Source organism: Salarias fasciatus, chromosome 5 (assembly GCF_902148845.1).
Source record: "Salarias fasciatus chromosome 5, fSalaFa1.1, whole genome shotgun sequence".
NCBI lineage: Eukaryota > Metazoa > Chordata > Actinopteri > Blenniiformes > Blenniidae > Salarias > Salarias fasciatus.
In genome coordinates, this window is record NC_043749.1 from 9,678,668 (window position 1) to 9,749,181 (window position 70,514).

General features: G+C 43.4%; 4 protein-coding genes across 9 annotated transcripts in view; 3 read left to right on the forward strand and 1 right to left on the reverse strand.

Moving 5' to 3' along the window:
• Positions 1-9,201: 9,201 nt before the first annotated feature.
• On the reverse strand, positions 9,202-31,795 carry LOC115388101 (intermediate filament protein ON3-like). Of its 3 annotated transcripts, none has more exons than XM_030091039.1 (9): positions 31,277-31,744; positions 10,926-11,134; positions 10,772-10,832; positions 10,592-10,687; positions 10,347-10,511; positions 10,138-10,263; positions 9,834-10,054; positions 9,685-9,743; positions 9,202-9,587 (listed from the first exon to the last, which is right to left on the reverse strand). In XM_030091039.1, the coding sequence occupies exons 1-9, from the start codon at positions 31,727-31,729 to the stop codon at positions 9,466-9,468; spliced, it is 1,512 nt and encodes a 503-aa protein (XP_029946899.1). In that variant the 5' UTR covers positions 31,730-31,744; the 3' UTR covers positions 9,202-9,465. The 3 variants fall into 3 exon arrangements, with proteins under 3 accessions (XP_029946899.1, XP_029946900.1, XP_029946898.1); XM_030091040.1 differs by lacking the exon at positions 31,277-31,744 and adding an exon at positions 12,322-12,781; XM_030091038.1 differs by lacking the exons at positions 9,202-9,587; positions 9,685-9,743; positions 9,834-10,054; ... (3 more) ...; positions 10,772-10,832; positions 10,926-11,134 and adding exons at positions 27,058-27,617; positions 27,847-27,887; positions 27,995-28,215; ... (3 more) ...; positions 29,337-29,397; positions 29,868-30,076 and having other exon boundaries at positions 31,277-31,795.
• A 4,974-nt stretch (positions 31,796-36,769) lies between these two features.
• LOC115388102 (keratin, type I cytoskeletal 18-like) lies at positions 36,770-40,224 on the forward strand. 3 transcript variants are annotated; one of them, XM_030091042.1, is made up of 7 exons: positions 36,770-37,276; positions 38,583-38,665; positions 38,777-38,933; positions 39,034-39,198; positions 39,304-39,429; positions 39,545-39,808; positions 39,965-40,224. In XM_030091042.1, the coding sequence occupies exons 1-6, from the start codon at positions 36,830-36,832 to the stop codon at positions 39,767-39,769; spliced, it is 1,203 nt and encodes a 400-aa protein (XP_029946902.1). In that variant the 5' UTR covers positions 36,770-36,829; the 3' UTR covers positions 39,770-39,808; positions 39,965-40,224. The 3 variants fall into 3 exon arrangements, with proteins under 3 accessions (XP_029946902.1, XP_029946903.1, XP_029946901.1); XM_030091043.1 differs by having other exon boundaries at positions 39,545-39,805; positions 39,958-40,224; XM_030091041.1 differs by having other exon boundaries at positions 39,545-39,765.
• Positions 40,225-42,176: 1,952 nt separating this feature from the next.
• On the forward strand, positions 42,177-51,832 carry eif4ba (eukaryotic translation initiation factor 4Ba). Of its 2 annotated transcripts, XM_030091873.1 has the most exons (15): positions 42,177-42,245; positions 44,408-44,548; positions 45,541-45,746; positions 46,281-46,397; positions 46,544-46,598; positions 46,692-46,838; positions 46,941-47,093; positions 47,252-47,416; positions 47,500-47,767; positions 47,882-47,970; positions 48,062-48,320; positions 48,427-48,464; positions 50,795-50,924; positions 51,330-51,402; positions 51,654-51,832. In XM_030091873.1, the coding sequence occupies exons 1-15, from the start codon at positions 42,233-42,235 to the stop codon at positions 51,729-51,731; spliced, it is 1,932 nt and encodes a 643-aa protein (XP_029947733.1). In that variant the 5' UTR covers positions 42,177-42,232; the 3' UTR covers positions 51,732-51,832. The 2 variants fall into 2 exon arrangements, with proteins under 2 accessions (XP_029947733.1, XP_029947734.1); XM_030091874.1 differs by lacking the exons at positions 50,795-50,924; positions 51,330-51,402.
• Positions 51,833-54,994: 3,162 nt separating this feature from the next.
• The window catches only part of LOC115388841 (tensin-2-like), a 26,474-nt gene continuing 10,954 nt past the window's right edge, over positions 54,995-70,514 (forward strand). Inside the window, 3 exon segments of the mRNA XM_030092132.1 lie at positions 54,995-55,339; positions 62,163-62,268; positions 62,369-62,406. Coding sequence (XP_029947992.1) covers positions 55,217-55,339; positions 62,163-62,268; positions 62,369-62,406 — 267 coding nt within the window. The 5' untranslated portion in view covers positions 54,995-55,216.

Here is a 70,514-nt window from a genome sequence, read left to right on the forward strand (position 1 = left end):
TTTAATTATTCTTTTTTTTTTGCTATAACGTCGCCACATCAAGTACGTGCAACAAATATATATTCTGCAACTAAGTATCAGAAGTTTGAATTTTGAATACAGGAAAACCAAATTTATGTCTATAAAAAAACAGCTTAAAACAAACAGGCACTCACAGTCTCCATACAAACAGTTTGGTTTTTAGGACATCACAATTTATTTTGTTGCTGTATTCAGTCCATCCGTCATCTGTGAGTCTCTCTGTTTGAAGGAAAGAAAACAATCACTCAACTTCAAGCAGCTGTTTAACTTCTCCTTCAAGGCAACGCTCTTCCTTTTCGCAGGTGACATAAAATCTGACACTCAAAACAGAATATATAACTTTGGTTATGAGGTGGCTTTGCAAAAGTATTCATACCCCTTCAACGTTTCCACATTTTGTCACATTACAAACATCATTTTTTGGGTATTTTATATCAGCAACTGGAAGGAAAATTATGGTTTTCTTTTTCTTTTCTTTTCTATTGTTTTAAACAGATGAAATACTGAAAACGATCAAGAGGTGTAAACATTTTTGCTAGCCACAGTAGTAGGTGACCTTTAAGAACACAGCCCTGTTACTTAGTGAGTTCTTTTGAAAACTGCCTCATCCTAAATCTCTCCGGGCCGCAGTCCTCGTCACACAGCTCGCTCTCTGTGCTGCACATGAAAGACGGGCCCGGCGCTTCGGCGTTTGTCACTGGGAGGGTGTTTGTGAAGTGATGAGCGGAGGAGGTTTTCCCATACGCTGCCATAAAACAGCTCTGCTGTGGCACGATGGGAAAATGAAAACCCAGGACCATTACCCAACTTCCACTACGGGACATCAATTACCTGATAAGGTCAGCGCTCGTTTGTCTCCTTTAAACTCCCCGTCAGCGACTGGCGGGTGGGTTAGCCGGGAGGTTGTGCCGCGGTTATCAGACACACGTAGGAGCAGCGCAGGGCTCGATCACCGGGGCGAATCAATGAACAGCGGCCACTGCTTTTATTCACACACACACACACACATGATGGGACGACTCCTCCATCGCCACAACAGACGGCGCTCATCCAGAACTTTGGTTTCAGCAAGGTTTTGTACAGCTTAACTATCATGTAAAAGTGTGAATCAACTGAAAAAACAGTTATATTGGCGAATGACTGATTCCGAGTAACTGCACAATTTGTGAAATGGTAATTGTTAACACACAAAACGTACAAAAAAATTTGTCATTCCCAGTTCTAAAGGCTGTCTCTGTGGTTCATTTTTACATTTAATTATTCTTAAAAGACCAGTTTGGGGGTAATAAATTTTGTTTTGTGTATTTCCTCACGTGCCCACGGCAAAGCTACTGACAGAATATGAAAAGCTTGAAGTGAATACATTTCTTAACGACTTCCATCTAAGTCCAATTCTTATGCACAGTTTGTTGCCACTGTTGCTTGAGGTCCTGATAGAGATTTTCATGCAATAGATTGCCGAGTCAAAGACACCAATCAGCAGCGGTAAGCCCATTGATCTGTCTGAAAATGAGCCCATTTAGCCACTTTCCACAAGGCCCCAGGGCCCACCGCGTCGATACCGCATTTGAAAACTTTTTTCCTGCACAAACTTGTATCAGGGAAATCCTTGATGGAAGTCAGATCTGATGCTGACAGCAATAAGCACAAAGCTAAACTTCTCAAGAAAATAAGTGTATTGTCTTCAGAGGCAGAAATCGTTTTTGGAATCATGTGGAGGTGCTGAAGGGGCATGTTGGGTAAAACAAAGTCTGCTGGAGTTCTGACCTTCATGAACGAGCCGAATCTACAGAACGACTGTTTTGAATGAAGGATGGGGAAGAAATCGCAGCAGCAGGTTGTTCATTGTTCATATTAAAACTTGCTGCTTAATTAAAAAAAAATCTGTCTTCCTGCCCTAACAAGATCTATTTATTTCCCTCCTAAATAAAGCCATGGGGATGAGCAACAGAGTTGTTCGCACTGTGACGAGTCTCGTCTCACTTCAGGAGTCTTCCCTTCCTGCTCTTGTGTCCTTCACTATGTAATGATTGAAACAACCCCGCCTTAAGGTGTTCCACCTGTGACTGTGATTGTGGACAATAAAACTTGTCTTTTGCTGTAAATTCTGTGCGAGTCAGCCATTTAAAATCACTATAGCTCCTGAAGTGTTACTATGCCCAGCAAAGGAAATTTCCAAATCCTCTCTATAATCTTGAGTCACGTGTGTATTTTATCTGATTTACTTATAGATGTATTTCAAATTAACAAAAAAAAAAAAAAAAAAACTACTCAAAACCTGACCTATGGTTGCACACACTAATAGATTGAGTTTTATATTCAGGAAAGCAGATCGCAAGTGGAGCTTTTTCTGCCTTTAAAACAGAAGGAATGAAACATGTGGTCAATAAATAGCAACAGTCCTGTCATTTTTTTAAAAATAGTTTGAAAATAATCAGCTTTATCTTAAAAAAAACACCCATCTTAAATTATTTTGCTTTCAGACAAAGTATTAATATCTTTTGTGTATTTGATTTGATTTGATATCTGATCAAAACTGAAATAGGCAGTATCAAATACACTGCAACATTGAGGCATGAGTGCATGACAGAGACATTTTTACTGCCCCTTATTGGTGTGTTAACTACACTGCACTATCTACACTCAGACATACAGCTAACAAGTAATGGCAGTTTCGTCTTTTATTTCAACCTAAATGAATCATCTTACATTTGAAAAATACATGACTTTCCTTCATGTAATAAAAGTCTTTTATTCATAGTAAATCCATGTGGTGAATATGGATCCAGCAGAATTCATTATTGTTGGAAAACAAGTCAAAAGCACATATTGAAAGCAGTTCATCCATCCGTCCATCCGCTCAGCCCCTCTGGGGTCTGTTTGGCCATCCCAGAGGATTAAAAGTGAAAGCATGATGCATCCTAGACTGTTCAGGCACAAAGAAGCAGACAATCACACATTCACAGCTCAGACCTGTTTTCAGTCACCAACAGCCCCTGAATATGTTTTTGTCTGTGGAAATCCTGGGCATGGTCAACATGCAAACTCAACACAGAAGGGCACAGTGGAAAGGTTCATCTCCAAAGGCCATTATTCATTTATGATGCCATGAAACATGACTTGTGGATAAGTCGGGTGATGTGTACAGCCACCCTCCTGCCCCCAGCAGCTCTTTACTCCGACCAATCAATCATTAACACCCTGTTATTAATACACATTTCTTTAGTGTGTTGCAGCTGAAAGGGCTTGGAAGGCAGGTGAGTGTAGGTCTTATCTGGACCCTCCAGCTGTGCCCTAGTTACCCATCACTGCGTCCGGGAAGAGAAATTTAGCTCACAGAGTTTAAAATTAGTTCGGGCATCTATCATTTCCCACCGGCTGAATAGGTTGGTGTAGGCGCCCCGGAACAGGCAATCTGTCTCCGCACGTCAGTCCGTCCCGCCTCACAGCACCATCGCTCAAACACAGCGGCGTCTTGTCACCGGGGGCCCAGGCAGTGCCTGCGGAGAAAAGAAATATTTCTATAGGACACATAAGCAAACACTCAGGGAGTTACTTTAATACAGGCTCTGCGGTAAGCCTCAATAAAGCAATGAGGAAGACTTATTCAGTATGCAGCAACACAGAGCTGAATGGAAAGTAGTGTGAATTGATTTCCGCTGTTCAAATGTCCAGTCAAAAAAAGCAAAAATCATGTTTCTGGGACTCGTTTTATTGTTTAAAATGCAAATTTGGTGCAAATCTATCAAACCTGACTTGGAACAAAGGATATCTGTAACAACAGCATCCTTAATTAAAAAAAAAAAAAAAAAAAAAAAAGCCTTTTTCTTCTGAAGGCAAAGCTGCAGGAGCACAGCTGACATCAATATAAATCCTCCCCCTGTTTAAGTGCTGAAGTGTCTGAACACTGAACAAGAGCTACAACACATCAGCTGGAGGGCAGCTGCAGCAGCAGCACTCACACCAGGCCCCGTTTATCAGCCGCCGCGGACAACATGGGCGAATATACTGTGACACCACACACCTACCTCAACAACAGACAGCAGAATAACATGCCTAAGGTCACGAATTTAGAAGCAAAAAAAAAAAAACAATTTCTTTTTAATTGCATCTTCATCTAAATTCAAATGAGATTTTCCATGCTGCATATATATTTCCTTCTGGGTCTGAAATATTTTCTTGCTTTTGGCACATTTAAATAACCCCTGAGTTCACTTAGCTTACTTCAGGATGCTGAAAACTCCAAGAAATAACAGCTGAGTTCTCCATGCAATTTGTTTTGGGTTTATTTTGTCAGTGCTGATGGGACAAATAGGAGACCTTTAATCTTCACTGTAAGCATAATACCAAAACAATCAGAGCCACTGATTGCAAGATTGAGCACTAATTAAATGCAATGAGTGAATAATGACTAACAAGCAACTTCAGATTTACATCGACAGCATTGTTTTCCCCGTGAAGGTCAGGAGTACAGGACACATTCATAATGAACAGCAGTAGACAGTGCACAACACGTATAAGCAATTCCAAAAACAATGATCATCTGATGACCAGATGAGGTTTATTTACCAAAGAAAACATGATTGAAGGCAGGCTGTGAAGTTGTGTGGTAGTGAGAAGGTCCTCAGTTCAAGTCAGTGTGGAGTTTGCATGTTCTCCCTTCAGTCTCATTGATGATGCTGAATTGCCCCTCAGTGTGAACGTGAGATTATGAAGCCGTCTGCTTCTATTCTATTTATTCTGGTATAGAAGATCGACAGATTAAAGACAAACTTTCTGGGAAACATTTCAGCCTGATACACATGCACGTTTTCAGTCATTGCTCAAGGTAATATGATCAATCACTCAAGTCTGTGTACAACAACCCATTCAAAAACTTCTTCATAGAATATCAGCAAAACACTACACTGAGTTCAGCTTGTTCGAAAGAGTTACTGCAACTCTGTAATATGCAATTCATATGAGAGAATCCAGGAGTTTAAATTTAGTCGAAATTGTCCTGTTAGTTGTAATACTTGCTCGGTACCACTTTCTGCTGTGTCTGACCTTTAGAATAGGAAATGTTACATGACAATGCAAAAAAAAAAAAAAAAAACTTGTGCAGCAGGAAGAGAGTTGATAATCAAGCTGCACAAACATGTGTAAAGAAAAAAGCCCCTAATGGTTAAGTGAAAACCCCTCACTGGATAAGAACTGAGTGCTTTTGTGATGACAGTGCTGGGCTAAAAGCAATGACCTGCTTTGTCATCTTCCTCTTCTTTATCAACACAGAATTTATGCAGAAAGATTATATGTATTTCTACCAGAACAGCACAGTCCCTGTATTGGCATTTTACAATGATTTTTATGTTTCAGGACACAGGTTTCACATCCATACTGAAAGACTGAAAACACAGGAAACATTTAATAATATCTCTGTTTCCACTGAGGTTCTAAATAAGACATAAAGCATGCTAAAGTGCACACTAATGCTTTTAATGCTTGTGCTTCCAGTTTGAGTACATTTTGAACACGTTACATCACATGCAAACAGAAGCATTTAAATGATGTTATTGTGTGTTTTAGACACTGTTTACACAAGAAACTTCACCTCTTCTGTGTTGGTTTGCTTGGGGTCACTACTGAGTATCGGGTGGAGCGCTGAGCTGTGGATTCTGACATGTCGGTGGAAGTAGCAATGAAAACTATTGGAGCCTTACAGCAAGAAAATCTTTATTTGGCATAATTCAGAAAATGCATTGAATGGACAGTGTGTGTTAATGAGTGCCTCCAATTTAATGATCAGCTTTTACTGCATCTGTGTGCAATACTGAACTTATACATGCAACCCTTTAAAGGCTAACGCCCAATTAAGCACATTTTGGTGCTTTAGACATTATTAAAATGTAAGAACAACAAAACGACCAAACTGATCTAACCGTCTTGCAAAGGGGGGGTGCGGATAACATAGACACACACACATTACTTCCCCTCCATTACCACCTGACAGAGACGCTAAGTAATTTGACCTGGACACCTTCACGCGCAGCACCCTGCACGCCGCTGCTCCCGGTGGCGGCTGCTCGTGTTCCCTCGTATTGACGGAGGTGTTGGGGTTTGTGGAAGGTGTTATGTATATTGATTGAGGTGCTGGGCTCAGGTTGAGAGCGAGGTCAGTCTTTTTAATCACTCCTGAGAATTTCTGGGAGTGTTGGGGAATCGATGGCTCATTAATGTGCTTCCTCACAGGGGAGTAAAACCTAAACAAAGGCCATTTTCCACTGAAGGAGCAGCTCCCTGATGAACTTTGCTCCGCTGTGACACAGATCAGTGTTGTCTGAAAACCCAATTCAGAGCTGACACATAATCTACGACACGCCAAAATGATTTGTCTTGTTGTCAATTTTTCAAACATTAAATGTAAATTTAAACTTATTACTGTCAATTTTAAAGAAATGTGCACATAGAGGTCTCAGTTGGGTTGAATTATACAATAAAAAACATACAGAACCGAAGAAAAAAGTAAGACTAAATGTTTTCAGTGGATCTCATAATGGTTTGAATTAAAAATTGCTTGAATGATTTTTGACTTTGTGCTCAGTAACTGTGAAGCAGGAGGGAGTTTTCTTTTGTCCTCAGGACAAAATCGTTTTTTGTATTGAGCATTTAGATAATTTATCTAAGTATGTAATTACATGCAATTACACAAGTGACACATAATTACTGCAGTTTATCTGAACCATTTCCAGTTATACGCCATTTGTCTGCTGTTGCTTCTTTGATTTTTGTGGCTTTGTCATTATTAAACATTTGCTTGCGGTAATGAAAGCTATGCCTAATTTCAGAGGTGCTCATCAGCTGTCAAGGAGATATGGCTCCAGTATGTGAAATTCAAATGACTGGTCATAATAACACTGAGCTTGAGACAGAGGCAGTAATATAAGAATGAGTTTCATTACAGGACAAAATAATGTTGGATTTTTGAGAGTTGTGTATTTTAAGTTTTTGCTGCTGTTATGTTTTAACACTGGTTTTGAGAAGTTATATTGATGTAAACTATAATCATTCATATTCATTGTTAATACTATTACTGAAACTTCTTTTACAAACATTTTATAACCTGGGAGATTTTAACAAATATCCTCCCAATATGGAAGCAAACTACACAACTGAAATAGATCTATTTTAAGAAATCCTGAGTGAGAGGGGCCAGAAGCGGCTGTTATTATGAATTGCTTTACACCTGCTGTATGTCTGTTGATGCTCACACACACAGACACTACCTGTTGTAGAACAATAGAAGCCGTGCTCTGGTGCTCTTTAAAGACACACCGCTGCGTGTAGCTTGTACGTTCTCTGTGAAGAATGTAATAACCAGTTCTTTTCCATTCTTTGAGCCCCTGGTGTGCTGTCAAACTTAACATCAAAGATGTAATCACCCTCCATGGCGGATACATCTTCATTACCGCCGTTCATTCTCTGTCAGTGGCGTCTTAATTGTCCTTGGTGACACTTACTCGTTGTTCCGCTGCGCGGTGGCAGACATTGTGTTTCAGTGAGGAGAAGACGACTAAACAGACAGGTGTTGGAAGTGTACAACTGATAACAGGGTGGCGTTTGAGCGGAGACGGGCTCGTCTGCAAAACGAATGCCACATTTACAACCGCGGGATGAGGTATTTCCATCTGACATCCGCAGGGCAAAGAGATGCATCAGCTGAAATAGTCTGAGTAATTGTTGTGGTAGTATCAGCTCTGGTTTAAAGAAAACATGAGTGATTAAGAGTTCAGTATTTGGCATCGGTCTGCTATTATGAGGTTGTCTGTCTTTAATCCCGCTGTCAGCACGTCACCAATTAAACGTTTGAACTCTGCCAGCAATTTGTGCCGCAGGCAAAAATGAACAAAGGGAGTTTCCTCTTCATTCGCCAGTACAAGCTATTATTAAATTGGTACAGTTCACTTGTTATTGTTGTATGTTGTATGTATACATATATTGTTGTTATGCAATATGTTTGTTTGTTTGTTTTTTTTCATACTGCAAGCTGTCTGGACTTGCCAGAGTGTTGCTGAATGATCAGATTTTGTTTGTTCAGTTCTCCTCAGTGTGGGCCATCTGGTTGAAACAGGTCTAGTGATTGGATCTACAGTATATTTTCTGACTTGTGGCTTCACAAAATCCCACTAATTTGTCTCTGAGAGCTTTTTGATAACAAACATTAGTAGTGTCGTACCTCACCTGCCCAGCAGGGGTTTTATTGTGAGCAAATGCTCAAGATGAGTCTCCTTTTTCTGTTTGGGCTTTTAGCGGACTTCCTAATTCTTGAAAGGCACTCGCAGACAGATTGCAGATGTTTTCTTAAGCATGTCTGTCATCATGCTTTCTTTTCTGGGGCCGATCCTTATGTAAGTCTTTGCTGCTGTGTAAATAAGCCCTGCTGGAGCTCACAGTGCTGAGATGTCCGCCATGACACGGAGCTCAACCATAAGCTAGACAAGTTGTCCAAAAAAAGGATAAAAAGTTTCAGAGTGATCTACTTTTGAAAAATGACATATTTTTTATCCCATTCACTACCACAGTGATTGTTGAGGGACTGCCTCTGTGGTTCACTGTAAAAGCGGCTCAGCACTGCCCCCATGTGAAATCCTGACCAGAAATGCTCTTGTTTGCATTCCTCCAAAGACTTCACTTGTTTTTTTCATTCACTTGAAAATAATGAGTGTGAGAGACAATCACTTTGGTTCTCATGTTCATTTTATTCAGATTTATTTGGTGAGATCTGCTGCAGCTCACATGAGTGAAAATAAATCTGGTTTTCACTTGAAGGATATCGGAGGCTAAACTAAACAGGGAAGCACTCAACAGAACATCAAAAAGGGCAAGTCAATAACCAATCGGCTCAAATTTCAACTGTAAACATGGAAAAATCTTCTCCATAATGTGTTTTTCCTGTGAACCTACATGGTCACTGACTTGCTCTTTTATTTTGTTTAATCAGCAATCAAATGTAAAACAGTCCAACAGAAGGTGACATTATACTTGTTCTGACCAAAACACAATGATCTTCAACAGCTGACTTCAGTGCAAAAAAGTTAACAACAGCTCAGGCTTTCAAACACTTTGGATACTTTCCCTGCTAAGTTTGAGCTCTCTGTCTTAACCTTTGTTGTTTGTGTGTGAGTGTGTGTGTGTATGTGTGTGTACGTGTGTGTTAAATGTCAGTGCAGAGAGCAAAGACGTTTTTTGTCTCGCTAACTGACCTGGCCCTTATGTGTTTGAGGCCACGATTACCTTCAGAAACTCCTGGTAAATGTTTCACAGAACAAACAGAAGTGTTTCCATTTTTTTTTTTATTGTCGTTATTTTTCAGCTCTCTTCTTGAACAGTGTTGTGTAGCACCATACGGAATCAGATTCAGACCAAATTCAAGAGTTTCTGAAGGGAAAAGAGGGACGGCTCTCCTTCTTAAAGCACTCTCCTGGAACTGGCTGCTGTGTACGAAGACTTGGTGATGGAAGCACTGGAGCCGTAGCCGCCAACACCGCCACCGAAGCCAAATCCACCAGAGCTGGCGCCGGTGAATCCCGCTGATGAAAAGAAAAAAAAAAACAGTGTTTATCAATCATATTGTATGTATCTCTCATGGTTAATGCACTGTGTTTGATGATGGTTTAAAAAACTTACAGCTGACACCACTGGACTGCTGCACGTGAATGGTGGCACTGGCGCCTCCGCTGGCCAGTCTGAATGTGCAATAATGAAGCGTTAGAGCGCAAACTGGACAGAAATGATACCGAAGTGAAGAAGTTCTGGACCATTTAGTGTTTCTTTACCTGGACTCCTCTCCTTCCAGCAGTTTCCTGTAGGTGGCGATCTCGATGTCGAGGGCCAGCTTGACGTTCATCAGCTCCTGGTACTCGCGGACCTGGCGGGCCATGTCCTGCTTGGCTCTCTGCAGAGCCTCCTCCAGATCCTTGATGCGGAGCTTGGCGTCCTTCACTGCCAGCTCGCCGCGCTCCTCAGCCTCTGCGATCTGAGCTTCAAGGTTGGCTCTCTGTGGGGAAAGAGGAAAGTTTTACTATCTGAACATCTCCCAGACAGCGATGAGCTTCATATCGGGAGCTTTTCGATGCTTACCTGTCCCTTGACGGCCTCAATCTCATTCTGAAGACGGGCAATCATACGGTTCAGCTCAGCGATCTCAGCCTTGGTGGTGCGCAGGTCCTCGCCGTACTGTCCGGCAGAGGTCTGCATCTCCTCGTACTGCGTGGAAAATACATGGAGTATTGAGAACCGGTGGTTTGAAGAAAGTCTCCCTGATGTACAGAGCAGTATGGGGTACTCACCTTCTGTTTGTACCAGCCCTCTGCCTCTGCCTTGCTGCGGGCAGCAACGTCTTCATACTGAGCGCGCACTTCAGCCACAATGGAGTCCATGTCGAGGTTACGGCTGTTGTCCATCTCCACAATGACGGAGGTGTCTTTGATCTGGCCCTGCAGCTCACGAAGCTCCTATAACCAATGTTTGATATGAAACTGGTTAGAGTTTGTGTTTGGTGCCTCAATTTTACATTGACTGTAACTGTACTCACAGCCTCGTAGATGGCCCTGAGGAAGTTGATCTCATCCTGAAGAGCGTCGACCTTGGCCTCCAGCTCCACCTTGTTCATGTAGGCAGCATCAACATCCTGGAAAGAACAACGAGCCGCGTTACCACTTGCACAATAAATACAGGTTTCATTTTTTCAAGAGCCATTCTGATAATGTCTCACCTTCTTCAGAAGCACAAACTCATTCTCGGCACCTGCGCGTTTGTTGATTTCATCTTCATACCTGTTGAAAAGCAGGCAACACATCAGCACAGCTCTATTTTGTGGACGTGCTCGGCTGATGTTTCAGGATTTGTGAAAAGCAGACGACGCTTACTTCCTCTTGAAGTCCTCCACCAGGCCCTGCATGTTCTTCAGCTCTCCCTCCAGCTTGACCTTCTCGTTGCCCAGTCCGTCGAGCTGTCTGCGGAGGTTGGCGATGTAGGCCTCGAACATGCTGTCGATGTTGCTGCGGGTGGTGGTCTGTTCCTGCAGGAGGCTCCATTTAGTCTCCAGCATCTTGTTCTGCTGCTCCAGGAAACGAACCTGAAGAGGGGACAAAAAATCAAAGAAGAGTCAGATAGTATACTTACAAAGTTTATTTGTCTTTTTTAGCCCATAGAAGTTCATTTTGGTTTGGAAGATACTCTTCTTAGTTTCATTTGTTAATTCAAATAAAAAACATCAAGCTTTTTGAAACTGGGAAGAATTACTACAAAGAGGTGTTAAAGGGTGTGCTGTTCCTGGTGTCTCTTGACCTTAGCTTCATGATGAGTTTATAGCTCCATATCTCTCTGAATTGCCACACCCAAGTAACAAAAATTCCAACTCGTGATCAGTCCTCAGCAGAGAACATGCTGGAGTAGTTGTAAAACTGATATGTGTAATATGCATCCGTTTCTTTATGCCTTTAAATTTAACAATAGAGATCATGTTCATTTAATAATGCAGCCCATTTTAAACAGACGTGGAGTAAGGTTTTTCATTTATTGTGTCTACTATTGGGCGTATGACTCATCCTGTGTGCTCTTTAGGGCTATGAAAGCCACACAGTCTCTCCAGCCATAAAGAAAAAAAAAAAACTAGGTGTGGCAGATAAACCACAGGAGACAAAGCAATGGAGTATCATGAAACGAGTACTTTGTTGAGTGTGTCTGAGTGCCAAGTTATAGTATTTAGAGTCTCACTCCACATAAAGAAACTGAGCAAATACTTTGGTGCAGACTGTAATTAAAGATTTCCAAGCAGACAAAGGGTGATTTACAGCCCTGTATTTCACATTGTTGCCCCTAACAACCAGGTGATAGGTGCAATGTGCAAATGTAAGACTTTGGACTGTGTGGGCATAGAGCAGATAGGTTCCTGGACTGACATGTGAGGCATGTGAAACTCGCTCACTGTGAGATTTGCCACATGTGATCAATATCAGGGTGATTTACTCCCACAAGCTGAGAGATTTCTGTTAATATTTTGAAATTTAAGGTGGAGTTCGGAACATACTCAACTCCTCGATTCTCCAGTGGTGGAGCAGCCTGAGATAAGAGCTACTACTCCTTTGCTGTGTCAGCTAGGGTCAATAAAGCAGACGTGTCTTCATGCAGCCAGCATTGCTCAGCATTTTTATTTAACCGCTGTGTTATGTAATGCTGTTTCCTTAGCAGATGAGAACATTGACGACAGTTTCCACTGTTGAGCGTGGCTAGTGAAATGCAACAGAGCTCAGAGGAACCAACCTTGTCAATGAATGAGGCGAATCGGTTGTTGAGGGTCTTGATCTGGTCCTTCTCCTGGGTGCGGATGACCTGGATGGATGGGTCGATCTCCAGGTTCAGAGGGGCCAGGAGGCTCTGGTTGACTTGGACTGCCGTGATGGCTGGTACGGCCAACATGCCTCCCTGGCTGGATGCAGCAGTGAAACCACCAGCGAACCCACTGCCGACACCCTGTCGGTAGCTGGAAGCGACCATGGAACTGCCGCCGAAGCCACCACCAAAACCCGAAATACTGCCACCAGCAGATCTCCTGACGGTGTAGCTGGACGTTGGGACCGCGGACCTGCGGCTGCTGGAGTATGTCACGGACGCTGCCTTTCTCTCCATTTTGTTTGGTGGGTAAGGATTGTTGGCTGGCTGAGCAGAAGAGAGCTGAAGGTGAGCTTCAAAAGGAGAGCCGAGTCCCTCTGAGTGTCTGACTGGAGGACTCTGCCTGCTTTTATGGCCGAGCAAGGGTGGGAGGATCTTCCTCACCCACAGGAACCTGTCCTCTCCGTTTCGCTGTCAAGCTAGCCCCCTCCACCTCGGCCCACACGCCTCCGGGTCTGAATGACAGGAGTGGCCGGCCCTGTAAAACAGGTAGGGAGGGATTGTCAGCAGATAAGCCCAGACACACCCTGCAACAGGACAGGCTCAAGGAAAGTGGAGAGAGAAAAGCAAAGAAAGTGAAGAGAAAATATGGTTATGTAAGAAAAGAAATGTATTTGGCATAACGCCATACAATCACTGGCATAAAGAATTAAATTACTTTCACAGAATGTATTTAGAGAAGAACAAAAAAAAGTACAAATTGAGATTCTGTTGAATCTTTAACATATGAGTATTTTTCTTTCCAAAAAAAAAAAAAAAAAAGGTTTTCCACATTGTACTTCACAAAAACTACAGGGAAAGAGGGGTAAGAAAAAGTGGAGCGTTGCCAAATGTTATGTTTCACATGACAAAGCATTGTTTTTGTTGTTGAATAAACTGCCATTCACTGCATGGATTTACTGAAATTGTTCCTGAATGCCACTTAATCTGCAGGACTTGCCTCAAATTTATAACGGTGCAGTTAAATCCGTGGTAGATATTCAGACACTCCCAGACCGGTGTTGACCTTAAGGTGTCACTTATTCTGAAAGAGACACCGCACAATTGTTGCTGTTCTGCTCGTGTTTTATTTTTCTATTTTTTATGACCTAAAATTAAACATCAAATTGATCAGATTAAAAGAAACTTAACCCAATATGTACATGATAAGATCTTTTTTTTTTTTATTCCGGTGCCATGTGATTGTTCCTATATATTTATGAAAGCTTTTACAATGTCCTCTCAAAGTGCTCATTATACCAGCAACAGTCACCAACATACTGCTTGTTATGTGTTGCTATGCTGTATATTTATGGCCAAGTGGCACCTTATTCAGTTTCTCTGTCGGAGAATTATCTAATATAACAAATGAGAGCACATGAATATGAAGCAGCATCAATGACAAACTTTTTTTTTTTTTTTTTTAATGAAAAGTCTGTATTTTACCTCTTTGACTGAGCTTTAAGAGCCAACACAATACCTGTCCATCTCAATAATCGCTGCAACGCATTTTACTAAGCCACCTAAAATATTTCTCTTTCCTTTTTAAAACCCTGTTTTAGAAAACATATATTTTATTTACTGCTTATGAAAGGCTAACCTCATAACAGGAACAAAACATAGACCAACAAGTTTTACCACAACAGGTTGAAATGCTGTGAAATGCAAATGCTGTGACTTTGCATTCAGCATTGCCGCAGCTGCAGTAGCTGCTTTTTGGATCAGGTTGTCGCATCTCTGAAGAGTTGAATGCTTTCATTTTTTAGTTTCAGGAACACGTTAATCCTGAATTCAATTACTTTTCAAAACTAACAAGAAGGTCAAAGAAATGAACCCATCAGTTTTGAAAAGTTGCCATGTAGTTACCCTCTCTCTCAGTTGAGCACTGTGAGGCTGGGGGCCGGGATCAGGACTGTGCACAAACGACCAACTAAAGTAGAAATGTTCAACCATGATTGTTTTGAGAGCCACAGAAATTTCATCCTGAGTACCAGTAGGCCAAGGTGTGATCGTGCTCATCTGCCGCAAGGAGTTATGAGAATTACTGCAGTTAATTTAATGAAACTGACTAATTGTAGGTTTTTCATTTTCACTGAACAGTCATAATTTTAATATATTTTACATCGAAATGAACTCAGTGATGCAGTAATTTGGAATAATTTCAAATTATGCCTGTTTGAAGTTTGCCTAAAATGGCCATCATAACTATAATTACCAATGAAACCAATAATTTATCAAAGTTTTTGAATTGACTCAAGCAGCAAATTATGCAGAGGTACTTAGGCTACCTTCAGTATGTCCGTCTGAAAGTAAACTCACAATCCTTTTCTATTGTGAAGACTGAAGAGTGTACTCAGATCAGAGGATTGGTAATCCAATCCTGAAAACTGATGAAATCCAGCAAAAGAAAACCAAATAAGTTATGTCATGATAATACCAACCAGGCAGCCCAGACATTGATTATATTTAGTGGTCCAAGAAGCCTTGGTAACCTTTTTTTCATACACTCAAAATCACGATTCAATCAGAAGAAAAAAGATTTCGAATAACTCCCAACTCCCATGATCACATGTTGAAAAAACAGCATAAGCTATCCCTGCTGTTAACTTTCTCAGTGTTTGGTGGTGGCAGGCTGTTGGTGAGGATCAATGGGACCATGGTTGTGGACCACCATCATTGACGAGATTTCTACCGGTGGGTCAGCTTCATAGAACAACATGAAGCTGAACAGGAGGATAATTACAAATCTTTCTTTAGCCACACTGACTAGACTCACATCAAAGTTTATTTTGACATGTTTGGACTGCAACTCGTGCACAGCTGTGAATATCAAACTGAATATAGAGATTTTAGTACCTTTAAAGTTGTGTACAAGTCAACATTAAAGAGCCAAGCATGCTTTAACGCAGAGCTAAATAATCAACGATGCGTATTATCAAAGGCAACAGAAGTAAATATGCCTCAGGCAGAGCTGTCTCATTAAAATCTTTTTTTCACAGATATTTAAAGTCGTCTATGCTGCCAGAAAGCTGCTTCACCAACATTTGCGCTTCGGGTTTACATTGTAAAGCTTGTCCATTTTTATTCTTGCACTAGTGAAAACGATCTTGCCCATGAATCACTGATCCTCACTGCAGATTTAGTGACTTCTTTCTTACTTGACACACCACACCCACTGCTCTCCACAGCCAAACACTCACACACTTGTTTCTCCTCTCTGCACCTTTGGTGTAGGTGAGGCCTGCATTCTTTTTCATTCTTCCCCAACTTTTCACATACACATGCCTTTAATTTCTACCATGGTGTGGAACTTTACTCTAAAGCTCCAGTCTGCACTGTCCAACAGCTATTTAAACAAAATTTATGTTTGAACAGATGACCTGGCATAAATCCACGAAGCTCCTAACTCTTTTCCTTTTGAATATGCCTTCAACCTGTCATGTATGTGCATTTATGTGTCCGTCACACTGCCGTGGCTCTTGTATTGCATATTTCAACTGCAAAAAAAAAAAAAAAAAAAAAAAAAAGTGTGCATACTTGGGTGCTACATGAGGGATATAAATCAGACGACACAATGGTGATAGGCAGGCAGGGCGAGGCCCTCGCTCTCAGTTTGAACAGTAGTATTACTGAGAAGCTCCATAAACATGGATTAGGAGCAGTGTGGTTTTAGTGGAGCTGCAAGGATGAGAATCTTGCTGCTGCTGCTGCGACAAGAGTGAAGGCTTGACATAGATCGCTATCGTTGAGAGGCTCTGTCTGTGCTTGTTTGGAAAGGCATCGTCCGCAGCTCTCATAACTCCAAAGCTCCAGCCTGGTCAAGTCCGGCTAATCTGGAGCAACTATCTATGAGAAAACTGATATTTAAAGCACGGTGTTGCACGTGTCTCTGCCAAATGTTTCCCCAGTTGTAATTTTAAAATGTGACAATGTGCGTCAGTATGCGGGGTGCGTTAGGGTTAATAGTTCGTGCGGTTAGTAGCAATGCTGCATGCAGTTGTTAATGGACTTGCATTATTTCTAATGGGAATGCTAATTATTGCAAATCAACCGTCCATCATGTAAAACAAGAATACACACTGGATAAGTATTAGAATTTATATTTGCACAGACTATTGAACATTAAAACACTCAAAATGTGAATGTAAACGTCAATGCATTGCTCAGTAATTGAGTGGTGAAAACTAACTTACACCTTGAGGTGCTGTCATTGAAGCCATCCTCATTTTAACTGCAGCATGCAGTTACTTGGCTGACAGCACTAATTTATTTTTCAGCCTGGGGAAAGTTGTGTAAGTGGAGCGCCCTAAAGGAGAATTTTATTTTCTACACAAAACGAAGAATGCACGCAAAAGTGAATCCTCCAGAAATTGTCCACCCCCTCCATTACTTCTGACATTCTCTCCATTTCACTCTCTGATTGCTTGGCCTCCTTCACGGATTACCTCTCCTCATAAATACTTTGCATACTTCACAGACGAACAAACCATGTTACTGCCTAAAATTGGAGAGTATTTTAATGTGAAATTCAGGTCGTGAATTTAATTTTGCAGGCCTGTTCAGCGTCATCAGATCACAGTAAGTTACAGTGATAAATACAAAATCTACATTACATACAGTATGACAGTTGATTTGGTAAAGTAATTCACAGGAATCAATATTTCATTTGCACATATGGAATGTGTAATTACATTAATTATGCAAAGTGAGTCACACAGTGTAACCTACTTTGTGGAGTTTCCTCTGATTCGCCTGTAGCAAGTGTAAACTGGGCGCGGGCAGTCTTGCAATGTCTGAGGTGTGGCTGGTCAGGCTTTTCTTTACCCTGAATGTTTGAATTGTGCAGCCATGCAGAAAACTAAACTGAGAAGACTTATGCATTGATGCAGGAAGCCAGAGAGCACATGGTGCTGCAGTGGTCGACAGTCTTGTTTCACTGCCTGGAGTGTGTGTGTGATATGTATGAAATGTTCCTGTTAACCTAAAGTTCTTTCACCATAAAAAGTCACACACCTGTCTGGTTTTAAAACACATCAGTAGTAGTAAAAGTGAAGAACGGCGGTGTTGTTTTGAGTGGTGGGAGCAACACCCAGCGGCCATGGAAGCAGGTTTCACCAAAAAACAGGTTATTTCACAACTTTCATTGCTGTTTTTTATATCTTTGCCTCTGGGGCAACAAAACCTGACCAACAGCTCGAGTCCCCCATGCCTTTAGGGAATTTACTTTTGTTTTTTGTTTGTTTAATACTGAGTTGTTTACTTAACTTGCAGCATCCCAGTTATTGTGGCAGGCGTGTAACACGGGAGTGGTCAGCAATCATTAGCCATTGACTTCTTTTCCAAATTATGGGGTTACTGCCACTCCCATTGCATCAAGGTTGCAGGCAGCATACCTGTGGTCTTCTCTTTCTCAATCCTGATACATTGTTGATCTTTCATGACTGCTGCGCATTGTTTTTGGGTGGAGCACATTTTTGTCAAAATGGGCAGATAGTGCAGCTCTGCTGGTCATGAATCACTGCAAGCATCTGGAGATAGTGACGGTCGCCCGTCAACAAAAATAAGTAAAAAAAAAAAACATTTCACATGCTTCCACTGATTTTAAAGCTACGTGCATGTTTTTCACATTCACTGAGAAATCACAGCATATGCCAACAGATGATACAATTTGTGCTTTTTTTTTTCTTTTCTTTTAGGTATGATGCTCCAGCTATTGGGGCATTATGTCCTTCACATTGGACTTTATGGAAAACCATCTTTGGCTTGTGATCCTTTAAACTAATTGAAAATCCTTTGGAACGCAAATGCCTGCATGTTTTTGGGCTGTAGCATAAAGTCAGAGTTCCCAGAGAAAACCCACACAGAAAGATGGAAAATGCAAACTCTGCACACAAAGGCCCCCAGAACTCATACAAATCATACCTCCGACCTAAATTATACCCAATAGTAATCGCCAACAAGCATATAATTAAAGTATAGTCAAATCTGCCCCATGTGAGCATTATCAAGATCATTGGGTAGTCATATCAAGACTAATGAACACCAAAGATAAAATCCAAAACCTTTGGACACTGTAATACACCCCCGTCATGCCTGTTTTGGCGTCTTGTTGTGTTTCAGGCAACCAGGTTAAGCTCGCCTGGTCGAGGGCGCCTGAAGTTGAAAGAGCTGAAACGCCCGATGACCCCAGTTAGTATCACTAACATCTCGTAGGGAATCAGTGTTGCTTTGGATCTTATTCACAGCCTCACAGTTTCACTGTCAGCAAGAGGTACCCGCCCTTACAAAACAGCAACTACAAGTCAGGAGGAAATATTTGGTTAGAGGCCGATGAAGAAAATGCAGTGAATACGTTTGAGTAAGCAAGAGGATCACAGAGTACCTGCTGAGCCTCTCTGAGCCGCCAACAGTCTCAACTAAATAGAACAGTTAAAGTTATCAACATGAAGTCGGTATGATCAACAGTACTGGTTTATTACTGGATGCAAGCTGTTTGTTACACACACACACACACACACACACACACACACACACACACACACACACACACACACACACACACACACACACACACACACACACACAGTTGTAATCAACCTTGGGAACATTGGTACAGCCCACAGTCTCACTCAGTGACTCACTCATTGTCAGACAGGGAAGATCATCTGAGGTGTCTGGCCAAATAAAGCCTTAGCAACGGAGTCACTTGTGTTAGTTTCCATTATAGAACACCTGTTTTCCCGTGATATCATGGAGTATCATGTCATCCACAATTACTCTACCTGTTGGGTTTGTATTAATAGTTGTCATCTTCAGCTGTCTTTTAGCCGATGACAAATGATGATCAGATTTTATAAGTAAGTGGACTTCTGAAAGAGATGGAGGATCTGAAGCTATCGCAGTGTGTCACAGTATAAAATGCAGCGCTTCAGTATGTCAAGGGTAACTTTGTAGAAAGATATGCGTGAAACAGTAACAGGTTTTTAATATCAGAAAAATTACACAAGCAGACTGCAATGTTTGTGTTGCAATCACTTTGCACACATCATCGTAAGCAACATTAAAAATGCTGTAAATGCCTGACAGGCCACAAGTTGGTTTTGTGTTCTTGTAATACAGCTAAACACATCTGCACACATGCACACTTAAACAGAGAAGGTAAATACAAGATCTGAGTTGCACAAACAGCCCTGTGGTGTCCACCATTGTTAATGCTGCCAATCTGCATATTTGCAGAAAACTGTCACCTGCATCCATAGTGCTCCTGTGTAAAACTCCACATTTCAGAAAAACGTGCCTTTTAAAACATTTTCCTTATTATAAAAATTATGGAGAATGAGGATTTTGAAAACTGCCACAATCACAGTTTAAAAGTACAGTTGTTTTGTAAATGCACAGCCAAACCGTAATGAAAGCTGGCTCTTTTCACTTGGAAATCCTGTTGAGTAAACAGGGACTTATTTGGTTGCGAGCGCCTTAGCCCCAGTGCAGTAAAAACATAACACGTGTTCTGCAAAAGAGGAAATACGCATCTGTCCCAGTCTTTCCTGCTGTGAGCCGTCACAAAATTAAAAGCCACATGTTATCATTATGTAGTGAGAGCCTGCTGTTTCTACTTTTGACTTAGCTGTTGTACTTCAGGTGAACTGTTTATACACTCCCAGTTTTAGTGTTATGTTAATTGTCAGTCAAACTGACTGTCCAGTCTTCGTGGGTGCACGTACCACCCTTGAGCAGTGTGTGGCTGTTGTGTTGGGCAGTCGCACCGACAACTTGTCGAAGCAGGTCTGTTTCTTACACATTCTTCGGAAACCACCCGCCCTATCAGTCAGCGCCGCTGTCATTGACCTCATGGTGGCTGAACGCAGCGTGCCTGAGAGGTCACGCACTGATCTCAGCCAACTCTACCATTATTTATGTGCTTTTAAATAAGGACTAAATCTGTCTTTATGTGCGCTTTATGCGGCCGAACCGACAGAATTTGTCAGGTGAGGGTGTAGCGGGTGTGGCTGTATAGCGTCTGCTCAGTCAACACTCACTCCTGAAGGGCTCCTATAGGGGAGGAAACCTGTTTCACTCTGCTGCTCAGCTTCGCAATATATGTGAATGAATGTCTTGGGATCCTAATCATGTGTATCATTACAGTTTTACTCACTGCTGAATGCATTATGTGGAGATTTTCACATTCAGTGAGACATTTTAGATTCAAAAAAGCAAAATTTGACATAATTGTTGAAATGCAGGACAGCAGATATGCTTTTTTTTTCTCAGACACTTATGCAGCTGTTTCCTGTTATTATGAAAGCAATGCCTAGCAACCACTGTCTTGTCAGTAAACACCTGTACTGTCCTTTACTGTGTGTGTGTGTAGAGTGAAAACAAATCAGATGAAGCAATAAAGATTCAATTGCATCAGGTGAAAATGCGCCAATAAAAATATGGGAAAGGAACAATGAAAAAATGTTTCATCTGAATGCCGCCTGCTTCGCACGTACCGACATCTTGACATGTTTGAACAAGCGAGAGAAAAGTGAGAATGTGCCGTTAAAACACCTCACGTTGTTCGCCTCACACTTTGAGAATGAAACCTCTGATAGTAGGAAATAATTAACCGCGCGATCATAAAACAGGGGACGCTCGCTCTTATCAGTTGTTGAGTCTGCACAGTCAGATGTAGGGCCTTGAATCACCAACGGGGCGATCGACTACAGTGAAATACAAGTGAATGAGATGGACGACGCAATCGTGAGATAGACGGAATGGAGGACAGGAGCTTAAGCACTCGAGGTCATCGTCAGAAGCAGCAGGAGTGGTAAAGGTGGAGCGGTACAGGCAGGAGAGAATAGAGAGGAGTGTCAGACGTGGTGTGTGTTAGAAGGGTCGCTGTTAAGTAGAAGGTCTACAGGACGGCACTGACAATAGCTATGTTGTATAATTTCACCTTTATAAACGAGCTCTTCGGTGGGGAAAGTGATGGGCGAGGTTGACATGGTTTGACCCTTTATAGAGATGATAATGATGTCGGGAAAAGGGCATGTGATGGACTGTCAGGTGGGATCGGCTGCAGAGCCACGCAGCCATGACTCAGATAAAACACTCTGGGAAATCAATGGATGTTAACCTCATCGAATTATCATGCCCAGCATGCCTGAGAACGTTTTTTTTTTTTTTTTTTTTTCAGGTAAAGCGTGAAATGATGAAAAATCATTTATTTGAGCTCCACTTTTAACAGGATTGTCAAAGTAAAAGGAAAAGAAAAGGCGAACCCTGCTGACTTCCCAGGGCAAATGAGAACTCTTCAGCTTGATGTTCATGCTCCTTTCACAATGATGTCTAAGAAAACATGTGTTACTAAATTATGAGTTGAAATGACTGAGTCCCACCTTTATAGCAGATTACAAATGTTCCTGAAATATACAATGCTTTAGCACTTAGTGTGGATTCCAAAAAAGGGGGGAAATGTCTTGTTGATTAAGGTATCATGCAGGTTTAATTCAAACCTACAATGTAAACCTTTAGGTTTAAATTAAAAAGGTTAAAGTGTTTTCCATTTCAAAGTTCCTCCAACACCACGAGTAGTTTGCGAGACACACCCACACATTCTTTGTAGTGAAAGCTGCAAAGACAGACACTGAAAAAGTACAAAGTGCACATGCACCAGCCATTCTATCAGCGCTGGTCATCAAAGATTAAAGCGGCAGGACAATCCCACGCCTGAATTATCTCTCTATGAGTAACACAGAGAACTGTGGCAAACCCTGACAGCCATTCATGATTTGCCAGTATTATACGTGCGTGATCCAGCAGTCAACATCAGAACAGAAACTCGTCCAATATGCAGAGATTCTGAACAACCAAGTTTCAACAAAGTTGCATATTTTATTAGTAACTGATTATCTGATTATGAAGCTAAGCACACAATAAAATTAAACTGTGCCGTTGTCCTCTGTGATGTCGAGTTCTACAAACTTCAAATGGACATTGAAGACTTGAAGCTTTACACCCATTCCTGTAAGGATCTCACCTTTGGGCTGGGCAGTTCATTTCGGTCTGATCATAACTTAGATATATGTTTGCCGCCTGATTGGTCGAGCCAGTGAGCACCTTGAAGTTATGTGACAGACGCCCTGTGGGGCTTGAAAACCTTGTCAGTCAACCTCAGTGAAAAAATGGCAGCATTGTTAAGCCACTAGTTGCTCCGTTGACAGGTCAGAAACCTGACAGGAGATGCTTTGAAGGATTGAGAGTGATGCAACAGTGTGAATAACATCTTTGATGTCTGCGCGAGGATGCGTGCAAATCGAAAACTTTGGATACTAATTCTTTGCTGAGCATAGAAAACTGAAACTTTATTCCTCCTTTGTCAAGGGCTTTTTTTTTTTTTGCAAGGCATGCACTCTAATTTGTGATTCTCTCTGTTGGACGGCCAGGAAATAAGATGCACCCTGCTTCTGCCCACGCTAAGCTGGGGTCAGCTCCAGGTCCAACCCTGAACTCGAAAGACATGAATGAAAGATGGATGGATGGATGACTGGATGAATGGTCAATGCAATCATTCTCAATCTAAATCCAGACTTCATGTTGCAAACACATTTGTACAGTTCATAAGTCTGTCATGTATGTCAGGGTTTTGTTTCCCTACAAAATGTTACAGTTTTGGTTTGATCCAACACCCTGCAGTTTCTTTTCACAACAAAATGTGACCGTCCTGCAAGATACTTGCAGAGTCGGGCTTTCAGAGGATGCAATGGCTTTTGTTGCTGCATACCTGGGTTTTAACAAAAGAAACAGGACACTCCTGCACCAGGAATCTCAAAATTTTAGCTCCTTTTCTTTTTACCAATCTGTCAGTGAGCCCCACCTAAAGCTCCGAGAGGAATTCAGACCTGTTATACGGGCCTTTCATTTCCTGGTGTGAAACACGTGTGAATCTTGTACTTTTTTATGTCGACTAATTCTGGATAAGACAGCCTAATGCAGCAATCATTTGTATCGCCGCAGGTGCAGTTTTACTGAGACTATTAAACATGACAGTTTACAAAGCTCAATCATGAAACGCTGGAGACACATTAAGTGAGTCATCATTTATTCCTTTTGGCATTTACTATAAGTTGATTAATCACCACCTCAGGATAGATGTCAGATGTCAGAATTTATCGTGCACGGAAGGCAGGTGAAGTTAATTCCTTTTCTAGTGTGCCTACAACGTCAAACAAGTGCAACCTCAGTTTTTCTGCCAATCTGACAATATTGCATGGATAGTGGAGCGCAACTGGGAAATATGTCTGCGGAAAAAAAAGTAGTGAATGAATGCCAGCTCATATATAGTACGTAAGCCACTCCTGTATTTATTGAAAGTTCTGGAAAATGAGGATTAAACAGTATCTTTGAAACAAGCTTGCATGTACAGTATTTGCACATTATTCTCATTTTACAGTGAAATTAGTTTTTTTTTTTTTGTTGTTGTTGTTTGACGAACAAGCCACAGGCGCAGCGTTAAAAGAATATCCTGCAAACGTCCGGATGAATCAAACACAAACATATTCTCTCTTCTTTTTTTTCCTTTGCATATCTGTGTGAGCATGTTCGCTGAGCAGAGAATTAGAACACTGGTAGACACAGCTACAATGTATAGATTGCGTAACATGAAAACAGCACCCCAGCTTGTGAGTACATACCCTGCTGTCAGCCCCCAGCTATCAATCAGTCACAGTTAAAACAGCCAAGTTTTTTTTTTTCTATTCCTTTTTTCCTCTTGTCATCACAGCCTCACCCCGTTGCTCACACTCTAGTGGAAAATGCATTGTGTTTTGATAGCGTTGATATGGCTGATTTATTTCATGCGGCTCTATTCAGGTGAAGTTCTGCACACGTACAGATCTGCATTCGTTGCAGCCGCTAAGTCGACATAACAGTGGGCGATTAAAGTGGGTGTCAGTCTCACTTCGGGACCGTAGCCTGCAGGAGTGTGGCCTCCTGCACAGGGAGTCCTGTTCCAACAAGAACAACGAGTCATTAGTTCAATAGGTGGTCGGGGCTGCACGGTGCTGCTGGTGCCAGATACCTCCACAGAAAGCCTTTACACAAAAACAAGCCTATTCCTAAAACAGCATATGATCAATATGGGGATGTCTCAGTGGAGTATCATATCAGTCACAATCATACACAGAGAAGACACTTCAGTCAGCCACTACAGGTTCAAGCTTCAGTCAGTGAGAAACAGAAACAGTGACTTGAAATTTTTAGAAGATGCTCTACTGTATAACAGGGCATGCAAACTGAACAATGCTATCGGATCTGATTTAAAAAGACAAAATAAATGTATCTGTAATGTATAATTTGGCTGTAATGGTGCAACTTGGTTTGAATTGGTTTTCCACTTCAGAAGGCTTGGCTCGGACACATCATGGGTTTTGCAGTGGTGGGTGCTTGGATTGGGCTCTGATTTTAATTCTATATGCACTGTGTAACTTCAAACACTACTTACTGCCATTGCAGCATGAAAAAATACTGACAATTGATCATATGCACATTTCAGTTTTCATTTTAAGATGCTTCAGACATCTTATTTTGACTGTTAGTTGGATCAGACGCATTCTTTTGGACAAGTTGCCAATAACAGCTAAAAAATTATTGTTTCCCAAGAATGAAGATTCTTGTTCACAAACTAACAAAAGCCCAATAGTCATTTTTGTGCTTTTGTTAAATAGCAATCATTGTAGGTAACAAGCTTCCAGGAAGCAGCTGGTTTTCATTCGATTACATGTAGCCAGCTCGCTATTTTAGTGCAGCTGCTGTTTGGAATAAGGCATTTAAATGTATTGTAATGTCTTTAGGTTGCAGGTTTAAGTCCCCATCAACCCCTATCAACATGTTGAAGCATCCTTGATCAAGACACAGAACCCCAAATTCCTCCTAATGTATGTATGGAGTAGCTTGCATGGCAGCCTCCATTCGCAGTGTGAGTGAGAAATTATTATTGAGTGAGAAAGAGGATTTAGACTCCATTTACTCGTGATGTTGTCTGGTATAATAATTGAAATGATAGCTACATTTATCGAGGCGAGAAGATTACACAAAATGCATTCACCGATTCCCAAAGTCAGAGCAAAGTTTGGCTGCCGCTCCTGAGACAGCTTCACACACAGGCTGCGTTTATAAGCCAGAGTTTTCATTCATTTCAAGTCAGCTGTTAACAGTAAATACTGCTGTGAGCATAATTTTGTGTGCAGACTCTAAGTGCCCTCTGAAATATCATTATTCGGTAATGGAGCTTTTAAACCTGAACATGTTCCAGTTTGTCCCGCTGTATTTCAGTGGACCATTTAAAGTGGCGAACAGTGGGTGGGATTGTAGTATTTGTGAGGTTTTCAGTCTTTAAGTTCTAGAAACGTGAAAAAGTTGGATGGCCTTGGGTGGGGCGCCCCCGGGCTTAGCTCATGTTCAGACCTGTGTCTGGACGGGCCCAAAAGGCCTCTTGAGTAACCACTCAGAAAAGGGAAGAATACCCGGTGTCTAGGACACTTTGCAAATCTTACTTTATCATATTCACATTTGCATCTTTGAAGCAGTGTCAAATCAGAGTGTTTATTGAATTAATTTTGTTTTGTATGCCAACATTTTTTTTTGTTTTTGTTTTTTGATGGACTAAAGTTTATGTGGTTTCCGTTTACATGACTTTGAGGTCAGCGAGACACCCTGAGAATTACATTTTGTCCCTTAAATCAAACTTTAGAATTATGGAAATGCATTTCACTTCATTTCACACGGTAGCCTATATCACAGAAGCATCTGCACATGTTGAAAAATATACGCTGTCTCATTGCTCAGTTCTTACACCGATTATTGTAAAATATTGGTATATAAAAGAAACACTAAAAGTCATTCAGTTCTTCTCCATCTCTCATTTAATTATTTTTTTCCAGTTTCTCTACTGAAGTTTTCCCCATACGTGTGCATGCATACACATGCGTGTGTGCTGTTGAAGTGCAATCCACTCCACTTGGAGTTGAGAAGAAAGTGAATAACCCACCTTCACTGAGTGACAGTGAAAACAGTGAAACGGTGTTATCAGCAAAAAAAAAAGAAAGGAGGGGGAAAAAAAGAAAATCGTGTTTGCATGCAGCTCCAGTTTCTGGGCCCCCTCATACTTTATGCCTGCCCAGATCTGTCCCTGCTGATTATGTAGACTTTGTTGAACTTTGCTAAAAACAGAGCGTCTCTGTGTTTATGTGTAAAGAAACCATGAGAAATGGATTGCAAGTACTTTCAGGTGACTTTTTATTTTACCACTGGTACTGATCTCAGTCTTGTACGGTCAACCCAACTTCTCCTGCCATTGCTTTTCTATTACATTAAAACAACACGTTTCTTTTTTCTGGAATTTACTTGAAAATTTCAATTAAAATGCAATATTACCAAATCAAATACGACAGAGTCTCGTGTGGGTTTCTGTATGAAGATTTATTCTTGTGCAAACACAATCGGTTTGCAAACAGCGGCAAAGTTTTTCCCGGTGCAAAGACATGAAGACTTTTGCGACTGCATTCCACTCATCAATAAAACACAGCATGTTTAGCTTTATGGGTCCAGCAAGGCAGTAGTTTATTTCTTCAAAGGCTCACTTCATTGGATGTGCTTGCAGTTATTTATGTAAGATGAGTGGGGGAAAAAAAAAATAACACAACAGTGCCATCTGTTGGCCAAGCAAGTGTGGTGCACTGACTGGTGGTTCGCTGGTGACTCAGACAGCCACATGGGGTTTTTTTTCTTGAGATCATTGACTGGATTGAAACCTCACCAGGAAAGGTGTGTCTGTCCCTCTTGTAGTTGAGCTGGATGACAGTGAGAGGGTGAACTCTTCCATTCGTTCAGAAGAGCAGGACGAGGCCCTCACTCCTCAGCCACAGCTTCGGCCTCCACCTGCTCCTGCTCCTTCTTCTCGGCAGCGGCCTCCTCAGTCACCGCCTGCTGCTGCTGCTCCTCCTTCTTCTCCACCTCCTCTTCGGCCCCCTTCGTCTCTTCCGTCTTGATCACCACAGTTTCGGTCTTGGTGACGGTGGTGCTCTTCACTGCCGCTCCATCGACGGCAGACACGGATCCACCGCCAGCCTTGTGTCCCTCAAAGGCGCAGCTGACCAGAGCCGGGGGCCGGGAGCTCTCCAAAGAGTAGCTGTTGAAGTTCATCGCTGTACATTCAGAGGGAGAGGTTATCAGTTGTCATGGACATAGATGATGGGCTGGAAATTATGATAAGTTGGGTTTCTGGTCTTTTCTAAATGATATTTATATTTTCTGTCTGTTTAGGTCTGCGGTCCTTCTCTTAAGTATGTGGATTGGATGTCCTCTATGAGTGTGTTCAGATTTTCTCTGGTGATTCTGGATGGATGGATGGATAATAGAACAAAAACAACTTACAAGTATGCTTTGTCACGTTGGTCTTAATTCCAATTGCGAGCCTGAAGATGGCGACAGAGGAATGAAAAAATCAAAGCGAGCAGTACAGACCTGTATTCGTGTTTAAACTTTGTCTTCACGACCACGTGCTCTCTCAGTGACAGTATACCTGCTCTCCTCTCCTTCAAGCAGTTTCTTGTAAGTCGCAATCTCTATGTCCAGAGCCAGCTTGACGTTCATCAGTTCCTGGTACTGGCGGACCTGCAGCGCCATGTCCTGCTTGGCCCTCTGGAGAGCCTCCTCCAGCTCTCGGATGCGGAGCTTGGCGTCCTTCACCGCCAGCTCACCACGCTCCTCGGCCTCCGCGATCTGAGCCTCCAGACTGTTCCTCTGTAAGTGGAGGACGGTGAGGCGGAGTACCCAGCGAATGCCCAATCTCATCAAGTTAAAGAAAGAGAAAATGTTTAAACTATACATTTCTCCTCACCTGTGCTTTAACCATGTCAATTTCAGACTGGAGTCTCATTATTCTGCGGTTCATGTCAGCAATCTCAGCTCTGGTTGACTTCAGGTCATCTCCATACCGACCAGCGGACTGCTGCATCTCTGCATACTGGAACACACAAAGTGAAGACTCAAATATGGAGAACACACAGTGAAGGTAACTGTTTCATCTTCTCTCTTACTTGCTGGTTTAGCTCTATTCTTTGCTGTGTACTTTGGACATTTTTAATTTATTTGTTTGCATCACAAGCAAAGGCCAAAAAGCAGCAGAATTATGGTGTGAAAGAAAAATGTTATGATGAGAAGATGGTGGTAAAAAGCCAAATGATGGACAAGTCTGCAGTAGATATCTGATGTTAGAAGATAAAAGATCATTACATTCAGTCAGTGCACAAAGGAATTAAAGCACATATGGTCAGACTTGTCAGTTTTAAGTGCAATAATAAAGTACTGGTCAGTGGACTTTTGTATCAATTGACACAAAACACATCCTACCTTGTTCTGATACCATGACTCAGCTTCTGCTCTGCTCCTGTTGGCGATGTCTTCATACTGGGCGCGAACTTCAGCAACAATGGCGTCCATGTCAAGGTCACGGCTGTTGTCCATCTCCACTACAACAGATGTGTCCTTGATCTGGCTCTGGATCTCACTGATTTCCTGGACAGGATCACATTGAACAAAACATTAAATTGGCTGAATTGAATTTTTCGCCAACATGATGAATCTGTGTCACAATGGCCAAAATGAGGTTATTACCGTATCGTAGAGCTGCCTTAGGAACTCAATTTCATCTGAGAGCCCGTCTACTTTGGCCTCCAACTCCACCTTGACCATGTAGGCTGCATCTGTGTCCTTCAGTGGAAAGATAGAGTTGAAAACACTTATTGTTGATTGTACAGACCCAACCCTGAGGTTATGAAACACTCCATTGTGTGGATTCTTTATGCTCAGAGGGGTAATTATAGCTTCACCATCTCAGACTTGCTAGGAAAATGTGCACAGACCTTCTTTAGGAGGACAAAGTTGTTCTCAAGCTCATTGCGCTTGGTGATCTCATCTTCATACCTGGAAAAATGTCAAAGTTTTCTGTAACGTATTTAGTCAAAAACCTTAAAAAAATGACAAAGAGTTATGTAAATTTTATCTAAAGTGAAGTTTAAATTCTAGCACTATGCCATTCAATTTCCCTTTGATACAAAGAAAAATGCATCAACAAACTTTAAAAGTAAGTCAGTTTGATAAATTTGCATATCTGCAACAGTTCCCATGTTGTAAAGCTGTGCAAATATTGTATGTTTTGTATCAACAATTTCATACAATTTCTTAAATGTAGTCAGTTTCTATTGATGCTGTTGATATCTTGCACTGAAGCTGATTGCAACTGACTATGGGTGAAGTTGGGTCCACCCTTGACAGGTTAGAAATCCAAATGAAAAATGTACCCAGTGCTCTCAGCTGAATGTAAACTGCGGTGAGTTAATTAGAAAAGTCAGTGACTGAGAGGTGTTTTCAACTGGAACCTCCTCCCCACTTACTTGTTCTTGAAGTCCTCGACCAGCCCTGTCATGTGATGCAGGTCAGATTCCAGTTTGACCTTTTCGTGCCCCAAACTGTCCAGCTGCTTGCGCAGGTTGGCGATGTAAGCCTCGAACATGGCGTCGATGTTGGAGCGCGACGGGGTCTGTTCCTGCAGGAGTTTCCACTTGGTTTCAAGCATTTTGTTTTGCTGTTCCAGGAAGCGTACCTGGGAAGCAAAGAATTTCATCAATAATGATTATAGATGTGAACGAATCGGAAACCATCGCTTGATTGACGACTCAGATCTATTGTTGGGGGAGGGGATCATTGACAGAATGCATGTGATAATGATTCAAAAACTGCAATTTGTTGCTGGAAAACGAAACACATAAACATCGGCTGAAAGAAAAATGACTAACTGTACGTCTCCCTTCTCCAGCGACCTCTGAATGTCACATCAATTACTCCTCTGGAAGGGTCAGCCCACAGTGCAGCGCTTCGACACAATGTGTCACTGTTTCCCAACTTCGACCGAATTCCCTTCTTTACAACTTTCCTAGTCAGCGTCCTGACCCTGGGTGGGGTCCTGCCGCCGCTCATCATGACTCCTCTGCATGTATGTGCCACATCGTGATGGTATGTGGAGGAGTGGGAGGCCAGGCTTTGTTTAACGATCTCACTGTGATTGATTTACTAGTTAATCTCTATCCTGCATTGTGCCTGAAACAAAAGGACTCTTTTATGACTCACAATGGCAGATAACTTAAGAAAATTGTGTCCTTGTTCAATGAACAGACGTCTTTCTTGAAGTGTTTGCATTTCAGATATTGACTGCCAGGAAAGTGGCTTTGATAAACACTGAGGTTGACTTGTGCAACTGTGCAATTGTTTCCTCTGACCATTCCCACTCCGTTTTCTCCTCAGTGTTTATATAGTTTGAGGCTTTGATATTCAGGTTGTATAAATGAACATAACTCAGATTTCATAAACTTTCTCTTTTGTTCTGGATTTTGGTCTCATGGCAGAAGCACCCCTCCGAGGAAAACTGCTCTGCTCTTCATCCCCGCCCTGACTGTACCCTGGATCCAGGCTGATCTTATCTGAGCCCTGTGAGCTCACCCATAACCTGAGCAACTAAACAAAAGCATGTGGAATCCCCCAGAGATTTACTGTGGACAGAACACACTGTTACATGTGCAGTGTAACAATGTAAACGACAAGTTGCGCTGCTTTCACAGGAACACTCCCTTTTGTGGAATCAAACTTTTTTTGTACCTTCACTTGCATTGCTGTGCAGCACACTAATTTCCTGTGGATTTCCTGTGCATTTTGCACCCTGTGGTAAGTTCAGTGGTGCTGCAGAGTGAAACACCAATGCAATAATATCTAAAAGTACAATAGATTGTTTTAATGTAGTTTCACCGACCTTGTCAATGAAGGAAGCGAAGCGGTTGTTGAGGGTCTTGATCTGCTCCTTCTCCTGGGTGCGGATCACCTGGATGTCAGGGTCAATCTCCAGGTTCAGGGGTGCCAGCAGGCTCTTGTTCACAGTCACCGCTGTGATGGGGGCCACCGGGTCGTTGGCCATGCCACCTGCCATACCTCCGCCGAAGCCCAAATAGCCAAACTCCACTCCGCCTCCCCTCTGTCCAGATCCCCCGGCCACATACCCACCGACCACCTTGAACCCTCCGGCACCCACGGCAGCACCGCTGCTGCCCACTCCCCCGTAAGAGCTGCGGACGGCATAGCTCTGCCCGCCACTCCCCACACCACGACCCCCGTAGCCAGAGAAGGAGCGGCTGCTGAAGGTCTGGCCCGGGCCCCTGGAGGATGACACCGAGGAGAAGGTGGTGGTCTTCAAAGCTCTGACAGACATGGTGGCAGAGGGTGTCTGTGGCGTGAGAGGAGAGACTCTGCTGAGGGACGAAGAGTCAGGCAGATGGAGACCCTCCCAGGTCCTCACGGCTATTTATCAGAGCAGGGGTGTTACCCTGCTGAGGAGCGATTGGTTGGTGTCCTCGGTAGGGGAGTGAAGGCTGAGGAGGGGGAGACTGAGCAGGAGGGGGAGAGATGAGGGAAGGTCATGGAAGAAAATTGCATCACGTTACACATTTACAGAACATTAAGAGTACAAGGATTACGTAATACCTGGTGTGCCAGTCCCTTTAAAACTACTGCAAAAAAACACTGAAAAGTTGGGAAAGTTGTCCATCATAAACATTTATGAAACTGCTCTTTCAAAAGGAAGAAATACTTTCTGCCTACTTTTGCAATTATAATATAATTAAAATGCAAAAGTCAGACTTATCCTTGGTAGAGTTTCTATATGCCAGGAGACACGCACAAGACCAGAATATCAAATCAAACCTTGGGTATAATGAACAAGCGAAAGGTTTTATTACCTTCTCCTCCACTTTACAACACTTCTCATAGACGTGATATATTGCAAAGTAAATTGTGGTTGGCCAGTGTGATGTCGTTTACTTGCTGCAGGGCAATGACTGCACGTTTCACACGACGGAGTAACATATTTATGCCCTAAATACACTAAACTGCCATTATATTACTGAGTGTTTGGGAGGAAATATAGTTGCATCTGCAAATATACTTCAGTAGTGGAAGCACTGTGTTCACAATGAGCGGGTTATACAGTCATATAACGTATCCTTGCTTTTGTACACTTACAAGCTTTGACTGATGCTCTGCACACACACACACACACACACACACACACACACACACACACACACACACACAATGGCTGTGGATTCACATTCCTTCCATATCAGTCAGGTGTAAAGCAAACAGACTTTGTCTTTTTCTTCAGTTAAGAACCCCACCTTACTGTCAGACAGCATATCTATGGATGGATGGATGTATAGATAGATACGATCTTCCCAAGATTTTTTTTTTCTTTTCTTGGTTCTATGTGTTAATCGGAAAACTTTCATAGATATTCTGCTGATAGAAAAAAAACAAAAAAGCAAAAAAAAAAAAAGAAAAGATAGCCCTACATATCTCCTGATCTCCTGACAGACTTCAGTATACAAACTAAAAGTGAACAAGCAAATTTGGTACATGTTCCGGAAAGTAATAAAAACAACCTGAAAGAGACTTCTGGGCTTTGAGCCAATCAGAAAATGCTCGCTTTGCTTGGCTAGTTTCAAAAAGTGACGTGTTTCTTCACAATGGAGCACTTGTACTAATCTTGGAGGCAGCCTTATAAGTACAAGAGTACCAGATTTTGCAGTTTAATTCCGTCAGCCTCTTTGACTAATATCTACTGGACAGAGCTGTAGTCACTGCATGTGCATCTGTAGAGCTTTTCCTATTTGTCCAAATATCTCTTAATTCTTTTATGTGAGGACTGTAAGTGTCTATTTATAAAAACTGACCCTCTGGACCTTAACTCTCCTAAGAGGGAAGTGATGTTTTGGTTTGTGTGAGGCTGCAATATGACACATCGGGACAGGAATGTGCTGAGAGGAACACATACATGCTACAAGTCAGGGAGGAGCGGCGGTGAGACGATGACCCGGTGGGCTGAATGGGAAGACAATTAGCGAAGACAAGAAATAAGAAATTAGCCTATTTCACTGCCACTGACAGATGTATGCATTGGCATTTAAAGTAGTTGCTGGAAGAGTTATCAGTGATTCCTGTAGAGATTTCACATCCTAATGTGGTCATGAAACACAATGAATAATGAAAACAGTATGATGCACAAGGAGTTTCTGAGGATTAAACAACAACAAGTACAAAGAAACTTTATAGAGTTGTTTTTCATCTTCAGTCTGAAAGTTGGACTTTGTCGTGTTCTTTGGGGGGGGTCGACTTGCCAAGCCTTCAAGCTATCAGGAGTATCTGTTATAAAAACCTGGTCCTGCTTCACCTTTATTAGCTGTGCAAACAAAGAACCTCAGCAACACATGAAGGGAATCCAGGCAGAGGGATGGAACAGAGAGTTAGGTAAACTCCAGATCCATGAACTCACTGTCAACACAGCTTTTATGCAGAGTGCTCTCTCATCTCCTTTCTGTAGCTTTGTTAGTCTGAGCAATCACGCCCCCTCGTGGATATATTGCGGATGTTTTTACCAGAGTGAACTGCTGTGCAGAAAAGCGGGGACGGGGTGATAGTAGAAGTTTTAAAAGCAGCATATATCAGGGGATTGTTGGTGAATCAGTCTGGTCCAAGAACTACTCCTCGCTGACTCACAGGCATGACTGGACACTCAGTCAGCTTCTTCAAGACTTTTGCTCACATGGAAGAGCAGAAATTCCATGATGAGAGGGGGTGGGGTGGGACATATATCTGTTTTTCCATCGACCTACTCCCTCCCCCTGTGATTTGTTTCTGAGTCCATGTGGTTTTAGTTAAAGTAAATGCTTCTGGTACCTTGGATATTCTCAAAAACCTGTAGGGTCATAGTTCTAGAAAGTTTTGCTCCCTTTAATCAAACCCATTACTGGTCAGATCTGTGAATATGGGTGACTGTCCATTAGAAGGAGTTCAAACTCCAGGCACGAGCTTTTTTTCATTGTCTTTGTGTGAAATGTCTTTGCACCACAAGGGGACATGACATCCCTCAGAGAAAATGCCTCTCAGTTGAAACATTTCACTCAGCTCTGATGTGTGATCCTCTCTATCTGCTAATAGCCCAGACGATTAAACCACTATAAAATCATGCAAAAAAAAAAAAAAAAAAAAAAAATCACGTACGCATTGATTCCTTCCGTGTGTGTCTTGAGTGAGTCATTAAGAGCGGCTGTGGAAAGTTGAGTGAATAACGGTGTATGAGTGTCACATGCCTGCTTACATTCCTTCGAGCGTCGGTCTCTAACAACATACATATGCATCTATGCAAATACCGAGCCTTGTGTGCGTATATAAGCATGCGAGAGCACTCATTCTGTGCTGAAGCTGGATTAAAGGAAGGCTCACAGTAGTAGGGGAGAGTGGAGTTCATTCAAGGCCACACCAGACCAAGAACAGTCATTATCTGACTGTAGTCCAAGATTTGTGAGGCATATAAACTCGGGCAGCAATTTTCAGGTTCCCAGTGTTTGTTAGTAAGACTCAAAGACTCCGTCTTTCCCTGGTTTTTTCATTATCTTCTTCTACTGTCTTATCTTTTGAAAAACAAGAGGGATTCAGGTTCACCGTATTGACTTTTGGGAATGCTGCTAACTTTGTGTGAGCAAGATTCAAAAAACCCGTTCATGCAGGCAGCACCGTGTGCCATGTTTAAGCAGATTACAGATTATTACCTGGAAGCGTTGTTCAAGTTTTGTTTTTCAGTTTCGTGGTCCCTACTTTAGCTTTGAGGTAAAGTGTTGCCAACACACATTCAAACAAAACAGCACTGTGGCGACAGAATCATGAGGCGTGCGTCACGCTGATTCAATTCACCGTTTCCTCTTATCTTAACTTTAGTAGGCATCTGGCGTTTCCCTTTTTTTTTTAACATGAGTAGTATTTCCTGCAATATTGTCTTAAAGTTAGAAAAAGAAAAGAAATGCACAGCAAGGGTCAGGATAACATGGTGTTATCTGTGAGGAACTGTGAAAGCTGACCAGCTCTGAAGGTGGAGTAAAGAAGTGGGTTGTGTGTAAGCTCAGGAGGGTGTAGGAATGTGTGGAAACCTCCCCCTCTGGGTGGTGCGTTTGTCTTTCTTACTGCCATCTGGGGTTCGATGTGTAAATCCCTACTGACCACAACATCAGGCTCACCTAAACCTGTCCAGGTTCATGCTTGAACATGCAGGTTTTAGGAAAACTGGTCGGCATTGTTCTCAGCTGTCTGTAGAGTTTTGCATTGCCTTAAAAACGTTTCCATCTGTGTCCTAATTCAATTAGTCACGCACATATTGATAATTCGTTCTGAACAACTGAATGTAGCTCTGTAACATAATCAGATATAGATTACATATTGTTGTAGTCCACAATGGATCAGTGAAACCTGAGCAGCGCTTTTCATGCTGACACATCGGGAGTCCCTCTCAAGAGGCTACAAACTTAATTGTTCAAAATCTTCCAGTGAACTGATTTGTTTGGATATTTGCCTATAGTATGAATGAGGGCGGCTTTTATTTCCCTTCTTTTTGTATTCTGAGCAAGGTATCAGCTAACAGGTTTTTTTATTATTATTATTCTCTTGCAGAGCCTTTAGCTATGACCAAAGCTTGAGTTTCCTTTTAAGTATGTCAGGGTTCAATACATGAGCACTATGTGTTATTTTCTCTGTGCAGACATCGAATCACAAATGTGCTTAATACCATTTGGACTAGATTTGAAGGTTTATGATTGCAGTTGGTCTAGTCAAAATATTTTCCGCTGCTCTCGTGTTTTAGTTGTGCTCTTTTTATCTGGTGCTCAGTTTGGTCTAGATAGGAAGTTTGGTTCACATGAGCCTGGCTAACCACAGACCCAGAAACTATGCAGAAAATGTCGACATTAGGCCTTTTATGGGCAGCTGAAAGAAGTTTGTTACTCTCTGGAAGGAAAAGTCATTTTCTAAGTATATCTTCCCCGTTTCTTCTTTTTATTTCAATCCTCCAGATTGAAGTGGATAATTTTAGCAGGAAAACATGTTCATTAGAGATTCTTTCATTTGTTTGGAGTTGTAGTTTATGTGATTTCTGCACTTTGTTTGTCTTCTCTAAATGTTTTTAAGTGTTTGCACAGAGAAATTTGTTTCGCACGTTTCCATGGAGACAGTAAAAAGCAGTGTGGGTGAAAAAAAGGAAGGGAGGGGGGGAACACATGCGTGAATGAGAGAGCAGTGAGAGGCAACAGGAAACAAAGACTGGGGCGATGTTAAAAAGTGGGCAGGGTTTAGAAGGCCTGCTCTCATTGAGGGAAGGAGGCATGAGTATAAGTTTCCCACTTCCCCCCTGCCAGCGTCACTTTCTCAGCCGGTCAGCAGCGAGCCTCCACATCTCCTCGGTAGTCTGCAGTGCCTCAGCTCCTCCAAAATGAGCCAGAGATATTCCAACATGCCGATATCTTCCTCCCGGATCTCCTTCACCCGCTCCGGACCCAGCAGCTCTGTCAGCATGTACGCTGGTATGAGTGGGCCCCGCATCTCTGCTGCCACGGCATCTTCGGTGCGTTCAGGCGCTCCAATCTCATCCTCCACCGCCTTCAAGGTGAGGAGTGGAATGGGTGGCGGAATGGGCGCAGGGCTCGCCGTCGGCGGCGCATCCTTGGCCGGCGGTGCTGATGGTGGGATCCTGGGCAACGAGAAGGGCGCCATGCAGAACCTGAACGACCGTCTGGCCAACTACCTGACCACGGTGAGGAACCTGGAGTCGGCCAACAGGGAGCTGGAGATGAAGATCAGTGAGGCCCTGGCTAAAGGGGGAGCTGAGATGAAAGACTACAGCAAGTATGAACCCATCATTGAAGACCTACGCAGAAAGGTAAGAATTTAAACTAATATGGCTATTTTTTAAACTACAAACACAATTTGAGTGTTCATTTTTTGACTTGAACTTTAAGGCTGTGGTTCTTGGCAGATGCAAAGTAAAATGTAAGGAACTTAATATCATCATTCCTCCAGAAGTCACTATTGGGCGTATATGATGAAAATCAAGTGTGCATATAGTTTGTGATAGCACTTAAACTCATGCGCTTTACACGCAGAGAGATTTGAATAATTTGAAAACCAGTTTGACAATTTAAATTGAGAATCCCGATGCCGGTGATGTCTGCTTTGTAAGTTATCAGATTTCCTGCAAGAGAATCAAGGGTGTGGTTGCTAAGCTCCAGCCCTCCCCCATGAAACTCTTCAGTGCCACAAACTGGCCAGAACTTCCTGTGATGAATCACCAACACGAGGGGCGCATCATGGGACAGGCCGAGATGCCTCCAGACAAACACCCAACAAAGCATTTCCAAACCGTTAAGCTTTTAAGTTGGCGATTCTGCAAGCATGTGGCAGTGTAGGAGGGTTTCAATCTGAAACAGATGTGTGACAAACACACACACACACACACACACACACACACACACACACACACACAGAGGACCACAGACTGCCAGAGTGAGACTACACATACTGATGTGTGTGAGGGCGATGGTTGTATAACAATCGGGCACAGTCGGGGGAGTCAAATGTCACATTCTTTTGTGGACTCCACTTCTTCTATATCACATAATGACACACTTATGGTGCTTGTTTTTTCCCGTTTTTTTTTTCCCTCAGGACATAAAGGGACAAATACTTCCCCCTTTCCTCCCCACAGGACACAATGAACACATTAAAAAACAGTATACACTCACACATCGAGAGTTTTCTCTCTCATTCCTGCACATAAAAACACACATACGGCGGCCTATACACAGAAAAACGATGGCCGGAGGCAGCGCAGCTGTCCGAAAAATTGAGAGGAGAACAACTTTTTTTCCTGTGTCAGAGGGGAAATCCATTTCTCGAACTGACTAAAAAGAACCAGATTTTGATCTGGCACAGGAACATCTACTCTTCCTGTTCTTCAGTTTGTGGTTCCTCTTTTACGACTGCATGCTGCCATGTATTCAGCCCAGCTGAGGCCCTGTTGTGCAATTACATTTTTTTGGTTTCTGTGAGTTACATAAGGAAGCATGATACACATCATATGTTTCAATCTAGCTCTGCAAATCTGCAATAGTTTTTGCATTGAACACACTTTTTGATTCACATTTTAGTCACCAGTTAAATTAACTTTGTCTTTTTTTTTAATGCAGATCTTTGACAAGATCTTGGACAACGCTCGTCTGGTGCTCCAGATCGACAACGCTCGTCTTGCTTCTGATGACTTCAAAGTAAAGTATGTTCTTTTACCAACCTTGTTCATGCAGCTATTCCTCTTTATGACTTTACCATCCATCATATTGTGATCAGATTACATTTGTAATGGGATCTGTGTGTGAACTCTCAGGGCTGACAACGAGATGGCAATTCGCCAGTCTGTGGAGGCCGACATCGCTGGGCTGAAGAAAGTCATAGATGACACCAACATGAGCAGAGTGAACATCGAGAGCGAGATCGAAGCTCTGAAAGAGGAGCTCCTCTTCCTGAAGAAGAACCATGAGAACGTGGGTTTACATTACACCCAGATAAACCGTCCCACTTCACTATGAGCAGCACGTGGAGTCATGGGTCTCAAACATTTATCTTCTCCTTTTGGTCTGTTAGGAGGTGATGGAGTTGAGAAATCAGATCTCCATGTCGGGCGTGCAAGTCGATGTCGACGCCCCCAAAGGTCAGGACCTGTCTCAAGTGATGGAAGACATGAGATCCAAGTATGAAAAAGAGGCTCTGAAAAATGCACAAGACCTTAAACAATGGCACGAAAATCAGGTGAGTCATCAATTAAAGAAAAAAAAAAGTGAATCCTAGAAAATACCCTTGAGAAATGTCTTATTTATGGACATTGGCTTGTTTTTTCCTCTCTGCCTCTGTCAGATTGCAGATGTGCAGGTTCAGGTATCACAAAACACAGAAGCACTTCAAGGGGCCCAGATGGAGAAGGGTGACTTATCCAGACAGATACAGACCCTGGAAATCGAACTCGCGTCTCAACAGAGCTTAGTAAGCGTTAAGATGTGTTTTCAAGAATCATAACGTTTTAAAATAAATCATTGGAATAATCTTGTTTCTTTTCTTGTACTTCATGACTAACCTATGATTTTAAATGTCTCATCAGAAAGCCTCTTTAGAAGACACTCTACACAACACAGAGCTACGAAACAACATGGAAATGGAGAAGTACAATAACATCATTTTACGCCTGGAGGAGGAACTCACCCACTTGCGCGCCAACATACAGCAACAGACCCAAGAGTACGAGGCGCTGCTCAACATGAAGATGAAGCTCGAGGCGGAGATCGAGACCTACAAGACCCTGCTGGATGGAGAAGACTTCAAGTAAGAGTTAAAAAGATGTGGAGAAGAAAAAAAAAAGAAACAGGTAAAAGCAAGATGATCGCATTTGTGGTAGAGGCGAATGCAGGCGCTATCTAGGTTTGCATGGCCGCTTACAGCTACTGAGCTTTTAGTTCCAGTTGGCAGAAGTCACAAGTGAAAACATGAATTTTTGGTCACACTTATTTGTGCTTTGTAACAGGCTCCAGGACGCAGTAGACGAACTGCTGGCCATCGGCTAATTTGGAACAAAGGATCTGCAGTCAACCCAACAAAACAAGACGGTTAATAACTGACTGATCCAGTCAGTTGGTCATTTCTGTACTGCAGTCGACCACATACCATGCAAATGATGAACGAAGCCTTTGTGAATAAAGGCATTGTTTCACAAACCAGTAAAACTGTTTTAAACGTGACCACTGCCTGTCAAACAATTGAATAAAATCATTTGTTGAGCCATAATCATGTGTTCTTTGTATTTGTATAGTTGGACATAAAAGATATGCTGCTGCTGTAAAAACTGTGGGGAGGAATATTTTCAGTACATTGAGGTCATTTCTATCATGGATTCAATCAAGCATTCACTTCATTTAGAAAGCAACATTAGCGATTGTGTTTCCTGAACTCCAGGAAGTACTAGTAGATATCAGTGGAACCCAGCAAAAGAAAAGCTCACCTTTTTAATGTATTAACCTAAAAGTTTAAAGGAGAAATTATGTTCAACAGAATACACAGCTGTGTAGCCTGACACCGGATATCTGTAATTTAGCCTTGAGGGACTCTAAATCAGGGGATTTCAGCCTGTCTGAGATTCTCCCCACCCCAGACGTTGTAAACCACACTGTTCCCCTCAGCTCCCCCACAACTTTCATACTGCACGTTGTGTCGTTTTGTCTCACATCAAGAAAATAAAAGCCATAACACTTTGTGTGAGTTTGAAGTTTTTGTTTTAAAATAGCAGGTAAGTTCCTATCGAATCTGTAACTCTGGTGACTTACACTTACGGTTTATCACCAATGGTTGCTTTGTAGTTTCAGTTTCATTTTTTTAACTTGCATTTTATTCTTTTAACTTCCTTTCATTTTCCTTTTTGAGAACATTAAAAAATTGTGCACGAAAAAGCGCCGACCTGACCTGCTGAATAATCTTGTTGCTTGTAAATGCAGCATTTTGTCTGGTTATATTAGAAAGAATTACAAAGCTGTTTACTGCATGTTGAAGTGGAAGTGAAAATTGCCAATACTCATTAGTGTAATTGGGTAGTATTTTCGGGCACTTACATTTTTCAGGCTATTTTTTTCCAAGAGTCTAATTTATTCAGTTTTCTGTCCTTTTTGCAGTTATTAATATAGAATGGCATAAATTCTCTGGGGGGGAAAATGTGTTGGTAGAAGCCACTCAGTACATTATGATGCAAAACATACTGAGCATTATGGACACCACCAAAAAAGATCTTGAGTACAAAAATGTTGTACTTTTCACCTAAAACAGAACGTAACTTTATCCACATAAAAACACTGCAATGAAACTGTACTTTAAAGTAATTTGATGGTCAAAAAGACTATATCATGAATGGAACATTGCTAATGCTATAGCTTAATGTTCCTGTGTTTGCAGCCATCTTTAAAATGAAACTCCAGTTCATTAAAGATGTCCGAAGTTTACTATCTGAGCAGTGATCTGAAGAGGGAACAATCCTTGTCCTCCAAAACACTGAAAAGAGCACCAGAAAATGGGTAATGGTCAACATTAGGAAAGTGTGTCCGAAAGCAGGGAACCTGGGAGCTCCATTGTGGAAAAGGGGAGGTTTTGGACACTCACAGCAGTGGGTCTGATATCACTTAACATGAAAACAGTTTTAGTTAGAATATGAACATGAGCTGTTGCTACTAAAAATATTACTTTCAACTTATTTTTCTTCACTAGAAGCACTCCAAACCACCACTTCAGTGAAATAAACTGAAAATGTTGTATCTATGAAGCTGTTAGCAACAGATTTTTACAAAAACTTTATGTTAGTAGCCAAAATATAGTAAGGGCTGTATCGCAAATACATATGCAGTGTTACAACTTGAAGTTTATGCCCTCCAGTCTGCTGATCCAAACTAAACAGGTCAATAAATAAGTTTAACATTTTCCTGATGGCAAAGAGGGGCATCCGCCATAAAAACTAACCAACTCTACTAAGAACAGATAAAACTTTCTTAGGAGGACAATGAAAATGACAGGCGAAATGCAAAAGTAAAGTGCGGACACTACATGTGCAGCGTTGTTGTTGTTGTTTTGAAGAACTAACGTGAAACGCGCAGCTCGCAGAGTGTCAACCTGCAGAATAATAGAGCATCGGGGCAGATGTGGGTCAGTAAAGTAAACAAGGGAGGAGACACGGCCCCGTGAACGGCGAAGCGCGCTCCCGATGATAAACCTCTGACGCCTTCATCCGGGTACTACCACGAACTCGTTCTCCAACATGGCGGCGTCAGGTGAGGTTTATGTGGGTGAACGGTCCGGGTCGGTTGTGAGGAATTTCAGCGGCTTAAATGTTCACACAAATCCACATTTAAAGTTTGTGGATTGTTGATTGTTTAGTTTACGGATTCGCGTCGTTGTCTCGTGCGTGCGCCCCGGTTTTCCGGTTGTTTTGGCCCGGACAAGACGTCGTAGCTGCAGGAGGAAAGCGAATGAACGAAGCAGCGACTTTACAGCGATCCCAGTATTTTAACCTCCACACGGGGAGCCGCCTCTCCTCTCCGGGACGCGGCGAGGCGGCGCCGCTTCACGGAGTGCGGCTGCGTGCGGGTATCGGATGCTTGGGTGACATGTTGAGAAACGTTTGGGAGTGTGCGCAGGGCTGGCACATTGTATGTGGCGGAGCTCGCCGTGGCGCTCAGAGCGGCTCAGCTCGCGGCGCAAGCGCGACGTGTGGAGGAGGGGTCGGGCCGAGGAGCCCGTGCCGCCCGAGGAGGCTTCCCCACGTGTGCGGCGTGGCTCCCTGATATCGGGGATCGGTGAAGTGGGGGCGGCCGGGCCCGTCGGGTCGCGCCCGGAACTCTTCTCCGGCAGCTCCGTAACTTTGCGCTGTGTCATCCGGCCGGCCCGGTCCCGCTCCGGTGATGATGGCGCACTTGGATCCAGGCGCTGCGCCGTGCGCTAGGCCCTAAAACCTAGCCAGCTAAGCAGGGAGACTTCCCCCCCGTCAGCAGTCCTCCGCTGACTAAGCCCGCATAGGCACAAAGACAAAAGCGATCCGTGTAAATATCGAGTGTGAGTCGTCTTAACAATTCACTGTCCGAAGCTTTAGCTGCGGTCAGCTCTGCCAGAAGTTCCTGCTTTGCTCCTCCTCGCCGGACAAACGCCACATTAGTGCCGCCAAAGCTGCTCCACTGTATGTTAGAAAGCACATGCTAGGACAGGAAGGCAAGTAAACCTTCCTGCACGTGAACAGTCTCAGCACCGTGCACGAACGGGTTCAAAGTTGTAAACAGTCTGTGCAGTTTTCTATATGTGTCGAGTTGTTTTTTTGTAACCATGTGCACAAAGAATGTCCTGACTGCTGGGGTTTTCACAATGAAGCAGGGAGCCAGCTTTGTCACTCCCCTTTATTTACCCAAGTCCAAAACAAATCAAACCTGCTCCATGAGAGGTGTGCAGCCCTGCGGGGCAATTGGGTTGCAACTGTCATCTTCTCCATGAGCAGGAAGGAACATACACTGCCATGCACGATTGTGACTCATTCATTCAGTGGTGCATCGTGATTGAGAAATGCTGCAGACATGCAGTTCGATGGCTTTCAACATGTCACAGCAATCACACGACTTTAAGGAACAAGTTACACTTTCACAGAGACATTCAGGTTGGATGACTGCTCCATTAGCATTGTTCAATGGAAAGAAGTGTTAATTTTTAACATGCAGTCACTTTGTCTAGCTAGGTTTCTCTTCAGAAGCTGCTGCTGTTTCCCCCTGAAGACACACTCAAGTCTTTTACTGCTGTTTTGTTGATGTTACAAGTGTTTCGCTGTTTCGTTGAATGTTATGCGCAATTTTTAAATGTCATGAATAATCAGATTTATGTTATGGCATTTCTGTCAGTATTTTGTGCTCACTCTGTTCTTGGTGCTTTTTTTAAAGTTCACAGAGACTTGAGTGTTTGTAACTAAGCCCCTGGTGAAGCAGAGGAATGTGGAATTGGAAATAAAAAAATCCAAGGTCCCTCATGAAATATTAGAACTGTCTTAAAGGCCAAGCCATAAATCGCAATAGGTTTGGCTGATATTTGTACAGCTCCCCATAGAAACTAATATGTTCCCTGGTTCTGAAAAGCTACCATTTTAACTCAAGATCAAGCTTTTTATTTACTGAAATTACAATTTAAATTGTAATCCTTGCACTATTCTTTCTTTTACTATAAGCTTAAGGTTTAGAAAGGTTAGGGGACACAGTGATTACACTGCATGGCGCTATGCTCAGTCAAAGCAGCCACTTTCAAAATAGAAATATGGAAGCTTAATTGCATACACCATGAGCACGGCATTTCATTTAACTCATCATCTCTTACTGACCTTACCTATCGACAACCAACAAGGGTTCTGGCAAGTTCTACTTTCCAAAGCTGAAAATCTGCTTTGTGTTTATCTTATCTGCAGCTAAGAAGAAGAATAAGAAGGGGAAGACCCTCACTTTGACTGACTTCCTGGCAGAGGACAGCGGGGGCAGCAGTGCGCCCCCCAGCTACCCGGCCAAGTCAACGAGCTGGGCCGACGAGACTGATGACCTGGACGGAGATGGTGAGCGCACGCTCGGTTATCGCATGCCTCACGACTATTTCAGGTGTTTTTGAGTTCAGAACATAGTGTTTCAAAACTCGCATGAATATTATAGCTGGTTGTTCATCAAAACTAATCAGTAATTAGTGTTTAATATTTTTTTTTTACTAATTACTTTGTTCACCATGTATTGGTGTGTTCAAATGTGAAATTGAGTGTTTTTTAATGTCTTAAATTAACTTTATGCTGAAACTGTGTTCGTATGAAGTTTTTGTTTAGTTGGTAAGTGATAATGTTTTCTAATTCTAAATACACAAACAAGTCATTAAGGGCAGTTCTCATGCCAGTGCAGTTTTCCTTTGTGAAGGAAGAAAAAAAGCCCCTACTCTTAAGTATGCAGTCCAACAAGATTCTGCTGTTTCGAAACAGGACAGCTCTTAAAGGACTTTAATTTTGACAGAAAAAAAGGGCATTATCTAAAACGCCCTTCAAAAATCTTTAAAAAGGTTTGCTTTTTCACCAAAACTCAAGTTATCCTTCAGATCAGTGCTCCTGACCATGAAGAAAGTGTGCAATCAGATTGTTTTTCCCATCAATGTGGTTAAATATCATTTCCAGTCCTTTCATACGTTGAAGTGTAAATGTGCTTTGATGAAGAAGCCTCAGATTGAAAAATACTCCTCAGTCAGGCCTTTGTTTTGTTTTGTTTTGTAATAGTTTCTCTTCTGTGAACTGATGCTGCATATCATGCTAACACATTCACAGTAGTCAAAGTACTGTTGTACAAACACTGGAATGGCATTCGCAATTTCTTTTCTTTATTACATGTATACTGAACTTTAAAAAAAATAGTCTCATTGAGTTTCATGCCCACAGACTTCAAGGAGATTGATACTGTTTTTCGCCCGTTGAATTTCTTAATATGTAACGCAGCTAAAGGAAAACAGTTTCCCATAAAATAACTTTGAGTTAAGTTTCTTCATTTGAAATTTTCTCCCTGCTCGTCCTTTCAGTCTCGACTTCATGGCACACGGAGGAGGATTCGTACCGGGCACCGCCCATCGATCGCTCCATCCTGCCGACGGCGCCGCGCTCGGCCCGCGAGCCCAACATTGACCGGTCCAGACTGCCCCGCAGTCCGCCTTACACGGCCTTCCTGGGCAACTTGCCCTACGATGTCACCGAGGACTCCATCAAAGACTTCTTCCGCGGCTTGGCAGTAAGTGGAGCCGTTTATAACATTTAGTTCACAGTTCATGAAATTGTTTGTTGTGCAAAGCAACATAAACATCGGGAGTCAAGTGTCAGTTTCACTTTAGATTACTGGTCACCTCAGTATCCTGTTGCATAACTTCTACCTCTGTAGCTTTTCACTCAAGTTGCCATGGGTGCTGCTGCTGTTTACACCGCAGGGGAAGTGAAGATGTAAAAAAAAGAACAGGGCATCCCACTGCACACATGAAGTGAATTGTTGTCTCACAGTCCCTCTGCACTTTGGCTGATTCCTGTTTTTTTTTTTTTTTTTTTTTAATGCACTTCACGCTACTCAAAGTCACATTTGTCAAGGACATTTGTCTTTTTTTCACCTGAAAGATGAATGTCCCCAACTTTCTCTGTGTAGTTGAAAGAAGAATTTTGAATTCTACTCTTGTACGCTGTACATCTCCTAACTCAAGTCATTCCCCAGGTCATGGGATTTTAATTAGAGCGTTATGTGCTTCATAAGTTTCTCTGCCACTATCTTTGTTTCCAGATCAGTGCAGTGCGCCTGCCTCGAGAGCCCAGTAACCCCGAGAGGCTGAAGGGCTTTGGCTATGCTGAGTTTGATGATGTTGAATCCCTCCTGAGAGCTCTGAGTCTCAATGAAGAGGTAAAAATAACAACGGGAAACTCTCACACACCTACAGTAGAAACGTTTTTCATGCGTACTTCCTTATGGATTTGATGTAGATTCGGATATATTTTGATAAAACACTTTGAAATGGGTGATTCATATTGCTATCTATTCTTCAACAGAATCTGGGCAACCGGAGGATCCGTGTGGATATTGCCGACCAGTCAAATGATAAGGGTGACTTTTTTTTTTTTAACCTCATTTAGTTTCATTTCAGTTTTCTTTTGTGCTGAAAGAAGCGATGATTAAACCTGCTGCTTCTTGTTTCAGAAAGAGACAGTGGGATGATGGGAGGCAGGGACCGAGGCGGTCGGATGGCAGACATGGGTCCTGACAAGACAGACAGCGACTGGAGAGCTCGGCCAAGTGCAGACGCTGATGACGGACCTCCGAGACGAGATGATGCCTTTGGAGAGAGTGAGTCAGGAAAGGGCTTTGTTCAATAGCCTGTCAAACATGATGTGTCAACACAGGAAGTTTCCATTTCTCTGCTTTAAAATTTTCTCCTTTTTGTTTCAGGATCAAGGGATCGTTACGAGTCAGACCGTTACAGAGACGGGCCGCGGCGGGACAATGATCGCTACGAAGGAGGAAGAGATCGATACCGGGATCGATACGATGATAGGGATCGCAGGGAACGCTATGACGACCGACGAGACTACGATAGAGGGGGTGGGTGTCGTTTGCTCAAGGCCAGTGTTATAAATCTAAAAAAAATCTGTCTCAGTGAACTCGTCTGGATTGAACTGATAAGTTCCGTGTTCTTTTTGAAGCTTTCATCTTTCAGTAACAATCAGTCGTCTTCTCTCTCCTACTCCCGCCGTCTGCAGGTTACGACTCTCGTGGTGGAGGAGGTCGCCGTGCCTTCGGCACCGGCTTCCGCCGCGATTATGACGACAGTCGAGGCAGCGGGGACCGCTACGGGGACCGAGATCGTTACGGCGGTGACCGTGAGGACCGATACGAGAGACGGGACGACCGGCGCGAGGAGCGAGGTGAGTTGTGTGTTTTTCATCGCCTGTGTTTGTTTAATCTGTCCAGTCTTTGCTCAGTCTTCCTCTTTTTTGCGCCTGTTTAGCTCCTCAGCAAAGACCCAAGTTGAACCTGAAGCCCCGCAGCGTACCCAAGGAGGACGACAGTCCCAGCAGCGGCGGAGGAGGAACTTCCCCGGCCGCCGCACCAGCTTCGGGCGCCAGGTCCTCATCCATCTTCGGTGCGGCCAAGCCGGTTGACACGGCGACCCGGGAGAGGGAGGTCGAGGAGAGGCTGAAAAAGGAGGAGGAGAGGCTGCAGAGGCAGCTGGAGGAGGACAAGGGCCGGGGACCTGAAAGAAAGATGAGAGACAGGTCAGGAGACTATTGGAAAGGCTTTTGCCATTACAGTGTGATGATATTTGTTTATTTGGTATTGATCTGCAGCGTTCTGAGAGGTGTTTTTGTTCACTGTGTTTCTTTTTTCAGAGACCCAAGCTGGCGCACTGAGGAGTCACAACCTGAGCGATCCCGCACAGGAAGTGAGTCTTCACAGCCAGGAAGCACTTCTGGAAGAGGTGAGGTACATTTAGAACTGAACTTTTTTTTTTTTTTTAAGAGGGAGATCAGTGCTTTTGGAGTTTATTCAAACAAAACCTCTCCTTCCAGGGTCGCGGTGTCGAGACAACGAGCGCTCTGGGGAGAACGAGGTATTTGCCGGGAGAGAAGGCAACACTTCCCCGGGACCTGCGTCACGGCCTTCCTCCACCAGCTCCGCCAAAGAGCCGCTGAAGGTGATGCCTGCGCCTCCTCCCAAGGAGAACGCGTGGGCCAAGAGAAGTGCAGCCAACACGGGCTCCAGTGAGGGCGACGGGCGAGCTCCCGTCTCCCCGGTGTCCCCCGGCGGGTCCACCCCTCCCAAGTTCAGGTGAGAGATCTGCCAGAAAGGCGTTCCTCAAGTTCTAAAAACATAAATTTTATGAGAAATGTCAGAAACATTCAATGAAAGTCCCTGACTGTTACTTTCTTTTCAGCTCTTCGAGTTCTGCAGATGAGAGAGGATCTGGAAAGGGTAAGTCCTGCGAGTGCGCGCTAAGCAGAACGGGTTGATCCTCCAAACACACAATTACTGTCGACTATAAACAGTGGCAGTGAGACAGTCGTTTAATGGTCCCAGCGAGAGATTTCCATCAATATTATATGAATAACAAGTGAAACGTAGGGCATAATCATCATTGATGGATCTCTGCGTCTCCACAGCAGAAGCAAACAAGACTCCAGAATCTCTAATCTTCATTTAAACATCAGAGGATGTTTCCATTCCCACGTACAAATTATTGTTGAGCGAGAGTCGGTGGATGTGGAATCCTCGTGAGCAGAGACCTCAACATCTGACCCAATGTATAGATCTGTGCCAGATTAAATAAGGCTGTAATGTTTTAATTTTGATGAACGAATTAACAAAAAATGATTGATGTTTTATCTCTAAGCTCCAACATGAGACCTTTTCTCAATATACTTGAGAAAGTTCTTTTATCTTCATGTTTGTTTCTTTAAACATGCAGATGTGATTTAATAATTCATTCTTTTCGCAGAATGATTTTCAATTTGAATAGTTTTGAGTAATGCAATGAATTGACAACAAATTCCTGATTAAATTGGTTTTCAATAGTGTCTCACGACTACTTCAACACAAAAGTCATGAGTCTGTCAGGTAACGTGCAAATAAGATTAACTATATAGATAAATGGTATGAAACTTTAAATGATTATTCAAGATTAGAGAACACATATTGTTCATCTGGTAGCATTTTGACCATAACATGAAAACACTATGAAAGAGACATAAAGACATCCGTACTTTTGTGTATTTGAAGAAGTTCAATCTGGACTTGAAACATATTAACCAAGAAAGTTTTTTTTTTTTTTTTTTTTTTTTTTTTAAAGAAATAATATAGTAATGATGGAACAGTTTTTATCATAACGGTGCAGCAGTCACTTTTCTGTTACCAGTTTCTGCTTCAGATGTTTAAACTGCTCTTTTATCAGCAGCAGCAGTCAGCTGATCTGAGCTTATTGACAAGATGTTCACCACTAGAAGTGCCAACATTTCAAACTTGACCAGAAAATGGAGAAATGGCTTAAAATCCAACCTCTAAAGTCTGAAAAAACTTCTACCTTTCCCTGTAAACCTGTTGAACTTCATAAATCATTTTCTAATGAGAGCCACCATCCTGATTGACCCCCCCCATGAAAAAAACCCTTCTGTCTGCTTTTCAAACTTCTTTTGATTATTTTATTGTATTTAGGATGCAGCGTCCAGCGCTTGTAATTCTGCAACAGCTTGTATTTGTGTTTGTCTGCTGGTCAAAACAAAATGTTCAGACAGTGATGTAAATATCTAGTTAATGTCATTATCTGACACAATCGCCTCCTTTGACAACCAATCACTGGAACTTTACATACAGTACTGTGCAAATGTTTTAGGCTGATGTGGGACGAAGAGAAATCGATATTTGTTGTGACGCCACCCTTTGCTTTCGAAGCAGCAGTTCTTTTTAACACAGTTTGACACAGTTTTCAAAGGACGTCTCAGGGAAGTTGTTTTGTCGTTTGGCTCCCTCTTTGGATGTGGTCTGTGTGAGTTTACATGAGGAGATCCGGGCTCTCTGGGGTCCTGGATCCTTTCTTCTTTAAGATGCAGGCGTTTCTCCATGAACACTGGCTGACATCTTCTCGCCGGTGTTTCTTGATGAGTAACCACGATGTGATTCCTGCCTTAAACTTTGGCACAGCACTGTATGTGACAAAAAATCAAAACTATGGAAAAGCCATACGTGCGCACGTCGGCAACTTTGCTTGAATGCCCGATGCTAGAGTGAGCTTCAAACTCTGGAGGATCTGGGAGAGGTGCGGTTTGTATGAGAGTGGATAATGCTCGTTACCTTCAGCAATGTGTGGTAGGTGTTCCTGCATTTTGTAGGCTACCTTGGAGAGTTCCATTGTCCGTCCTAAAGAGTTGCTCATTTGCATGATGGGGTGAAAGAGCAGCTTTTAACTTGGCTTTGCATCGTTTTGCACATTATCAAAACCCAAACAGCAAGGTGAAAACTTCTCGGACCGGTTGAGGAGTCCGGCTGCCGACGCGCCACAGGAACTCTAAAAAGCTACTGCACCAGAACAGCTTGGTTTGCAGGTACCCGGCCAGCTAAGAGCCGGGTTTAAAGGCAGCTGCCAGCCTTGCAGTGCGGCGGTTGCGCGCCTCTCATCCGGCCCTCCATCAGTGACTAACACGCTTTGAATCCAACCCAGTGGCTTCTCACGCTGCAGTGTGTTGTGAGGTGTAGTCTACTGTTCCGTCCACCAACCTCCCTTCAACCTGCTGTCTGGCTTCTCCTTTAAGATGAGAACAAGGCTGACGGTGTGCGTCGGGACCGGGGGCCCCCACGTGCACGAGGGGGGCCTGCAGGGCCTGGAGCTGGGCGGGGCCGAGGAGAGGGGCCCAACAAAGACCGAAGAAAGGAGGCAGACAGGTCAGCTACACAAAGCTAGCGGCTGCAGAGTTCTCCACGAGACAGGGAGGGTGATTTGTGGGCATCTGTAAAGAATGGCCTTAACGCTCGGCTACACATTTCACGCATTGGCTGTTTCCGGTGTTGCGAACGCTGGGAACAGCAGCAGCATCACCATAACCTGTGAGCTCATTGCAACTTTACCTTTTCCTCCTAGAAAAGGTAAAGGGTCGCCAGTGATGGCTGAGAGCAGCGTGAGCTGGGCACCCACACTGCTGGCGGGAGTTAATTATTTCGGTGGAAGTTTGTAGAATTTGTGCTTCTTCAGTCAGTCGTCTTCTGATCTGTGTCTACATGATGATGCACATCAAGGGTCAGCTCTGTAGTGCCGTTCCATTTTAATGCCTGTGGTCATTCTGATTGTAGAAAGGACAACAGAAGAGACCGAGACTCCAGACCACCTCCAGAGCCAAAGAAATACGAAGAAACCCCAACCCCCGTAGGTCCTTGACTGAAATCTGCATAAACTTGTGCAAGACTTTATTCTTCATTCTGAAGCTTCTCCAAACGTGTTCTGGTTAGACAAGTCAGTTTTCCAATAGATAAAACATCCCATCAGCAGCCAACCTTCCTCAGTGTGACGCGTCCCTTTAGAACTTTAGGCTAGACATTCCTCTGAGTGACACTTGGTTTTCTCATCCAAAGCTACTGTTGTGATTCTTCTGCTTCTTTCTGTTTTGCCTTTTCCAGAAGTTCAGCTCAGCCAGTAAATACGCCGCTTTGCTAATGGACGGAGACCAAGGTGACGACGCAGAAGACGTCGAATAGAGAGAAAATAAAGAAGACACGGCCAGAGAGTGCAAAGGAGAGGAGAATATGACAAACGCAAAAAATGAAAAATGTTTAATCTCACATAGCTTATGAAAAAAAAATCTCCTCACATGAAAGCGGCTCCTGGGGGAACATCACTCCCGACCTCCTTTCCGCCTACAAACCTGTCCTTTACTTTCAAATCGCCATCTCCCCTCTCACCCACCCCCCTCCTGCTTCCCCCCCGCCCGCCCTGCCTTCAGGACTCTTCAGGTTCTCGAGAATAGTCACATACTGGACTTGTTTTAAATGGAAAAGAGGAACAGCTGATTCATGGAAAAAGTGATGGATATCATTGAAATAATTGTAATAAATAAATGGAAAAAGTGGGGAATAAAATGAATTTGTACTTCTGTGGATTGCAGTTGTGACGAGCTGGGATTTGGTGAAAGCTTCAGATTATTTTCTGACATGATTTCTAAGTTTTTAAGTTCTCATGAACTGTTTGAATGAAAAAGGTCAAAAGGTATGGTAGCATGAAACCACTTCCTGTCAATTTGACCCCCAAAAATCCTTTCTTGCTTTTCATCATGACTGAGAGCACATATTTAAAAAACATTCAATATTTCACTATTAAACAGAGCTGCTGGACTATTCTTATCCACAATTAAACGCCATAATTATCCCTCAAAGCATTTTAGAGGGTTCCTACTTTTTCCTACTCCTGTTAAAATAAATCAAATGGCTCACAGATAATCCTGTTAAGTGTTAAAGATTCTCCACAGATGGCTAAATATGACGACCACATGAGGTGATGAACATTTTCGAAGACAGCCCAGCCTTACTAGTGGATGGACATATGGATTTTGATGAGGTTACCTAAACCCGTCTTCCAGTTATCAGTGGAATTCTTTTGGAAGAGAAATGACCAAATTAGCTGTTCAGATGAGGAAATTATTGGTCATATCTGAATTATTTCACACACATTTCAAACGGCTATAGGTGAGTTCACTGAAGTAGAAACTTGAAAGCTGAACATCTTCTCCACAGTATTAACATTTTAATGTGGTTTTTCGCTTCAAGTCTTGAGTCAAGGACTGAGCAGGCGGTTGCAAAATGGTGACTCACGTCGTCAAATTTTACTGAGTTCACCAAGCATCCTCTCAGATATCATCTTTGTTTCTTCAGTCTTGGCCCCCCACTGAGGCCTGGACTCCTGGTGGCAGCTGGTTAACGTCCTGCTGAGTTTTACACCCCTCCACACACACGGCAGACATTTTAATGTGTGCTGGTATTATCACAGTGGACCAACAAACTACTGACAGAGACTAAAAACTGAGTTTGACTTAAATACACATTTTTAATGTTGCATTACATCCTAAGTCAAGGATTGGTGAAGCTTCAAACGGTTGCTTATCAATCGTATGACAGTGTTTCTGTGAGAGGGCTTCGTGTTGAGATGACACTCACTCGCTCTCTGGTGTGTAACCAACCTAAAAACGGATGCCACGATAGAGAATTAGTTCAGTTGTTGGTGGTCTTAATGTTTTGGCTGACAGGTGTATATGTCTGTTTTGTCTAGACTCAGGCTGTTGAATGCTGGAGCCAGTCCAGAGCACCGGGAGGGTGTAGTCTGAAAGAGCTCATCATAGGACTAACACACACACACACACAAACACACACACACACACACACACACACTGTCAGCATTGGGAGGAAGCAGTGGTAAAACCCTGCGGACACAGGAAAAACTTTCACAGATAAAGGTCAGAATGATTTTTTTAAAAGGTTTATTCAAATCAAATCAAACATTTAATGGTTTAAAGATCTTTCAGCTATGTCATGAAAAAGCTGCTGAGAAAACACTGCATAAAGAAAACTTTACACTGTCTGCTCTCTTTAATGCAGCAGTATTGAAAACAATTATTGGACTGCAGTTTTTGCTAAATTAAAGTTGTCCTCGGTTATTCTCTGTGATCCAGGGAGAGAACACTGTGCATCTCGTGCACCCATTCCAACCCCCGCTGCAATGCGAATCCGCAGCTGGCCCTCACAGGGGGGTCCTTCCGTCTCCCTCCTCAAGTCAACACAAGACTCCGGTTAAAGTCGTCTGTGTCCCAGGACGATCTATCAAGTGACATCAGCCACAGCCACACACTTTTCCTTCCATACGACGCATAACTTCAGCTATCTGTGTGAATCTGATGATGTCTGCTTGAACAGTGACATGGAGCCCTCACTAAATCCCCCCTCAATAAATGCGTGTTGACAGTTTGCCGCCTAATTTAGCTCCCGCCCTCCGATTTGTCTCACTTAAAACCAAAGATGGCTTTGTATCGTCTATCTCGGGGCCAAAACATGGTGTTAGAAAGGGCTTATTGTTGGATTTTTTTTTCCCCACTCATAACCCTAAATTCCCCCGGCTTGGGAATCCAGTTTGAGGAACTACAGTTAAGTTTGTGTGTAAGATGCAGAGAGGGGAAAAGAGAGAGAGAGAGTTGTGCATTGGAATTTAACTGGTTAGTGAGCGCAGATCTAAGATCTAAGCACAGAGCCCATCATTGTCTTCGTTTTAGCGGAGAGCCGAGCGCAACAGAGGGAATAAAAGGACGTGAGTGAAATCATGTGACCTGTCGATGAAGGGTGGTGGAGTTTAATGCATGCTACATGACAAACACCCCGGGGACGTGCAGAGATATCAAACATTCCAGATGCAAAATGAAAACAGGCCGTGATTGGAAAATGAGAACCAGACACCAGAAACGAAGAAGAGTCGTCCTCGCATCAGGCCAAGAGGAAGGAGAAGTGGGAGAAGTGTCATCAGGTCTACAGTATGTTCTCATTTGCGAAGTCGCAGAGCCTGGAGATGACGTATGTGAAAGAAGTTCAATCTAATCACTCCCCCGTGAGGAAGAGGAGCTCAACAAGGGCTGAAGTGGAGCCAAAGGACAAGGGAAGGGCCTGACATCAACGAGCCAAAACAGCTGCCCCCTTCTCCCCCGTGGAGAGACGGCAAGAGGAGCCTGATGGAGAGAGGGAGGGAGGGAGAGAGAGGGAGAGCGAGGGGAAGACTGGAGGGTCTGTGAGTGCAGCGCAGGAGAGCGAGGCGTACAAGAAGGTCTGTTAAGGCTGAAGCGAAGAGAAGGAGGTGCTGGCAAGTGGAGGAGAGAGGTGGTGAGCATTTGCATGTTTTCCCAGCCAGGGGACAGGGGGGAGCCGCGGAGGTGGGTGGAGTGAACGGAGGGTCAGTTCTTGGTGACACCTCCAGGAGGGCAGAAAGACGGGGCTTGTAAGAGGAGAGGCGGACGAGGGGGCGAAGAAAAGTCATCCGGGGTGGATTTCAAAGCCGGGACGGGCTGTCAGAGGCCGAGGTGCGAGGAACCGCCGAGCACGCTGGAGACCGAGGGGAAGACATGAGAGGACACAAAACGTGAAGTGCTGAGAGGCAAAGACGGGACGAGGCTGACACGCTGCTTTGACAGGAGGTGACAGGAGCTGAAAACATGGGGTGCATTCACAGTACGAGCTCCGGCAGAATCCAGAAGTATGGACTTGATGCGGACGCTGGAGGAATCCCCATAAAATCAGAGCTGGATCTGCACCCTGAAATCCTTCAGATCGCTGAGGTAAGTAAACAGCTACTATTTGAGGACATGTCAACATGCTGGTGGTTGCACCCAGCAGAAATGTGCTCCCTCATCGTACTCTGTGGCGAGGTCACTGGCCCCGGAATGGAAAGCGCACTTTTAGTTTACAGAGATACAATTAAAAAAGAAACAAAACAGATCCATGCAGAGAATTTTTTTTTTTTTATTCCTGATGTGATCTGTGTCGTCCCTGCAGTGTTCTACTTTCCAGATTCTATGAAACCGTTCCTCCTCTGTGTATTTTATGAGCAACGGGCTCTCGTGCTGCATGCTCGCGTGCCGGAAGTGTTGCAGGTCACTGTCACACCTGAACCGGAGGCGTGACTGAGCCACAGGTCAACCATGTTTGGGTTTGAGGGTGTTTGTTTATTACAAAGCGATGACCGAGGAAAACCAGGTATGCACAGCAGCGGATCCGCTTCTAATGATGCCCCCCCCTCCCCCCTCCTCCTTGCTCCCCCCCGGGCATCAAAGTTCAAGAGGAAGTGGTTTAAGTTACTGTCTGTTTTCCACCCACCGCCTGCCTGTCTGCTGCCGCTATTTAGGAACACGTATGGATTTAGGAACACGCTGCTCTTCCACACTCCTCATGAAGCCTCCGGTTAGACCTTCATAGAATCCAAAATACAAAAGATGCCTGTTGATTTAGCGCCAAGGCTTCGGAGCAGAATGTGGGTGTCCTCACATGTCAGAGTAAATCACACAGTGGCATGCTGGATGTCGGCGGAGCACAACTAAGTTGAACAGACGTGAGCGAGGGCCGCGTTGCCACCTTTGTGAAGCGATCAGGCACAGCAGAACTTCTGCTCTGTGCAGAAACACTCTGGCGTGTGGGGGACATTTACGTCTGCAGAGACGCTGACCTCCCAGATAGTGCAGGAACAAAAACATTAGTCAGATCACATGTGACTTCAAATCCCCTAAAGTCCTGAGTGTGTGTGTGTGTGTGTGTCTCCCCATGCCAAATTATGATACCATAGTCCCCGCTGAATGGGCGGACTCGACATGTGGAGAGGAATGAAATGTGTCATACGCACAAACGGTCCAGGAGTTCTGTGTGTTTTTTGTTGTTGTCTTCAAGTTTTCTCTCCGTTCCTTTTCTTTTTTTCTCACACACACACACAAACACAAATCCATTCCCACACCTATTTTCAGCATTTTCATAGCTGTTTAGAGGTGACAGCCCCGACTCATGCAGGTTATAAATACCCAACCAGAACTGGAGCGTACTGCTGGCTCGCCACCTGCTGCCGTCCCTTCCTGAGTGGATTGCGTGTGTGCGTGTGTGCGTGTATGTGTGTGTGTGTGTGTGTGTGTGTGTGTGTGTGTGTGTGTGTGTGTGTGCGTGCGTGCGTGTGTGTGTGTGTGTGTGTGTGTGTGTGTGTGTGTGTGTGTGTGTGTGTGTGCGTGCATCTGTGTGTGAGAGACTCCAGCTCTCGTGAGTGTCATCACTTGTGAGGTGCCACTGAAAAAGGCAGCGAGGCATTTAGTGCGTAGGGGGTGTGTTACCGTACTGTATTCATTTACAGTTTGTGCGTGAGCCTGTGTGTGTGTGTGTGCGTGTGTGTGAGTATGTGTGACTGTAGCTGTATATATTAACCTTTTACAAGCAGAGTGTGTCTTCCAAGCATCTTGTTGAAACTGACACACCATCAGAATGTAACCTGACTGACCTACACTCAGCTTCAGATGTTTCCTATGTCAGAACAGATGCATTATGGTTAAAACGACTCCCTTCAGCCACTGCTGCTGCCGCTGCCGCCGGCCCGCCGGCAGTAAACAGCCAATGCGCGACGCAATCAAAGAAATCCATTATGCTTGTGCTGGTGTGAGACCCGCTCTTCATCTGCATGAGAGATGAATTGGTTGAGACTCTGCAGTGGTCAGGGATGCCTGGGGAGTGACATACGCTCTGGCTGCAGACCATCAAACGGGGTGGAGTTCTTTAATACTGCAATGCAATACTGCAACACTGCAGATAGTCACGGGAGCCTCCGGAGACTGAACGTCCACTTCATCACGGGCCCTCATGACTGGTATCAAAGTACAGAAAGCAACTGGAAATAATTTGTGCAGCTCATGCAGTTCATGGTATCAGAAAACCTCATCGGAGCTGTGACGGTTTAAAGTTGTAGCACATAAAAGCAAAATGATGCCACAGTGAAAGCTGCAGCTTCTTTACAGTATTTTGAGTTATTTTATGAGATCTCACCACATAAAACTTGTTCACTGGTTCCATCTCCTCACTGGTCGAGTATAGGGGGTGCAAAGTCGTTTACACGTCGCATGTTTAGTGAGCCTCTAAATCAAATGCGCTCAAACCACAGAGCATGAATCAATTTTATTTGGTCTCAAGAATAATTTCCCTGCGTTTGGCTCACACTGCTCCGTTCATTACACTAAAGTTAGAGCAATATACCCCACTTCGACATTTTTCTGTATGTAGTCTTTATTGAAACTAACTTCAGACCCTCCCCCACACACACATACACACACACACAACACACACACAAACGCACAAACGCACATCCTTGGTACCAGTATCATAGCCAACTAATGCAAGACAGCTTTGTCATAGTGGATTGTGAGTGAATAAAAAAATCAGATTCCTTGTAACAACCACTAATATAATAATAGCCAATGATGTCGTCATTTGTGCATTTTTAGATGTAATAAAGCCCACAGTGTAATAAGCTGCCAGTGTGTTATAAGATATTTGAGCCGTTGTTGTAGTAACGTTTGGTTTATGCTATAAGTTACATGACTGAAGTAGGGTTAAAAACAAAATAAAAAATTCTAACTACATCTGATAATTTAATAATACAAAAACACAGCTGTATTTCTAGCAACTAAAAGCTTTTTGTCCAGTTTCCTTCACAAAATAGTGAATTGGATACTTTTCATATTCTTTCAATGACGATAGAAACTATGCAACACTATCATTCCCAATCTAATCCTATTTTATTATATTATTGGCAAGTTACTATGTTATCCACTCTCAGGCCAAAAAGAATTATGTCATTGGTTGTTGGACGCCTTTAACAGCAAATGTTCAAACTGATAATTTACTGAACCTGAGACAGGCTTTTGAGGTTTCCTGGGAGTATGTCTAGAAAAGCGCTATATAAAACCAATGCATTATTATTATTATTTTATGATGTTAATATTCTGAAGACTGGAACACAGTATTTACATAGTCTGCTGTAAAACCTCAATATTTCATTGAGCAATCGCTTGAAAAATGCAAATGTGCCTCATAAGTGGCTAAAGAAAAGGATTTATTGGGCTCCTTTTGAGTTTACCGGCCATCATAGATGCTTTGGCATATTTAATTGGCCACAAATTGTTGTCTTAGTTTTTAAGTATCCTTGAATCCAGTTTCTATCAAAAACCTGTTCTATAAACTTCAAATCTTCAATACGACTCTGTATTTGAGGATTCTAAAACAATTTTGGTAAATCTAAGTTTCCATTTCAAACATCATTTGAATAAAATACTGTAAGCCTCACATACATTACTGAGATTATTATGTAGAAAAAGAATTTCATGATTCTTAAGATAAGCTGTTATAAATTTGTGAAACAATGTTTTACGGTAATATCCAACTTTTGCACTACTTAAAACTGTCCACTGGGTGGCACTCTCGAGTCACTGTGTTTTCAGTTTGGACTTCAGTCAAAATGACGGGAATCCAAACACACTGATGAAATGATGCCATTCTGAAGGGAAGTCATCACGTTATCAGTGGAAATGTGTCTTTCTTCAGATAATTCACAGATTAATACGATGTTCTGTTTCATTTATGATTTTTTGTGACTTTTAATAGATGTTGCGTGTGTTGTAAATCCAAACTTTTTATGATTTTGATTCAAAATTTGCCAAAAATCCACAACTAAGCCTACATGCATGGATTAATATCAAACATACTGTATTTATAATTATGTGAACCTAAGTCAAAGGAGTGGCCAGTCTTTCACCTTGAAGGTGAGCTCAGGTCATGAGGTCCACAACAGTTTATGAGCATCACAGCCCAGTGGGTCGTTGCATAAGTTTGATTGATTCTCCAGTCAAAGTTTATTAGTTACACAACAATATTTGAAATAGAAATGGTGACTCGGGATGATGATGGCTGTTCTCGTCTGATCTCATGTCTCTCTTTTTTGTCACATTGATTGATCACCTTGCTGATCACGCTCTGGCATACACTCACACTGATGCACACACACGCGCGTATTCAGTGGATGCCACACTTTATAACAGCAGGCATTCATCATAACAGCACCGGACACACGTCGATAGTCCGATCACTTGTTATTCTGACACTTCGGATATGAGATCAATACACACATCATAATGGTCGCATGTTCCTTCTCTGGCTGGAGGCTCTGAGCTACTCCGGGTCAAAGGCAACAACTCTGTTGTTGTTTTTTTTAGCCCATGTTCTACCCACTTTTTGTGAATTCGTGATATAGCTGATGTCCTCCATTTAAGTCTACACATTTATACACTTCAGGCTCCACTGAGTATTTGTGAATTTATTGTGACTTCCATGCATTAATAACACTAATACCCCTTGCATGCATCCACTCTTGGCAGAAATTATCCCAGAGAATCTTATCATCTCAATCTGCAGCATCCATAATTTTACTGCATTGTAAATCTTATCATATGCATGCAAAAATAAATATCCAGCAACAGATTTAAATTTCTCTGCCTCTAATATAAATTTTTTACAAATGCAGCTTTCATGGAAGAGCAGCAAAAATCAGGCAAACCTAACACACAAGTGTTTTCTTTTAAACAAGCAACTGTATTGAAGAACGATTAATTGCTCATGACATTCCCAGCTCTTAACACCACTAAATGAGTACATTGCTGCTGTTGGCTTGCTGTAAACCTAGGATCAAACCTTCAGTCTGGTGACAATCAAATGTTGATGAATTAAATAAATCATTTTCATTTTTAATGAAGAAAAGTACAAATTATGTGGAGCTGTGTTGAGGGCCATAAAGTGCAGTGAGAGTGAATTGCATTCAGATTGCATAAGTTCTTGTAGTGGAAGGTAGGGCTGCATACAACATTAATGATACATTTCTAGAGTCATAAAGGATTTAGACAGTGTACACTCCTGTTTGAGAGGCGTGGCTGTTTCATAATACATCGCAGTTAAGTCAATGAATCAGCTTCCACTCTCGGTTCAAGATGGTGGGAGAGGAGAGAGAGCGAGGCTCAGTAAGTATTTGTGCGAGTGTAAAGCTGCTGTGCACGTCGGCATCCGCAGTCAATGCGTCTCTTGTTTGGAAAACCCTGGCATCGGGCAACTGAAAAAGTGGAAAAAAAAAAAAAAAAAAAAAAAGCTTCAGCCTCCTAACAGGAAAAACAAACTGGTGTGTTCAGGTACTATATGGTGTTTGTTGCCCTCCACCCAGGCCTGCCTCTCTTGCTGCCTCACACATACCACTCACACACACACACACACACACACACACACACACACACACACACACACACACACACACACACACACACACACACACGTCGTGCAAACACCACCTCCCTCATGTTTCCAAACCCTCTCTGCTCGGGGGAAAATGTAATGGCTTTATTTGCTTCTCATGTTGTCGAAAGACTCCGCTTCAGGAAGCCGTTACCATAAGTCTGACAGCAAAATATGGGTTTCTAAAAAGAAATATCCACAGATCATGACTCACAACAGTCTGATTGCTCTTGGAGCGCATAGCCTCACAAGCAAAAATACAATCTTATGCTATTTTTCCCCTCAATCCTTTCCATTTATACACAAATTGAGTAACATTATGGTATCAGTCTATTGAACCTCTCAGTCAACAATGTCAACAACAGTAGTGAGCTCAGTGTTTGGAGCGTACGTCAGAATTACCTTTTGCTTTGCCCACAGACTGTGTTTACACAGCTGCCAGGACTGCCCAGCGTGGCAGCACAATGCAGTGTTGAAGGAAACTATTGCCCATCGTCAGGGAAGGAAAACCTCGACTAATTGAGCCAGACTCACAGACATGAGAAACTCGAAATCAGAAAATCGGCATCAGAGGCGGATACAACCAGAACGCAGCATGAACTCACATGCTGCTGAGTTAGACTCAGCTCGTCTGTGACCAGTGACTCTGCATCCAGCAGCATCTAAAAACTCCTCTTTTTTTATCGTTTCAGCTGCCCTGCAGCCTGAGACAGAATAAGGCCAAGTAGAAAGGCAAAGAAAACAGGATGCCTTAAAAGCCGACAAAATCATATGAGAGGTATTTTTAGTGGAAGGAGCTGACTGTACTGAAGGTAGGGCATCAGAACTCCTGCTGCGTGTCACTAGACCAGCGCACATCTGCGCTGACAGCCGCTACACGGGGGATAGCGAACGTCCAAGGGCTTCAGACGGAACAATGCTGAGCTAAAATTCCACAAGAAACAGGAGGAAAATATGTGAAAACTTCACTTGAGTCGCTGTTATGACGTTCTTCCTAGTGCAACTTCATTCAACTCTAAGTGAGTGCAGGGCATACTCTGGACAGTGAAACAGTCTACCAGAGGGCAAACACACACACACACACACGCAAACACACAAGCAACAATGATGCAAGAGTGCTAACCTCTACATCGCTGTGCAGCTCATTATGAGCTTCTTCATGTTGTTTATTTCATGACTTAATGCCCAGTTCACTCTGAGGCTTGTTCTTATTTTTTTTATTTTTATTTTTGCCTTTACTCGTTCACCACAATCTTCCTTCATATGTATGATGTGAAAACGATCCTCCTCCTCCTGTGACTGCAGCTCGCCAAAGCAGGGAGCCATGCCTTCACAGTCAAGAGCTTCAAGAAGCCGCGTCAGTGCAACGTGTGCAAGCAGAACATGGACAACCCCGCGGCTTTCTGCAAGGGTGAGTCCACAAGCCTCACCGCAGAGCTGGGCGGACACTACCTACCTGTTCCTCCTCTGTTTCTCAGAATAAAACATGCTCTTCTCCCTGCTGTTCGCAGAATGCAAGGTTGCAGTTCACAAGGCATGTGAAGCCAAGGTAAGCCGTGAATTCATCACGCGGCTCGCACACTGCCCTCCTCTGGGTTGGAGCGAACATTTACTGTCCTGCGCCGGAGATTCTTGTGTGGCAGTGGTAATACGATGTGAGTCTTAAGTGGAGCAAGCCATGTGCACTGACCTAGATGTCGGGTTGAGGAGGGTCTGCCCTCTGAACTGCAGCCAGCCAGGTTGCTATGAGTAATTCAGTCATGTGGTAACAAGGAGTAATAGCTCCAGAGAGTCCTGAGCTCAGCTAAAAATCGATGGTTTAACTTCACGGTGGCTCGATCCAGTTTATTATGAAGCATAAGAACTTATCCCAGAATGTTAAAAGTGTGTGGAGAGGCAGTCGTGAGCTGCGGTTTGTTTGCACTATGGGGGATCAGAACGGAAAGCAGAAGATGCAGCGCAGGTCAGAGATGATTCTCTTTGCAAATAACCGCAGTGTGTGTGTGTGTGTGTCTCTCTGTAGATCAGTGGCTGTGTGTTGTAAGAAAGCCAAATAAAGAGAGTGAATACTGTCTTCTGAGCTGGCTTTGGGCATCTGGGAGTTCGTAGTTTACATGAAGCTCACAAGAAGTTATGCAAATGCCTGAACCACCGCAACAAGCCAACTCCACACGAAAGGCCCCAGAGAGAGGAATCAAACCGGGGTCCCCTTGCTGCTGTGCTCTGTGCCTCGCATCGCACTAAGAGAACAGCCTGGTAAACACTGTAAGTTGGACTCAGTCATCGACTGTCATCAGTTCTCAGGATGTTTGAGAAACGCCTGTTGTAACTGGCTGAGGAGAAAAAACAGGAATGAAAATAAAGACTTTTCGTAAAATGACAGATCAATAATTTATTAACTTTTTCTTCCCGGCATTCACTATTTCTGTACAGCTGTTACATTTCGTGGTGGCATGCTTCCAGCATGTGAGCGAAGCGCTCTCTCTGCATCCACAGATTATGTCAAACTATTGGCAGCGGCCGCCTCGTCTCCCATGTGACCCCTCTCACAGCGGCTCGGTGTCACACACCACTGAGCCAGTTCACGACCTTGCAGTAACTGGGCTGCAGAGCCGCGATCCCATTTCCACTGAGACAAAAACACCAGGAAAACACTGCACGGTCGGCCTGCCATGCAGACACACCCATTACCTTCGTTTCTCTGCTTCTGCTGTCCTTAAGGTGTGTGCTGTCAGAGTGCCTTCACGCCCCCTCCTCCTCTTCCTCCTCCTCCTTCTCCACATGACTCTGCACCACCAGCTGTTGTGCCTTAGCAGCATGCATTAAAAGAGGATTATTATTTTTATCATACTCATCCCCATGGCCACCACAGCAATAGCCCGGAAAAAAAAAAAAATCTCTGAAGCTGCAGGAGAGTGAGTATCATGAACGAGAGAGAGGACATCATCACGCAGGACCACGATCAGACTGGATGGGAGACTTAGTGGGTAAATATAGAAAATAACAAGAGTGCCGTAGATGCCTGCCAGTGAGTGATCACGGGGGGACACAAATAAGCGAAAGGCAGCTGGGGAGGCAGACTGTGTGTGCATATGTGTGTGTAATCAGTCCTGTATGGAGGCATTCATAAATAAAGAGGAACATTGGGTCAAGGCTGCAGCCTGGTGTCTGCTTCATGCCACCTCTTTCTACTTTCCCTCCCATGAGTGTCGAAGAACATTATTAGCTCCATGGGTTAGGGTTACCCGAACCCCGAAGTTTGTTTCTTCCATCCTTTGTGCATCACCTGTGCCTCCATCTGCCTCTCTGACCCCACCCCCCTCCAACCACTTCCAGTCTGCCTCCTGTCATCGCCCTCCATCAGCCTCGGGGCACGGGAGGGGTCAGTGGACATCCGCGCACGGTGACTCTGTGGCGCTGCCGAGCGTCTGCATCGGCTCTATTGATGCATGCTGGAGTGCACGTGTGGGGGGGAGAAAGTATTCGCCCGGATTGGCGCGCTTCGCTGTCTCTGTGCGGATGACACAGGCAGAGAGAGGGAGGCTGAAATGTTATTGCTGCGTGTGCTGCTGGCACAGTGGGACCGTGTGTGTGTTTGTGTGTGAGTGTGTGTGTGTGTGTTAATCAAGAGAGAGGGAGGGAGGCGGCGAGCCGGTGAGAGTGAGCGGAGAGTTTGTGTATGGAAGAGAGAGAGAGTGAGAAAAGGGGCGGCAGCGTTACACACTGCACACACAGGACTGCTCAGAGGCAGAGGGAAAGACTGAAGCTGCTTGTTGAGAGGTAAAAACATGCTCTGTGCTGTATTTACTGAGTGAAGCTTTGGGTTTTAACTTGCCTGTGTACACTCTGTGCTTTAGTTTCTTGTACCTTGCGTAATTTCATCATCTCTGCAGTTACAAACTAACTTCTTTTAACATTTCCACAGCTTTCTTTCTCTCAGAATGCAGCATGTGGTTGTGCAGATCATGTCGGTTAAATCGCAATCAGACTGCTTGCTTGTCCCAGAAAGAGAATTTTCTTAACTGTAATTAAGGCTGATGCAGAAAGTGAAGTGGGGAGTCCCGCTGTGACCTACAAAGAAATACTTACGTTTTAATTATTCAGAGAAGAAAATGAATTCACAACATTACATTTTAATGAGGTAATTTATGTGAACTTCAGGTTAGCAAGTTATGAACTCTTTATGTAACCCTTCTGCTGTTTATAGCTGTAAATGTCATTTATTTGCATAGATTTGTGCATATGTGTCCATCTATATGCATATTTGTCTACTGGCCTGAGGATGTCCCGTATTATGCAAAACATTTACTGCATACTGTATATAATGTGTAACTCTCTCATGCCTGGCTTTCTGCTATCCCAGCGCACTTCCTCCACATATTTATGTCTATTACGATGTTATGTGTCTCTATCTGCTCTGTTACTCCTGTAGACAGTGAGAGCTCACCAAATGACCGATCAGACAAAGACAAATGGCTGCGTCCGAGACCCAGTCAGCTGTCCTGACATCACTTGATAGATCCTAATGTTGCGTAGTGAAATACAGATGGTTACAGTGGCTGCTCGCAAACACCAGCTGCTTTCCTAATGCCCCACGTTGATTTATGAACTGATACAATGACAGGGATGCTCCATTTGTTTGTATAGTGTAGCCATGCTGTGTGTAATGGAGTTGGTCATGTCCCAACTATGAGCATTGGAGCAATGGAGGCTCGAAAAAGTGCAAATTTCTCATGCAATTATAGTTCAGATTTTGAGTGATAAACCTCTTTTTGTAACTTTTGCTGTTTCATGTCCTCGTGGGGACCCTGCAGCTCTGCTGTCCTGTGCTCATGGTGTCCGTCTGCATTAAAGAGAACGTAGAAACAATTAAATTCACGAGGATGAATGTAGTAGAGTAGAAAAAAAATCAAATCTGATGAGCCTCTTTGTAACTTGATTAGGTTGCTAGCTTATCGCTGTCGCAACGTTGTTGCTATTTATAACCAATACCAGCAGGATGCGCAGCATACAAAGAATGATCGTGGTTAATATAGTTTTACTGCTTTGCTCACCCAATAACACAGAGTCATGTTTATGAATTTAAGGAAGGCCACATTCATTATGTGGAGGCCGACAATAAACCAAACCGCATCCTCAATAGTTGTCTTCACCTTGATCTGAACGGTCAGTCTACGTTTGTCCCCATAAAGTCGACTCGTTCTATTAATAAGACTTTGTATACAGATCCAGGCTTCCACAGCATTCTCACACACACACACACACACACACACACACACACACACACACACACACACACACACACACACACACACACACACACACACACACACACACACACACACACACATCAATGATATCCTCAAAGTGTTTATATTTACCTTTGGCTTTTAATTTCCTGAAAGCCTTCGGGTGCACAGCAAATGTTGTTTAATATCTCTGGAATTATACATTTCCTATTTTTTAACAGGGTCATAGCCATGAATTTCAAACTGTATTAAGCTCAGAGGATGTGATCTTTTCAGATTTTTTTTTCTTTAAACGATTGGTCGAAATAGACTGAGGTATTTTAAAAAATACTTCTCTGTTACTCGGTGCTAAATGCTGTTATATAAAGAGCCAAGGACCCATCACATCACACATGCATGTTAGTTTACAGCTATCAGGCCGTCACATGTCAACCGAGAGCAAATTGACTGCCAAATCTCATGAAAATGTGATCAGTGCTGCTGCAGAGGAGACGACTGAAAGAGTGAGGTGACTGACAGGAAAGAGACAAAATGAGCCTTTAAGTGTTCCGAGGGACATTCGGTCTAAAATAAGGAGCTCTATCAAAATAGCTCTGTGAAATCTCTCTGCTCTGTGTCAGTGGTCGGGAGGCATGTTCAGCTGTTGACATCTCTCTCTCTCGTTCTTGCTTTCTCTCTCTGTTTGCCTCTCCTCTTTCCTCTTCCCGTCTTCCTGTGTCTTTTTTTTTTCCTCTGCGCTCTGCCAATATCTGCGCTCCCCTGACAGTTTGCTTTTGCTCTGAGCCCTTGTTCCCAACTCCTCCGAGCCAGTTTGTTACTGACGTGCCTCGGCTGTGTGCGATGCTTATCGGGCCTCTCTGTCATCTGATGTTGTTTATTCTGGTGGGGGGGGGGGGGAGAGCGCACGCTCGTGTCTGATGGCGAGGATGACTGTGGTCATCCCGCCCCGGGGCTTCGTCAGGAGGAGGAGTGGGACACAGGGCAGGGACGGACCCCAGGGAGGAGGAAATGGAGGAATGAGGGTCAAAGATGAGAGAGAAGGAAGAAGAGGGATAATAAGACACGAGAGAGCGGCCATGCCACTGAAGCTTCCAGATCACCCCTATAAATCACTCCTGCACGTGCCCTCTGGTGCCCTGCATCAAACGTTAACTGTCTGCATAAAAATGAAAAGGCCTCAGGCTTTATTTTTTAACTCTCAGTCAATGCTGCACATTAGCTAGCCTGTCTTTTTGTGGGACTGTGGAACTTGGATTAAGCAATGGCTATTTAGGGTTGTTTTTTTTTTTTTTCCACTTTTGGACGGGACAGACTTACTCACTTCTCCCTCTCCAGAGTGTGACGTCGGCTCCGAGCCGGCTGTCAGAGTGAAACTTGCTCCTCACACTGATGCCTCCGCCTCAAACACCCACATTTATCCCCCGCTCCCCCTGCTCTGGGAGACCTCGGCTGGATTTCCCTGGAAGAAGAAAGACGATTCACGAGGTGACAGTGATCATATCAGATACAGATTGCCGCCACAGTCGCTCAGCTCTGGAGGAGATTAGCTGCCAGGAAACTGTGAGGGTTTAATGTGGTATTATACTTCATTTTGATTGATAAGACAGTCTGTTCTGCATGGTTGGCGGAAAAAGTCAGGAAGTGGTGAAAAAAGCCCTCATAATTTCTTAGAGCTTATGTTCATATCTTAAAGAAATACCGTAGCTCGCTATTTTTGGAAATTAGTGTTTGTTCTCTCCGCAGAGAGATGATTTGTGATCGGTGTTCTTCTAGATGAACTGGAGCCAGGAGCTGATCGTTTGCGTCTCATGTAATCTGTCAAACTGTATCTCTGTGTGGATCCTGCATTACTCTGAGCAACTTGGCTTGACTTAGCTTTCCGTGGCTTTGGTTAGCACGCTTTTTGCAGACAGGACGGATTCCTCCAATCATTTCGAAGATTAGTAGCACATCTAAACGCTTTGCTGAAGATTTTATCCAATCTGACTGATATGCTAGCTCTGAATTGCTTCCACCTGAGAGATGTATCAATCTTCTTGTCTAACTCTCGGCAATAAAATAAGTTTCTCACAACATCAAACTGTTGCTTTAGTCAAAGTTAACGCAGTATCTCTGCCTGAGAGGGAGCATCTGAAGATCTGTGGGCGGTGGTGGGTTTAGAGCAGCGAGCCGATGACTACAAGTTCATCTGGAACAATCTCCCTGCCAACAAGGCACAACTGTGGCTCCCTGACCAAGGCTGCTGTTGTCCAGTAGCTCTCCAGGTGATGCACTGCAGCAGCACACACTGCTCCCACTGTGCAACTATTTTAAAATACCAAGAAATAATCAGTTCGGCATCCTAAGTTTAACCCAGAGGAAACAGATAATCAATCCCTGTTTTCATGAAAAGTTTCTCTCAGCCAAAACAAGCTGAACCGTCCGGTCCAGTAGCTGTCAGCCCGTCCCCGAGGGCGTGATCAAGTGACGCCGTTGGCACCTCAGTAAACGCTAACTCATGAACAAGACAAACTAAACCAGATGGCTCCGTTCCCAGTCCCTCCAGCTCACAGTCCACATGCATTAATGAAGACCCCGAGGCCGGTGGCGCGACCAAAGATGTGTGTACTCTGCATGTATTTGTGTGTGTGTGAACCTGAAGCCACCCAGCACTGACATCCTGTTGAAAATTGCTTCCTGTTGACTCTGGTTTCTTGCCCTTCTTCCCTCATGTGGCATCTCTGTGCTCTCTGCCTCCAGGTTCAGTCCTGTATGTCCTTTTGTGCACATGCGAGTGTGTGTGTGTGCATGCATGTTTTACGTGTGTGTGTCTGTCTCCTACTGTTCCTTCCTGGAACCGACTGCCGCTTTATCCAGTTAACCACCATTATTAAACCTGTTAAGAAGGGAATTCTGCCCCGTGGTTCACTTTTAATGCTCTTTCATTTACTTTTGTTGGTTTCACAACATGTTTATGATCTATTCTGGGGTCCATATCATGTGTTTACTGTCACGACTTGTAAAATGTAGCAACATAACAAAAAAGTGTTGTTCCACCGCCTGTCTGACAGTAATCACATTATGGCATCATCTTGTAAGTTCAACGGGAGCATATTTTGACTTTTCTCTGCCATGCAGTAACCAATTACAGCATGCCCTTTTCCCCTTCACTCCCCCTTTTACTCATTCCTCCCTGGATCACATGCCTGTTTACATTCCCCCTCCTTTTTCCCCTGTCACATTCTCCTACGCTTTCTGTCAATCCTGTGCTTTGCCCCTGAGTAACTTAGGTGTGCCTTGAAACAAGACTTCTATCAGTCGAGCTAAAACTACAACGGTTCGTCAAATTACTGAATCCATTTTTGGGTGATCAGCAGTGCCGAATGCCACTTGTAAACATGCAACAGTGACAGAGAGGGGAGTTGGCTCGAGACACATCTGAAAGTCAAGTTTTAAAGACGTGTGGCTGAAGTCTGGAGCCAGACAGGACACATTCGGAGGTCTCAATGAGATCCTGCCTCGTGCCCAACTGCGTTTGAGGCACACGAAAAGAAAACAGCCATTCAGGCAGGTCACGAGGTTTGGTTTCATCAGTGTGTATTAATAATGTCTGTTTCTGGGGAGTTGCACGGGGATCATGATGCAGCTGCTGCAAGCAGCCAGCCATTCATCACTATTCTGATGCAGCTGACACGATGAGATGCACGCAACAAACACGTTCTGCAGGTCAGACGAGTCAAACCAAGCAAAGAAACTGGAACATTAGATACCTTCATATTGATTAAGTCCATTCACTCATTCATCTCACAGACGGTTTTTATCTAATTTATGGTTGCAGGGTGCTTTAGCGATTCCAGCTATCTGCTATCAGAGGGATAACTCACACGCGTTCGTTCTTTTAGGCAATTTATAGCCACCAGTCCCTAGCCACTTGATCAAAGTTCGAACAGGAATTCAAAAAATCTATTTCACATTTCGTTTGAAAAGCTCCCCACTTTTCTAATGGTACCTTGGATTGTTCTGTTGACAAGAAGTACGGTGTATATGCATCCTTTTCAGATGTTTCTATGGGAGTGCTTGAGTTGTAGATCATTCTGATTGGCATTTGACTTGTTAACCTGTTGCCTGACATCTGTCAGCACCTGCATGCACTCAGCTGCAGAGGGCGGCCGAGCTGCCAGTCAATCTCACAGGATCGCTGAAAGGTCAAAAGCTGACACCGTGTCACCTGTCAAGGTTCAGCATCAAAGCTGATAACTGAGAAGGAATACTAAATACCCGATTTTGTTATTAACATTGAAGAAGTGTGTTTCATGCTATTTTTCCTGTCTTTTTTTTCATATATTTACATTATCAGAGTTCCCTGTCATTTGACTTGACTTTAAATGGTTACCTATTGTGGTCACAAACAATATCTACCAGGTTATCA

Bases quoted from the DNA above. Each gene is read 5' to 3' on its own strand.
- LOC115388101 (XM_030091038.1), bottom strand. From the start codon at position 31,729: ATGTCTGTCAGAGCTTTGAAGACCACCACCTTCTCCTCGGTGTCATCC. The intron at 29,185-29,336 runs GTCTGTGCACAT...TTTCCACTGAAG, and splicing joins ACTTTGTCCTCCTAAAGAAG to GACACAGATGCAGCCTACAT. The intron at 28,990-29,088 runs GTAATAACCTCA...GATCCTGTCCAG, and splicing joins TAAGGCAGCTCTACGATACG to GAAATCAGTGAGATCCAGAG.
- LOC115388102 (XM_030091041.1), top strand. From the start codon at position 36,830: ATGAGCCAGAGATATTCCAACATGCCGATATCTTCCTCCCGGATCTCC. The intron at 39,199-39,303 runs GTGAGTCATCAA...TGCCTCTGTCAG, and splicing joins AACAATGGCACGAAAATCAG to ATTGCAGATGTGCAGGTTCA. The intron at 39,430-39,544 runs GTAAGCGTTAAG...ATGTCTCATCAG, and splicing joins TCGCGTCTCAACAGAGCTTA to AAAGCCTCTTTAGAAGACAC.
- eif4ba (XM_030091873.1), top strand. The intron at 45,747-46,280 runs GTAAGTGGAGCC...CTTTGTTTCCAG, and splicing joins ACTTCTTCCGCGGCTTGGCA to ATCAGTGCAGTGCGCCTGCC. The intron at 47,417-47,499 runs GTGAGTTGTGTG...GCGCCTGTTTAG, and splicing joins CGACCGGCGCGAGGAGCGAG to CTCCTCAGCAAAGACCCAAG.